At 37.9% G+C, this 60,404-nt stretch overlaps 5 protein-coding genes across 5 annotated transcripts; 3 read left to right on the top strand and 2 right to left on the bottom strand.

Moving 5' to 3' along the window:
* Window positions 1–26,256: 26,256 nt before the first annotated feature.
* LOC113291929 (probable LRR receptor-like serine/threonine-protein kinase At1g53430) lies at window positions 26,257–27,574 on the top strand. The gene is made up of 6 exons (XM_026541410.1): window positions 26,257–26,313; window positions 26,506–26,557; window positions 26,695–26,804; window positions 26,879–27,089; window positions 27,165–27,414; window positions 27,568–27,574. The coding sequence occupies exons 2-6, from the start codon at window positions 26,524–26,526 to the stop codon at window positions 27,572–27,574; spliced, it is 612 nt and encodes a 203-aa protein (XP_026397195.1). The 5' UTR covers window positions 26,257–26,313; window positions 26,506–26,523.
* Window positions 27,575–27,620: 46 nt separating this feature from the next.
* LOC113291928 (serine/threonine-protein kinase PBL27-like) lies at window positions 27,621–28,389 on the top strand. Its single transcript, XM_026541409.1, has 2 exons — window positions 27,621–28,136; window positions 28,228–28,389. The coding sequence occupies exons 1-2, from the start codon at window positions 27,705–27,707 to the stop codon at window positions 28,387–28,389; spliced, it is 594 nt and encodes a 197-aa protein (XP_026397194.1). The 5' UTR covers window positions 27,621–27,704.
* Window positions 28,390–28,400: 11 nt separating this feature from the next.
* LOC113291927 lies at window positions 28,401–29,363 on the top strand. The gene has a single exon (XM_026541408.1). The coding sequence runs from the start codon at window positions 28,401–28,403 to the stop codon at window positions 29,361–29,363; it is 963 nt and encodes a 320-aa protein (XP_026397193.1).
* Window positions 29,364–31,013: 1,650 nt separating this feature from the next.
* Window positions 31,014–31,940, bottom strand: LOC113286501 (protein DOG1-like 4). Its single transcript, XM_026535103.1, has one exon. The coding sequence runs from the start codon at window positions 31,904–31,906 to the stop codon at window positions 31,202–31,204; it is 705 nt and encodes a 234-aa protein (XP_026390888.1). The 5' UTR covers window positions 31,907–31,940; the 3' UTR covers window positions 31,014–31,201.
* A 1,307-nt stretch (window positions 31,941–33,247) lies between these two features.
* LOC113291926 (protein DOG1-like 4) lies at window positions 33,248–33,973 on the bottom strand. The gene has a single exon (XM_026541407.1). The coding sequence runs from the start codon at window positions 33,971–33,973 to the stop codon at window positions 33,248–33,250; it is 726 nt and encodes a 241-aa protein (XP_026397192.1).
* Between the last annotated feature and the right edge of the window lie 26,431 nt (window positions 33,974–60,404).

Genomic DNA, 60,404 nt, shown 5'->3' with positions numbered 1-60,404 from the left:
GTCACAAAGAGGAGGAGAAGGGCTGGTTTAGGGAGGGAAGCGAAGAGAGTGTTGAGACCAGAACAGTTCTGGAAGAGTATTACTTGACTTGTATCAGAAGGTGAAAGCTTTTGGGAAAGCTAGAAAAGTTTCCTTTCTGAGTATTGTATTTCTCCTGACCAAAAACTTGTTGTTCCCTGTTGAGGGTGGTGTGATTCGAACCCATCTTGTTGCGTGCGTTAGGTGAATGCTCCACCATTGAGACATGGATGATGTCTTGAGTGTTTTCATGAAAAACGTGTAGCATGTTGCTGGTGTTTGATAACTTGAGCTTGAGAGATGTGCCGGCTCAGTGGCGACCTTCGACGGTCGAGATTTTGCATCTTAAGAGAAATCGTGGCCTCTGATGTAGGCGCGGCATGCCAAAGTGCAAGGGTTGCACGGCATGTGCCAATGGCTTGTGCGGAATGCCTTGGCTATAGGTTGCACATCGGGTGCAAGTGGTAATGCCAAAATGCAAGTGTTGCATGACATGTGCCAATGGCGCGCGAAGCGGCTTTGTCCCTAGGTTTGCACGCCTTGGCATGCTAGGTTGCAAGGGTCGCTTGGCATGTGCCAGTGGCGCGTGTGGCGGATTGGCATTAGGTTTACACGGCTTGGCATGCTAGGTTGCAAGCGTCGCTTGGCATGTGCCACTGGCGCGTGTGGCGGCTTGGCAGCGAAGATGAAGATGACAGCGAAGATGAATCACGTACGTACTTGCACGTTTAACTTTTAGTCGATGCTAACACATGAACTCCACTCACATGGTTTTACTCTTGCAAATAGCTGAAAAGAGTTCCACAGAGGATGAAGAAGTAGAGGAAGATGGTGAGAAAAAACCAAAGACAAAGACAGTGAAGGAGACAACTTCTGAGTGGGAAGTCCTCAATGACGTTAAGGCCATATGGTTACGCAGCCCTAAGGAGGTGACTGATGAAGAGTACTCAAAATTCTACCACTCCCTCGCCAAGGTAAATTGTTATTCAAACCTCTTCAAGTTACTTGCTAGAGCTGAACTGGTCTTTCACTATAAATTGCTGACTCAAATTCAAATGTGAATTATGGTTTTCTTAACAGGATTTTAGTGAGGACAAGCCTATGTCTTGGAGTCATTTTACTGCTGAAGGTGATGTTGAATTCAAGGCTGTTCTTTTTGTTCCTCCAAAGGCTCCTCATGACATGTACGAGAGTTACTACAATGCTAACAAGTCCAACTTGAAGTTATACGTCAGACGTGTCTTCATCTCAGATGAATTCGATGATCTTCTGCCCAAGTACCTTAACTTCTGGCGGCTTGGCACCAGAAGCAGTGTCCGGAGTATTTTGGATATAGTAACTTAGACCCGATGAAATACTTATGTTATTTTTTTCTAGTTTTTCCACAATCTATTTATTTAAGAAAAATGAACATTGCAAATACATAACATCAACAAAAATTAGACAGATTGCATTTGATAATAATGGCTACCGATGGTCCGGAAACGGCAAAAGAAAGGAATTTTTGTAGAAGATTTGTTGGGATATACGATGGATTACTTGATACAAATGAAAGAGGTATAACTATTTCGATTCTGAAATCACATAAAGTTCACAGTAGAAGATGACATCAAGTTTAAAGTTAGTAACAAACATAATATGGCTAACTAAAATGTTAAAAACAAACAGAATATATAAACTTAGAAAGTCGTGGGACTTGAAGAGACCAATTTTGAAAACTACAATCTTAGAAAGCAACGATCCACAATACCATAATTTTTTTTATAAATATTCAATGTAGAATATGTCAACTTTTGGTAAAGGATCTATTGACAACCTATAAATTTGAAACAGGATCAGGGAGTACTATATGTGTTCAAGGTTCTTTATGAGGTAATGTGTCGCCAGATTGTATCCCAAGTGAAGGTAGGAACATATGGAAGTGACAAAAAGTCCAAGACTTTTGAAGTTACCAAAGCCTTCGTTAAGACGAAATGTTGGACACAATACTTTGTTGAAGATTTAATGGCAGAGGTTTGCATATATACAATCCCTTCGAAAAGGTAATTGGTACACATTTTAAACATTGTCATCTGATGGGTGTTGAAAAATTACAGGAAAATCATGTCACATTAGAGAGTTTATATCATCCGTTCGATGCAAAAAAATATTATTCTCTGCCTATTTGGAGGATCGACAACATGACCATGATAAATGAGTCAGCTGGAGCGAAATAGGAGCATGGGGAGACTTTTATGGACGATATTGATTAGTTGTTTCATTGAGATGAGCGATGCTGACGACATATTTCCAAAAAATATTTAAACTTCCATGTTCATGTAGAGCATTATTTCATTATATGCAATGAACCTAAATAAAAAATTGTTTGGAAGTTAAGATTATATTTCTTTCGTTTGAGCAAATCTCCGGCGGTAAAATTAAACAAGAAAAAAAGAGAGGAAAATCCCGACTATTTTTATGATAAACCCATATTAAATCATAAGGAGTTGATAAGTATTCGGGACACAAATTATACGATATATTAAAAATGAACCAACATCATGGACCGTGCCGTAAGGGCTAGTCAAATGATAAACTATATTCTTTAAAGGTATAATCGTCATACCAACTTAAACATGACATGTCTCACAAATCATAAGTAAGAATAAGACAAATTTTATATATTTGGAAAGCTTTTTGAAAGAGCTACACAACGAGCGTAAATACAACTATCAAATTTTCATTTCATGAAATTTTTTATTCTCTAAATAATTTTTAAAATTTTCTTCATATTTTGTAGTGTGCAAACAATATGCACACTAATTTTATGTGCAGGAAATGTACACACTAATTTCTGTACATATTTCTTTAAATTTTCTTCATATTTTATAGTGTGCAGGTAATATGCACACTGATTTTATGTGCAGGCAATATGCACACCAGTTATAATATTCCAGGGCCACCGGAATAATTTATAAATTTTATTAAATAACTCTGGGACCAAAAAAGTAACACCCATAATTTTCAGGGTCATAAGAATAAATTTCTCTTTCTTTTAAGTTTTAATAAGTAAACTAGTAAAAACTTCAAACTTACAATTAAATCGAGGTATATCCCCTATTTTTCTTTCTCAATATTGTACTCCAATCAAGGTGAACATGAAATCGGTGAGAGTAGTTCTCTACAAACGAAAATAATTGATTGACCGGAAGAACCCTTGTCTCACATAAAAAACGCTCCGTATAGATCTGGATGGTGTGTCCCAGGGGCTCCATAATTAATGTGAGAATGAGAGAATCCACGGAGAATTTTTCCCGTCGATGTAGCACTGTTGCTCTACAAATCGTAGAGAAATCCCTTCGAAACTTCCTTGGACAATCTATGGCACCGTGGTTGGAGTTTTAAAATATTAATTACCAGTTGACTTACACCGACGTGTAAATATTTTTCGAGATTATTAGTCCCGCATAGTATGAGAAGCCTAAGATCTTGTGGTTTATAAGCCTTGGAAAACCCTAACTTTGCACGCCAGTTTTCGAGATTAGTTAGGCCCATGGATTTCAATATGGTATCAGAGCAGACAATTTGTGTCGAGTCGGTTGATCGCACATTTACTCTGCGTTACCTGATCTATTGTCTGTCCACATATTAGACCCAACGAAGCTACATGTAAGGGGACGTGTTGAGATTATAAGCCTTGGACAATGCTAACCTTGCAAACCGGTTTTCGAGGTTAGTTAGGCCCGTGAATTTCAACAATGTTGAAGATCACAGTGCAAACCGGTTTTCGAGGTTAGTTAGCCCATGGATTTCAATAATATTGAAGATCACAGTGCAAACTGATTTTCGAGGTTAGTTAGGACCATGTATTTAACCTTGGACGAAGCTACACGTAAGGAGACGTGTTGAGATTATAAGCCTTAGACAGTCCTAATTTTGCAAACCGGTTTTCGAGGTTAGTTAGGGCCATGAATTTCAATAATATTGAAGATCACGGTGCAAACCAGTTTTCGAGGTTAGTTAGCCCATGGATTTCAATGATATTAAAGATCACAGTGCAAACTGATTTTCGAGGTTAGTTAGGCCCATGTATTTCAATAATATTGAAGATCACATATGCATGTGAACACCGAACCTGGTACGCGTACTGTATGTTGAAAAAAGTCTTCAACAATTAATATTTTCAAAGAGGTAGATGGTGGTGGTATACATCTCGGATTGTGCTCATTTTTGTAGGAATCTAGAGTATAAGGCTTAGTTTGGTATTGCTGCAGCTTTTGTAAAAGCACTTTTCTACTGTGCGTTGCTGTGATGTACTGTCAGAAAAAAATTGTTAGACATTTGGTAAATAGCTTCCACCCTTTTTTCCCCTTCTTTTAGGATTTTTATCAAACATTTGATGTGCAGTATGTGTGCTTGAGAAGGTGAGTTTGTTGCGTACATATAGCTCCGTTTTATATCTTTCTTGACTTAAAATTTTGAATGTATGCATTACACAACGATCCAACTCCTTCAACTTTAGAACACTGATAAAACAACCATCATTGGCATCGAACACCTGTGAATCATTGGGACAAACCTTAACTGGCTGCTATCTTCATCTTCCAAGCAAAGACACTTCCCATCCAAAGCCACTACAATCTAATTCCAAAAAAACAACAACATTGAATGAGTGACTTCCAAACCTTCCAAAAAGATAAATGAAATCAAAACTAACCAAAGTTAAAGTTGATTAAGAAAAAGTCAAAATGTGTTTGGTAAAATATCAGATTCAACCACTGTTGTTATAGCAAATGAAAAAAGCAAACATATTTTTGAAAATAGTTTTATTTAATGTTATTGGGTTTAAAAATAATTAACTTTTCTACTATTAGATATAAATATATATAATATTAAATTTACTAGTAATTGTTACTATTATTATGATTGTCAAATTCTTTTATTTTACTTTAGCGCTTTTTAATATATATAATATATACATATGTAATTTAAAAAAAAATCAAACTAAAATTAATTAAGTAATTATTTAATATTTGTTTTTATTTTTATTATTAATAAACGAAATGAAATGGTATATAAAATAGTTTGAAAATAATAAAAATAATAATTAAAAGATAAAATATTAATTAAAAAGAAGTTGGTTCCCAGCTTGTTACTCAGTTATTTTACTTAACCGCTATTCAAAAAGGAGTTGGTGCCCAGCTTGTTGCTCGGTTGCCAACCAAAACCTCGTTTGTGTAATTTTTTTTCTAAACTAATAAAAGATAATTTTTAAGAACGGGCCCCTAGCTCAGCTGGTCATCCCCGTTCCCCAAAGTTTAATGCGCTCCAGGAGGTCCCAGGTTCAAGTCTCCAATGGCGTAATATTGCAGGAATTAACATGGAAGGTAGTGTTAGTTTGCCCCCCTTGTGACACAATCTCAGCCCCCCTCCCGCCGTTTCGGCTCCCTTGGCTAGGTTACCCATGAGGCTCGCTGGTAGGTTAGCACAACAACCTGTTCAATTAATGTAATAGTATGTCGTTGGAGCTTAGCTTGTTAGGCTTCCAACTAGTTTCATGTAGTAATATCCATCCAATAATATAATAAATAAAAGAAGTATATATATATATATCTATAAGAAATAAAAAAAATTGATTGTTGTCATTTATATAAAATAAAATAGGGATAAAAAAGATAAATCAAACATTAAATTTAGGTGGGGATCAAAGCGTATGCTTTTGTAACTTTTAAAAGAAACGCGTAATTGGGGGATATCAAAACTAATTGGAGGATAGAGAAAAAAGACAAAAATTGGATCCAAATATCAAATCAGGGTCACCCCTTATCTGATTATTTATTTAATTCCTAATCTACCCCTCACTAATCAGGTTTAGTATTTAATAACAATTAGTAAAAATCTTACGTATTTGTGAATTGATTAGTGTGTATTTTTATTTGTGTTTGGGTGAGTGAGGTGAGAGTATAAAGAGGGAAAAAAAAAGTGATAGGGAACTTTTTTTTGGTGAAAATGGAGGATGATTGTGAAGAGCGAATTGTTGCTAAGAGGTTGAAAATTTCATATTTTTTCTTTGAATTCACCATTTTTGCAGCTGAAAAAGCTTGGTGCCGGCATGGACGTGGTATGAATACAATGCCGAAAGCATCCATACTGGCATGATATTCATACCACGTCCATGCCGGCACCGAGCTTATCCCCCATTTTGAAATTCAATCCGGCATAGTATTCAACCAAAAAACCATGCCGACATTTGTTTGTTGGAAATTTTTATAAATGCTTGACATTGCGCAGAGTTATCGGTGATAGACCTGGTTTTTTCTGATTTTGAAATTCAAAACCTATTCCATTATGATTTTTTTTTTCTGGTTTTCAGTCTACTGCTGGCACAGTCAGGAGCATGCCGATACTGCTACCGGCATGGTATATTACTTGAATATCTTTGCCGGTACATGATGTAAAGTATCCAGAAACTTATTTTTTTTCACTTGAGTACCGGCATTGATAGATTTCTATCGAGCATGCCGACACTTAGTTACAACATTGAATGTTAGTTACCAAGCATGCCGGCAGCATGTTCCGGCATGGTCTTCTTCAATTCCGGTATGGTCTTCATCATTTCCAGCAATGTAAAAAAAATATCTCTGACATGGTTTTCATCACTACTGCATGGTCTTCATCACTTCCGGCATGGTCTTTATCACTACTGGCATGATATTCATCTATACCGGCATGGTCTTCATCACTTCCGACCTGGCTTCATCACTTCCGACATGGTCTTCATCACTTCCGGCATGGTATTCATCACTTCCGAATGTAAAAAAAAAAAAATCGATTTCAAAGTGAAGAGCCGGCAGAGAAGGAGAAGAAAATTTGATAGGGAGTAGGAAAATTCAGAATTTGAAAGGGAGTGGAGAGTATTTAGGTTTCAAAGTCCTAAGCTTAAAAGAGATTAATAAGAGGTGAAGATGTAAATGGGGATATGATATTGTTTTTTGATTTTTATTTTGACGGAAGGGTATTTTAGTATTTTTGCCCTTCAAAAACACTCCTTAGCAAACACTATTGGTTAGGGGAAGTAATTCATATCCCCCAATTACGCATTCTTTAAAAGCTCCTTCACCCCAGCTTGTAAAAGTTGAGGAATTTGGAAAGTGCTTTGGATAAAAAACATTTTAATTTTTTTTTTTATCAAACACCCATTTCAGAAATTATTGACATATATAGGTTTTGAAAATACTTTTGAAATTATTGACATATATAGGGTCTTGCTTTCCTACATCACAAGGATGAATCAAAATCCATAATTGTTCACAGAGATATTAAGATTTCTAATATTTTTTACGATAGGTTTCTTGATCCCAAGATATCTTATTTCGGTTTAGTTAAGCAATTTGGAGCAGATGACACACATTGCACCACTGCAGTGAGGGGAACAGTGTAAGATTTATGTATGTATTTTTACAAAACTTCGTTTGACTTCATGATATAAGTGCTAGCATGCAGCTCATTAAAGATGCACATCAGGGGAATGCGAATTAAAGCACAAGGAAAAATGAGTTGATTGTATTCTAAGATATAGGGTAGTACAAGGTGCTGTGGTGTAAACTGCATGCTATCATTTCACCATTTCTAATAATGTCAGCCGAACAGCCCTCTTCAAAGATTTAATTGCTTCATAACCGTGTACGTCAACTCGAGTCCCCCAGAGAAGATACAGACTGTAACAAGTTGCATATTATGTTTTAAATCCTATATAGCTAATTTCATGCATCAAATTTCAACAAAAAAAAAATCACTGGCAGAGGATATATCGCCCCGGAGTATTTGTCTAGAGGTTCAATTACAGAAAAGGTTGACGTATTCAGCTTTGGAGTTTCCATACTTGTACTTTTAACAGAAAAGAGACCTGTTGATTCAGAAAGACTCGCCAAGGGTACATTCTTCCTTGTAGACCTGGTAAGTGACAATCAAATGGAATTCTCATGTAAGAAATGTTATGATGATTGAGGTGTCATGTCTGATTAACTGCCAGATATATGATTTATGTTTTTCTTCCTATCTTGCTTTTATCCTCCTTTCTCTCAATTTTAACTCAAAGGATTTGGGTTGGTAGTATAGGCCAAGGACTTACATCAGAAGGGAGATCTTCTGTCGCTGATTGATAAAGACCTGACGTCGAGCAATTCAGCGAAAGAAGTAACCAAGTTATTGGATTTGGCAATGTTATGTACTAATTCTGATCCGAAGTTAAGGCCTACTATGTCAGAAGTAGTGAGCATTCTTGAAGGAAAGACTACGATGAAGACCCCTCCTCCAGTTGATCCACAGGATGTGACAACAGCCTTTTGGGAGGAGGCCATGTCTGAGATTGAAAGTGCAAGCAGCAGTTCATCATATACAAAGCTGACACGTGACGGGTTTGTTTATAATCCTAACAATGACTGGGATAGTGATGGGGATGGTGTTGATGCATCTTTATCCTATCAAGTTGCACCAAAGGTAAAGGAAGACCCTACTCGTCCTGAATATACTAATGATTTAGTTTCTGACTCAAAGGCATTTTTAAGTGAAGGAGGTGAAGAGAATGATAAAATTGCTAAACTGTCTGTAGAAGCCACAACCTTTTAGTTTAAGATATATTGAGGTTGCAACCAAATATTTCAGCCCGGCATATAAGATTGGTCAAGGTTCTTGTGGTTCAGTTTACAAGGTCTGCATCATATTCTTTAAAAAAAAAATTGTTCGTTCTTTTCCTGTTCTGCACTTCTCAGAAAATATCTTCAAAAAAATTATCATCTGAACAGGGTATGGTTCCTAACTGAAAGATGATTGCAGTGCAGAGAACAGCCAACACCTATTAGTATACGAATACATGGAAAATGGATGTCTAAATCGTGCTTTATTTGGTAAATTATTACTGCACTCTTATGGTTAACTTCAATACTGATCGATTAACTCAAGTAAATTCAGTTTTTCTCGTCGATAAATAATAGTCGATGGTTTTTCAGGTTCAGTGAATTTGAAGAACAAACTTAGTTGGCCAGCAAGACTTAAAATTTGCATAGGAATAGCAGAGGGTCTTACGTATCTGCATTCTGACAACTCCATAATGAAGATTGTTCACAGAGATATTAAACTTTCAACTGTCTTGCTTGATAAAGATCTCAACCCTAAGATATCAGATTTTGGGTTAACCATGAATTACAACAGAGAAATCACACATATTAAGACTGGTCTAGCAGGAACAGTGTAAGAACTTGTTTGTTTGCAGCTGACTCGGCGTCTGAATCTGAGTCAACCCCTGACTCGGACCGAGTCAGCAGTCAGACCGTTTGTTTTCCATTTTGAGTCAGATCTGACTCGACCTCTGATTCAGACATAACCCCTGACTCGAACTCATTTGAGTCAGGTAACAAAATACCCCTGATTCATGGGACCAAACCACTGACTCACTTATTCCCGAGTCAGATGAGTCAGATCTAACTCAAAACAAACATATCGACTCAGACCCAGATGAGTCAGGTGATTTCACTCAGATCCAGATGATTCAGATCCAGACGACTCAGATGAGTCAGGAGTAAACAAACATGGTGTAAGTAATTTTTTGTTTTTTTGGAACATATCTAGGATTTTGATGGAGCCAATACTCATTGTTTCATCATCATTCTGCTAGTCTTTTCTAGTTAAACTCTAAGTGGTCATTCAATGTTTCTAACAGGTGCAAGAATACGCCTAGTCGTCTACTAATTCTATTTCCCTTTCTTGTTGATTAGTAGAGGATATATGGCCCCTGAATATGTGATACGCGGAACAGTAACTGAGAAAATAGATGTATACAGCTTCGGAGTAGTAACACTTGAACTCATGACTGGAAAAAATAAGAATGCAATGGAAGACAAAGCATGAAAGCATTTCGCTTCTAGATTTGGTAAGTTAATTTCTTTTTTCATCTCCCTTGGAGAAAAAGAGAAGATGGTCTTGAAATTTCAATTAAAAATAGGATTATATGCAGAAGTAGGCCTCGTCTGGACCCTCACTTTCATTTCTAGGCCACTTTTTTTATTTCTTCCAAAACTAGGCAAGTTAAACGGATTCCATCCACTTTAACCATCTCGGTCAATTTATCGCGTCGACTTGTCAATATCTCGCCAAAATATCATATAGGGAGATCTCATACATGTGGTAAGATTACTGAAATGTCCTTCACACGTGTGTGTCAGTCACGTGTTCGATCTCATTCATTCTTCTTCTTCTTATCTTCTTCTTCTTTGTTTTCTTCTCCTTCCGTTTTCTTTCTTCTGCTCATTAGTGAAGAAAAAGGGTTTGATAGAAATTGAGAAGCAAAGTAGATTAAGGTTCAGTTTGTGAAGAAAGTATTGATGGTGTTTGGCAGTGATGGTTTCGATAATCGAAGACTAGGGTTGAATTCGAACTGAAATTGGGTTCTTGGTGCTGGTTTTGAATGATTCTGCTGATATCATCCTTCATTTGTTTTCTGCTGACTCTCTGCGAGTCGTGTGTTATGTCTATCTAAGTACATCATATGTTGAGGTGGTATGATTGTTGAAGAAGATGGTGTGGTTGAGGTTTATGAAGAAAATCAATTAGAGATTTTACGGTTTCGGGATTAATCTGATAAAATCAGAGTTAGGGTTTGGCATGAAATTGAGAAATGAATTGAGATCTTAATGGATGAGGAAAAGAGGGGTTGTTGATGAATTGATGATATGAAGCAGTTCTAGGAGAATAGTTGGGAATTGAGTTACGGTTTCTGAGAAATGGAATCAGAGTTTAATTTGAGGATGAATAAGAAGAAGTTAGAAGATGGGTTTGTTCTAATTGATGTTTGATTGAAGCTGTCCTGAAGATGAATCAAAGAATTAGGGTTTGTTGGTGATTTAAGTTATATGAGAAGAGTATGTAGAAGCTGTTGATGCTGAATTGATGGAATCAATGAAGAGTAATTCAAGATTAAAGAAGATTGGTGGTGGTGCTGGAGTTGATTGAAGTCAGGAAACCGAGAGAAGGGTTCGATAGAATTTGTTATGAAGATTGAGAACTGTTGGTGATGATGGGAGTATTTTGGTGTTGGATGAAATAATTTGGTGGGATGTTGTAGCCTTGAGAAGAATTGCAGAATCCAGTTAAGAAAGAACAAGAATTGAATTATATTTGCTGGAATGGATTTATCTTGAGGTAATTGTTCTTCTCAGTGAAATGATTGTATGAGATGCATGAACCGTAGATTGGTGGTGTTGATAGCTAGAGAATGGTGGTGTTGTTTGTGTAGATGAAACTGTAGGTGTTATGGGATGGCTGATGAGTGCTAAATAGTGGATATTTATATATAATTTTGTTGGCATTTAACTCATCTTTTGTGCATTAATTCTACACTTTATCCCATATTCTGTATTTTCAGTGTTTTCAAGAATAAATATTTTTCTTACTTAATTTTATATTTTTAGGTAATAAATAAAGTTCGGATGAATTGCGGAGCAAAAAGAGCAGAAAAGTAGTAAAAAGCCGGAGGAATTACGCAAGGAAGCCGCGAAGAATGTTGTGCACAAGACCAAGAGGGTAGAAATGGGCTCAAGAAGGAAGAATTGTTCTTAAAGAAGTTATGGGCCTGGCATACCCAAAACCCAAAATCCTTTCTCTAACCCATTTCCATTACCCAAGCCCGTCTCGGATCTCAGCCGTCAGATTGAAGCCTCTCAGCATCCTACGGTCGCTCCATCGTAGCACATCAATCTCCGAAGCTCCTGCTTTACATCGCAGCGCCGATCTCCATCTTGGGCCGTCCATTTCGTTGTATTCCTCCATCCGACGGTCGCTACCCACAGCATCCCATCTCATCGTTGGATCCACCTATCATCGTCACATCCTACGGATCAGCTCGCCAAACATCGACTCAGATAATCCCCGCCTCACACCCTAGCAACAAATATCTTCTTCCCAACCAAACACTCCTTTCTTCCTCCCATCGAGAACTTCTTCTCTCTTTCTCTGCAGTTTTCTCCACCCGACCGCTTGCAGAACCACCATCGCCTGCTACTCTCTGCAACTCCACCAGACCTCGAGCTCCACCACCACCACAAACACCCGACAAAACCACCATCTCCATCAACAGAGCCCATCCCCCTATTTCACCCATTTCACTAACTCTACTCACTGTTAGGGTTCTGAAATGAGAGAAGTAGGGTGATGGTGACTGAGTTCATAGCAGAAGGAAGTATGGGTGATTCACAGCTCATAGCAGAAGACAGCATGGGTCGAGCTGATTTTGGGAATCTGTAAGTCCAAATTTTTGTATTTTGAGAAAACCTAATTTTCTGTTTTTGGGGATTCACCATTAGGTTGAGTATCTGATATAAAATGGTGCACTGTAACATTGTAAGGAGAAGAGGGAGGAGACCCAAGTTTCAATTCAGTAGAAATTTCTCTTTCAATTTGATTTGTTCTGTGTTCTGTGTTCTGTATCTGTAGCATTTTCTCCATGTATACTAACTCTCTTAGTATCATGTTAGGTTCTCTAACTATGAACTAAGCATCTTAAATGGGGTTAAGATGAAACCCTTAGCCTGAATGCTAATATGTGTGCTGATATGCTACTGATGTATGATCATTGTCACTGTGTAGGATACAATTTTTGTGTTGAATAACATGTTGCTTTCACCTAGAATGTCAAGCATCCTAGGTAGTTAGAACCCCTCTATGTTTGTTCACTGACTCTACATTGCTTGTTATTGTGTTTGATTAGTTGTGCTTTAAACAGACAACTAATGCTTGCCTTGATTGAGTGATTGGAGGTAGTTTATCCATCTAAAGAAGTTGAAGTAGTGCATTGGTCCACATGCTAGTATGGGCTGAGAGGTGAATTCTCAACCCTGGTTTCCCATTCATCTGATTCTCCACCTCTTTCTTACTGTTCAGAAATTTTTACCCTGCTCATTTGCTTGTTCATCTTCAGTTCTCTGTATAACCTTGCTTCAGTCTCAATGATTGAATTAGTGTAATGATTGCCTCAAATTCTGTTGCTCAGTTAATGTTAATGAGTAGTATTAATGATTGATGATTAATTCTCCAGAAATTAGTGTTTAGTTAATGAGAATGATTAGTAGTAGTAATTAAAGCTTCAGGAATAAATACTGTGTTGAATCTGATGTTAACCTGAATTCAATGCTTTGAATGATAATAATTGCTAGTGGAAATTTAATGCTTGGGTTGTTACTTCTGGTTGAAATAAATGTGAGTTATGATCAATGATGAGCAACTGTTAATGATTGAGAAGTTAAGACTAATCATGTTTGAAGTTAGTGGAGAAGTTAATGCTAGCTCAGTTAATAAATGCTTATGGTTGTGAAGTTTATGCCTGTTCTGTTAATAGTTGTTAGTGAAAAATAAATGCTGATTCTGTGTAATGATTGGGAAGTAATAACTGCTAATGATTAGTGCTGTTTAATGCTAATGATTGGTTCTGTTTAAATCTCACAATAAGAAAGATCAAATTTGCTCCCCCTTGTCCCTGTGGAACTGACCTGTGCTTGCCTTGTGTTGCTTGCCGACACTGTGCACTTGCAGTAGAATTTTTAGGACCATTCCTAGTCCCAACAATGGCCTGAATGAATGAGATGTTGCAGGAAGTATGGGTTTGGTGAGATGATTTTGAAATGGTTATGAAACTGAGAATGAACCAAGATGTGTATTTGAAGTTGTATATACTGATTTGTGTATGGCATACATATTCCAGGCTCCGATGCTACTGAAGTATCCGGCCAGTCTTTCAGTGACTGCATACTCATACTTTTTTGGTGCAATGTTTATGGTTATTGATGGAATATCTGCCACCGATGGAAATACTGTCTGGACATTGACACCACCTGAGTTAGTTGCAGTTTTCTATGCTGTAAGTACTTCTAATCAGGATTTACTATTTTAGTTATATCATGTACTGAAATTATGGCTAAGTTAAGTGTACCAGTTTACCCCTGGTTATGACCTTAAGAAGCATGATTAAGTGCCTTAAAATGCACATCGTGCTTTGTTTGCAATATTGAGTTTTGAAGCAAAAACAAGTCTGTCTTGTCTATTTGGTTATCGAATATTATGGCTGTAACTACCATTATTCCCAAGTTGATGTCTGTCTTGTCTATTTGGTTATCGATCAATGTAGATCTTTTCGATTCAATATTTTAGTTTCGATTTTACAGAGTTCCAACTCCATTGCACTGTACTCATCTCTAAAGTTCTCCTGAAACTGCAACATGATTTAATAACACTCATCAGAGAAGGCATAACTTTATATGCATAACAGGTTATGCATATACTCTAAACAATGCATAACTTGTCATGCAATCAAAGTTACGCAGTTATGCATAGTTGTTTTTACTGCATAAGCAGTTATGCATAATAAGTTATGCAGTTCTGCATAGTTGATTTTACTGCATAACCAGTTATGCATAATAAGCTACGCACTTATACATAGTTGATTTTACTGCATAAGCAGTTATGCATAATAAGTTATGCAGTTCGGCATGTTTGCTTTTACTGCATAACCAGTTATGTGTTAGTCCCCGGCAGCGGCGCCAAAAACTTGGCAGGCCTCGAAGAGGTGTATAGAAATGAAGCGCAGAGAAACGGGGGCCTACAGTAATACCGCAAGTGCACGGTCGTCAGTTGTAGCTCGTGCAAGTACGGGTCGATCCACAGAGATCGGGTGTGTTTTGGAAGTGTTTTAGCTAATTGGGTTCCTAAATTGCTATTGGGCTTTGAATACCCTTTGGAACTATTGGGCTTAATGGGTTTGTTTTTAACAATGAAATACTTTAGGTCTTGGGCCTTTGAATTGAACTGAGCCTTGGACTCAGTTGGTTTGGTCTTGGGATTTTGAGTTTAGGCTTATGGATTAAGCCCACAGGTTGGTTGAATTGGGATTTGATTTTTAATGAACTGGGCTTCAACTTTTGGTTCAAACCTGGGCTTGGTAACTGTGAACTGGGCCTTTGGTTTTGCACAATTGGGCTATGGGCTCAGTTGGGTTCGCCTTTGCTTGGCTGCAGGAAGCAGCAGCAGGCAGGAAAAGGAAGGCAGCAGCACAAGCAGCAGGGGAAAGAGCTGCACAGCAAGGCCAAGAAAAAGAAGTAGCAATGCAGCAGTGGTAGCAGGGTAGCTGCAAGGGAAGTGAAGTGGCAGCAACAGCTGCAGAAACAACAGCAGCAGTAGGGTTGCAGCAGCAGCTGCAGCAGTAGAAGGAAAAGGCAGCAATGCAGCAGCAGTACAAGTGCTGCACAGCAGCAGCAGTGCAAAGAAAGAAGACTGTAGCACAAAAGAAACAGCAACAGCAACTGCAGCAGAACAAGCCAAAGGAAAACAACACAGTGGCAAAGACCTAAGCCACAGAGCAGTGCAAGCAAAAACTAAACAGCAGAGCAGTGAACTAAAGAAGCAAAAGAGTTGCAGGGCAGTGGAAGCAAAGATAATGCAATAAAGAAGATGGCTAACAAAATAAACAAAAGGAAACACACACAGGGCAACACATGGCAGAAGCTAAGAACAAAACAAGATAACCAAGGCCTAAGGCCAAGGGCAGGGATGTGGTGAAGCTGAAATGAAGCAATGCTAGGCTAAGGCATTCAGGAGGTATACTAAAAGAATGGGAAGAGAACTAGCTTTCTATAAGCACTAGTTTCTCCCAATGCACAATCAACACTGCAACCTAAGCATACAACAAGAATGGCAAGATAATCAGCTTGCTATGAGCACTGATTTCTTCCATTGCACAATCAGCACATTGCTTCACAGAAATCTAGCCTAGCATTCCATCAATTGTGACAGCAAATTAAACACAACATTACACAAACATTACATGGCAGTGAGCGACAACACATGTTAACAGGACAAATATAACAGGAATGAATTGGAAATCAAACATGAAATTAAACAAGCACATAACAGGAAACAAACAATTTTGAACATAAACATAACATGAAATAAGCATAACAGGAACATAAATGAAATGAAACTGAAACATGAACATGAAACTGAAATTGAGCTGTAATTGAAAATTAACAGGACATGAAAGTCCTGGATGTTGGCTACTCCAAGCATGGTTTTTACATCATACCCACACCCATATATATACCCACAACACATTAGGGTTCTACAATAAAATTCCCAAACTGACAGAGCTAGGGTTGGTGATTACTCACCTAATTTGATGTAGCCACATCAAATTGAGCTCGACCCAATACTCTATTTGTTCTCCTGTATCACCTCCATGCATCAATTGCTTCTCTAGCACACGTTAATCCATCAACCCATAACCTAGGGTTTAGGTTAGGTAATGAGTTGATGGGATAAAGGGCTAGAATGATGGGGGAAGGTGTTCAATCACGTGTAGGATGATGACGGAGGTGGTATGGTGGTGTTTGGTGGCGACAGGGAGAGGTGGCGATGATGGTGGCGACAGTTGCAGGGTGATGGTTCTGCAGAGGAGGGGTGATGGAGGAGATGGCTCGACTGTTTGGGAGAAGGGGGGGTGTTTCTGGTTAGCTGGTATAGGTTCGGTCGCTAGGGTGTGAGGCGGCTTCATCCAATCTTGATGTTCTGTGACGCTGAGTCACTGGATGCGAAGCTGGTAGGTGAATCGGACGGTGATGCGGAGGCAAGCTTGTAGCGACCGTCAGATTTTTTGATACAACGAAGTTAACGGCTCTAGATGGGGTTAGGTGTTGTAGTGTAAGGCGGAGATATCAAACTTTGATGCACAGCAAGGGAGCGACCGTTGGATTCAACTACCATCTAATCTGAAGGCTTGGAATTTCAGCGCTGTGGTGCTTGGCAGAGACTTCAGATTTTGATGCTCTATGAAGGAGCGACCGTCGGATGCTTCTGAGAACTGATCTGATGGCTGAGAACGGAGGCGCTTTTGTGTGTAGAAAATGAGGTTGTGCGCACCATTCTTCGCGGCTTCCTTGCGTAATTTCTCCCGGCTTTTCACTACTTTTCTGCTCTTTTCGCTCCGCGACTCATCCGAACTTTATTTATTACCTAAAAATGCAAAATTAATTAATAAAAATATTTATTCTTGAAAACAATGAAAATACAGAATATGGGATAAAATGTAGAATTAATGCATAAAAGATGAGTTAAAATGCCAACAAAAGGGATAAATATATACAATATTTGGCACTCATCAAATACCCCCAAACCTGAATTTTACTTGTCCTCAAGTAAAACAAAACTAAGGAAATCCTAACTATACCACTGTCGCTGGTCTCTCGAATGCATTTAGCGTATGCACTAAGCCTTTTAAACCACTAAGTGTCCCTAGTGGACGAGTTGAAGTCTCGTGAAGGTTTACCAGAGGTGTGCCTACAAAACCTAAGGACAAAATATAAGCTCAGATTTCATCAAACGTGACATGTGCAAAACAGTTAAGCTCACAGCAAAATGGAGATGTCAATCTAGCTATCGAAGGCACAATCCTAGCACTGATAACAAATAAAGACATGTGATAAGAGTGTAAAGTGTATCTACACATGTGTAAAGAAAGATCTGAAGTCATGACTACTAATCACCAAGAGATAGTTTCTCAGGCTAAGAACTGAGGTCGAAATCTAGCTAGCTGTCCGGACTTTACGAGAATTGTGAATGAGTTGGAGGTATTTCACAATTACTCGCGTTGTACATCAATGGCATACACCCTCCTTGCTTATTACAATGAAACAACAAAAATAACTCTTTACATGACTCTTATTTACATTGACTATTCTCTTTTTATTTTTGGAACAAGAGATGATGGAATTGAACAAATACTTGATTTTTTTGTATTTTTCTGATATTTTTTTTTTTTATTCTTGAATATATACATCGTTTTTTTTTTTTTTTTTTTTTTTTTGAACAAAGAAACACTTTTGATACATGTACAAAAGGAAACAAAAATTACATGACACTTTGCAAGAGGTAGCCCTTTTTGATGCACCCAGTTAAATTCGATGGTTGTCTTTCTTAATGTAACCTCCACCTTCTATCCCAACCAACCAAAGAACAAGCTAGTCCAGTTTCGTTCAGTATTCTAAAGTGATTGGCAATCGTAACTTCCTATCCAACACCTTGAAGATCGAGGCCATACATGTATTGGTAGATCGTGCGCGTGCAAATTTCTTATCACTATGTGAATTGTGCTAGAATCAGGGTGCCTAAATATCTAGACTAAGACTCCTAATATTATACATATTTGCACAAGAGTCAACATTTCAAGGTAAATGAGCTCCATTTTTTATGATTTCTCATTTTTCATTTTTTTTTTTTTTTTTTTTTTTTTTTTTTTTTTGGAATTTTTCAATTTTTTCAAAAAGAAGAAGGAGTTTGTTTTCAATTATAGCATATTATCGTGGCATCTACTCTATACCCCCAAACCTAAACTAAACATTGTCCTCAATGTTTCAAAATATGGAAAGAATTAAAATGCAACATATGGAAAGGGACATGCTGAGTAGAGTAAAAGGAGAGAGAATACCCGATTTCGGCGAAGCAGAATTAAAACTCCGTTATTCAAGGCAAACAATCCAACTATTTCAGCCGAGATCATATTGGATTAGCAAAATATACAAAAGGAACAAAAGGGTTTTTAAGAAATTTTAACTACTTGGATTATATACAAAAATTCACCATACACTAACAATCTAAGAGTTGAGGATCAACCCAAAAGACGAAGTGTAGAGACAAAGGAAGTTTCAAACACTAAAATTGGACTTAAATGGGAGTGAGAGTGAAAAACCGAATGAATTACTCCTAAACCAAGATTTTTCAACAGGTTTACTTTTGAGCACAAAATCTTTTAATTTTAAGGGTTCAGGATTCAAAAGGTCTAACTCATAATGGACTGTTTTCGGGATGGGCAAACATGCAATTTCCAACTGTGGCTCTTTAAAAGTGTTATATTTTGAAGCAAAATAGTCCAAGAGGACTTGGGAAGCACACAGTTCCAAACCTAGGTTAGGCATTTTCAGAAAAATTGGTTTTACAATGTTGGTACAAACCAAATCTAGGTTGGGTGGAAGGCCATCAAATTGTGACTTAGGTAAAAGAATAGGCATATCATTATCAATCAAATCAAAATCTTCTAACTCATCTACACATGTCACATCATGCTCACAATCGTCAATCAATTTAGCAAGATCACAATCAGAATCCTCAACATCATCAACAGATTGATTCTCGTGTATCGGCACATCAGGGGAAACATCACATGGAATACTAGAAGAAATATCATGCATTTAGGTCGGGGCAGAGAAGCCTAATGTATTTGAACCCAAAGGTTCCATAACATTTTCAGTATAGACATGTTCTTCTAAAAACATCATAATCATCATCATCATCATGATAGGATTTTGCAATCTAGGATAATTTTCAATCCTAAGGTCGGAGCTATTACAAGAATAAAACTCTAATTCATGGGGTGATCATATCATGTGGTGTTGTTCCTGTTTCCCTAACGGATTCCCATTGATGGGTTTTCTCTGCAATCTCGGCTAAAAAATTCCATGCATCATCCACAGATTTATCAATAAACTCACCATTACACATAGACTCAACCATGGTTCGAGATTTAAAGTCTAGTCCCTCATAGAGGATGACGACAAGTCTCCACTTCTCAATTCCATGGTGCGGACATTCACTCAACAAATCATTAAAACGTTCAAAATAGTGAAAAACAGTTTCCTCATCCAATTGGACAAAACAATTGATACTTTGACGAATAGCGATGGTCCTATGGTGTGGAAAATTTTTTGGAAAAATTGATTAGTGAGTTGTTCCCAAGTGGTGATTGATTGTGGTCTCAAACCGTAAAACCATGTTTTGGCCCTTTCTTTTAAAGAAAATGTAAACAAACGCAATTTCAGAGAGTCTTCGGACAAATGATCAGGTTGCATAGTCCGACAAATTTGTTCAAACTCTCTTACATGAGTATAGGGGTTCTCAGAATCGAACCCTCGAAATATAGGAAGTATTTGTATCATGTTTGCATTTATTTTAAAAGGGTTATTGGTTTGAGGTAAGACAATACATGATAATGGAATTTGTGATGGATACATGTATTCATGGAGAGCACGAGGTTGGTCCATTTTGAAATGACACAAAGCCCACTATTTGGTTTTAAATGGGAAAATTTTAAAAATTTGGTTTATGGGAAAATTTTGGTTTTGATGGGCTATAAAAGAAAATTTGGTTTAAAATGGGAGCAAAAGAAAATTTTTTTTTTTTTTTTTTTTTTTTTTTTTTAAAATAAAGAAGAAAATAAAATTTGGTTTTTGAAATGGGAGCAAGCCCACTGTGCAAGCCTCTAATGAAGTGGAAGGAAGGCTGCGGCCTACGAAAATCCAAGTTTTAGTTTTGAAAGTTTAATTTGGCCCAGTTGGTTAAGGCCCGACGTTTGTTTTAAAACTTTGGTTTCGAGGTCCACTTACAAGTCCACAATCAGTTATAAGCTCAGCTGGGTTTAAACCCAGAGTCCAAAATACAAGTCCAATGGAAGAATTTAAACAAGCCCACACAAAAATAAATACAAGCCCACAAATTAAACAACAAGCCCACAAATAAATTATTACAACCCCAAAATAAAAAAATAAAAAGCCCAAAAAATTGGGTTAATTATTACAAGCCCACAATTAAATAAATTTGGAAGCCCACAGGTTGGGTTCTCTCAATGAATGGGTTTAGGCTTACCTTTTTAGCACAGCCCAGCTGCTCTGATATTGTTGCAAAAACCCAGTTGGGTTTTGGTTCTTTTCCTTGGTGGCGTCCCAGCAGAGGAAAAACAGGTTCAGAATTAGCAGGTCCAACAGCAAATGAAATGAAGCAGATGCAGATACAAATGCTATGAAATGAAATGCAAAAATAGCTAAGAAAAACACAGATAAAACACAGCACCAATCCCCGGCAGCGGCGCCAAAAACTTGTTAGTCCCCGGCAGCGGCGCCAAAAACTTGGCAGGCCTCGAAGAGGTGTATAGAAATGAAGCGCAGAGAAACGGGGGCCTACAGTAATACCGCAAGTGCACGGTCGTCAGTTGTAGCTCGTGCAAGTACGGGTCGATCCACAGAGATCGGGTGTGTTTTGGAAGTGTTTTAGCTAATTGGGTTCCTAAATTGCTATTGGGCTTTGAATACCCTTTGGAACTATTGGGCTTAATGGGTTTGTTTTTAACAATGAAATACTTTAGGTCTTGGGCCTTTGAATTGAACTGAGCCTTGGACTCAGTTGGTTTGGTCTTGGGCTTTTGAGTTTAGGCTTATGGATTAAGCCCACAGGTTGGTTGAATTGGGCTTTGATTTTTAATGAACTGGGCTTCAACTTTTGGTTCAAACCTGGGCTTGGTAACTGTGAACTGGGCCTTTGGTTTTGCACAACTGGGCTTTGGGCTCAGTTGGGTTGGCCTTTGCTTGGCTGCAGGAAGCAGCAGCAGGCAGGAAAAGGAAGGCAGCAGCACAAGCAGCAGGGGCAAGAGCTGCACAGCAAGGCCAAGAAAAAGAAGTAGCAATGCAGCAGTGGTAGCAGGGTAGTTGCAAGGGAAGTGAAGTGGCAGCAACAGCTGCAGAAACAACAGCAGCAGTAGGGTTGCAGCAGCAGCTGCAGCAGTAGAAGGAAAAGGCAGCAATGCAGCAGCAGTACAAGTGCTGCACAGCAGCAGCAGTGCAAAGAAAGAAGACTGCAGCACAAAAGAAACAGCAACAGCAACTGCAGCAGAACAAGCCAAAGGAAAACAACACAGTGGCAAAGACCTATGCCACAGAGCAGTGCAAGCAAAAACTAAACAGCAGAGCAGTGAACTAAAGAAGCAAAAGAGTTGCAGGGCAGTGGAAGCAAAGATAATGCAATAAAGAAGATGGCTAACAAAATAAACAAAAGGAAACACACACAGGGCAACACATGGCAGAAGCTAAGAACAAAACAAGATAACCAAGGCCTAAGGCCAAGGGCAGGGATGTGGTGAAGCTGAAATGAAGCAATGCTAGGCTAAGGCATTCAGGAGGTATACTAAAAGAATGGGAAGAGAACTAGCTTGCTATAAGCACTAGTTTCTCCCAATGCACAATCAACACTGCAACCTAAGCATACAACAAGAATGGCAAGATAATCAGCTTGCTATGAGCACTGATTTCTTCCATTGCACAATCAGCACATTGCTTCACAGAAATCTAGCCTAGCATTCCATCAATTGTGACAGCAAATTAAACACAACATTACACAAACATTACATGGCAGTGAGCGACAACACATGTTAACAGGACAAATATAACAGGAATGAATTGGAAATCAAACATGAAATTAAACAAGCACATAACAGGAAACAAACAATTTTGAACATAAACATAACATGAAATAAGCATAACAGGAACATAAATGAAATGAAACTGAAACATGAACATGAAACTGAAATTGAGCTGTAATTGAAAATTAACAGGACATGAAAGTCCTGGATGTTGGCTACTCCAAGCATGGTTTTTACATCATACCCACACCCATATATATACCCACAACATATTAGGGTTCTACAATAAAATTCCCAAACTGACAGAGCTAGGGTTTGTGATTACTCACCTAATTTGATGTAGCCACATCAAATTGAGCTCGACCCAATACTCTATTTGTTCTCCTGTATCACCTCCATGCATCAATTGCTTCTCTAGCACACGTTAATCCATCAACCCATAACCTAGGGTTTAGGTTAGGTAATGAGTTGATGGGATAAAGGGCTAGAATGATGGGGGAAGGTGTTCAATCACGTGTAGGATGATGACGGAGGTGGTATGGTGGTGTTTGGTGGCGACAGGGAGAGGTGGCGATGATGGTGGCGACAGTTGCAGGGTGATGGTTCTGCAGAGGAGGGGTGATGGAGGAGATGGCTCGACTGTTTGGGAGAAGGGGGGTGTTTCTGGTTAGCTGGTATAGGTTCGGTCGCTAGGGTGTGAGGCGGCTTCATCCAATCTTGATGTTCTGTGACGCCGAGTCACTGGATGCGAAGCTGGTAGGTGAATCGGACGGTGATGCGGAGGCAAGCTTGTAGCGACCGTCAGATTTTTTGATACAACGAAGTTAACGGCTCTAGATGGGGTTAGGTGTTGTAGTGTAAGGCGGAGATATCAAACTTTGATGCACAGCAAGGGAGCGACCGTTGGATTCAACTACCATCTAATCTGAAGGCTTGGAATTTCAGCGCTGTGGTGCTTGGCAGAGACTTCAGATTTTGATGCTCTATGAAGGAGCGACCGTCGGATGCTTCTGAGAACTGATCTGATGGCTGAGAACGGAGGCGCTTTTGTGTGTAGAAAATGAGGTTGTGCGCACCATTCTTCGCGGCTTCCTTGCGTAATTTCTCCCGGCTTTTCACTACTTTTCTGCTCTTTTCGCTCCGCGACTCATCCGAACTTTATTTATTACCTAAAAATGCAAAATTAATTAATAAAAATATTTATTCTTGAAAACAATGAAAATACAGAATATGGGATAAAATGTAGAATTAATGCCCAAAAGATGAGTTAAAATGCCAACAAAAAGGGATAAATATATACAATATTTGGCACTCATCATTATGCATGATAAGTTATGCAGTTCAGCATGTTTGCTTTTACTGCATAACCAGTTATGCATGATAAATTACGGAGTTCATCATGTTTGCTTTTACTGCATAACAAGTTATGCATGATAAGTTACGCAGTTATGCATAGTTGTTTTTACTGCATAATCAGTTATGCATGATAAGTTACGCAGTTATGTATAGTAGTTTTTACTGCATAATAAGTTATGCAGTTCTGCATAGTTGATTTTACTGCATAACCAGTTATGCATCGTAAGCTACACAGTTCAGCATGTTTGCTTTTATTGCATAACAAGTTATGCATGATAAGTTACGCAGTTATGCATAGTTGATTTTACTGCATAACCAGTTATGCATAATAAGCTACGCAGTTATGCATAGTTGATTTTACTGCATAACAAGTTATGCATGATAAGTTACACAGTTATGCATAGTTGTTTTTACTGCATAATCAGTTATGCATGATAAGCTACGCAGTTATGCATAGTTGATTTTACTGCATAACCAGTTATACATGATAAGCTACGCAGTTATGCATAGTTGATTTTACTGCATAACAAGTTATGCATGATAAGTTACGCAGTTATGCATAGTTGTTTTTACTGCATAATAAGTTATGCAGTTCTGCATAGTTGATTTTACTGCATAACCAGTTATGCATTGTAAGCTACACAGTTCAGCATGTTTGCTTTTATTGCATAACAAGTTATGCATGATAAGTTACGTAGTTATGCATAGTTGTTTTTACTGCATAAGCAGTTATGCAGTTCTGCATAGTTGATTTTACTGCATAACCAGTTATGCATAATAAGCTATGCAGTTATGCATAGTTGATTTTACTGCATAAGCAGTTATGCACATTTTTTTTTTGGGCCTGCGCCTAAGTTCGCCTAACGTAAAAGACGAGGAATAGCGTTGCTTCTTTACTGATGATGTATGCTCAGGCAATTCAATGAGTTCAGCAAGCACTGAATGTTCAATAGATTTGAAGGACTAAAACGTCTTTTTAGCTAAGAAGATATGGACAACTGGAAGATAACTGCAGCTAACTTTCCATCCATCACTTTTGGTCAAAACTTGCCTAGTCTAGCAATAAATAAAAAAAGTGGCCTAGAAATGAAAAGCACCAAAAAAACGGGCCTATTTTTGTAAAAAGCCCTTAAAAATATTACATGATGTCCGTTTAAATTTTAACGGTAACACCTTGGAATTGGATTACAGGCCTGTGATTTACAACAAAATGGAGATCTTCTTGGGCTAGTTGATGAAGATGTGAGGATTAACATACCAGTGGAAGAAGCGGAAATGGTGTTAAATTTGGCGATCTTATGTACTAATTATGATCCCAAGTTAAGGCCTACTATGTCAGAAGTGGTGGACATTTTGGCAATCTTAGGTGCTAACTTGAACTACACAACAAGAATCGACTCTCCAAGGAACATTGCTGACATATCAAGCCACAACTTAAGCAGTGTTACAATGCACTACGGCAATGTTGCTTCCTTGAATGATGTGCTCGACTATAATGATGGGGCTGCTACAAGTTCTTCCTCTAATGGTGTATCAGAAATAGATGAATGCAAGAAAGATAGTGGATTCTATCGTGATTTCACTTCCAATGTTGTTGAAGTCAAGAGGAGTGATATGAAATTAAGCCGAGTGACTACTACGTCAGCAGAGCCACTGGGATTGGATTCATTTTCTAAGGATACACAAAACTAAAAAGGAGTACAAAGTAAGCTTGAATTCGTTGATCCGTCCTTTGAACAAGGAAAACTCCATATTGAATTTTCTGAAGAAGATGTTCCCTTAGTAGGCTTTTTCATCGATGAAGATGTTCCCTTAAACATGGACCTAAAAATGGTCGAAAAACTCTGGGAAGTGAAAGGAGATTTTTCTGTGTTCACCATAGAAAATGGATACTCTATATTCCAATTCAGCTGTGTTGAAGAAAAGATGAGAGTTCTAGAATCAGCAGAGCTCTGGCAAATAAGAAAAACACAACTGATTCTGAAAGAATGGGATTGGAAGTTGATGGTTGAAATAATTGGTATGGAATCTCTTCCCATTTGGGTAAAGATTTACAACTTACCACCCTTCTTCTGGACTCCTGCTGTTCTCAGTAGAGTTGGGAGTGGACTAGGGACTCCTCTGTACGCTGATCAGAAGACACAGAACAAACAGGAATTAGCTTATTCCATGCTTTGTATAGAATTTAATGCTAGTAAACCATTGCCAGAGACTTTGCATATTCTAGTGAAAGGAATGGAGTGTCATCTGAAGTTGGAATACGATTGGAGACCCTTAAGGTGCCAAAATTGTTGCACTTTCGGTCACATAGATTTGAACTGAAGACGAAGGCTAAGAAACAAAACTAGGTTCAAATTTGTTGCTTGTAAACAAAACTAGGTTCAAAACTATGGGATCTTTAGATCTTCATAAACAATTGAGAGAATAACTTAACTCATTAACCAGAATAGAATTTAAGAGATACCGGTGTATTTCCGGTCAAAAGTGACCGTTGGAGTGGTCTAACGGTCTTATAAGTTATACTAACAGTCAAATTTTAGAGAATCTCAGTAATAACATTTAGGATCGGATCCCGGCAAAAAGTTAGCCGGAAAGAAGAAAGAAGAGAGAGGAGAGATGGGGGAAAAGATGAGAGCATGGCCTTCTGCTGAAAATCTTCTTTGTAGGACCAAGTCGTCTAGAAGGTCAGTCAACTGTAAAATTAAAGTCTCTTGAATACACTTATCAGTTCTCTTCTTATGAATCTACTTGTCAAGTTATGGAGTCAAGTCTATGCATTAAATTGCCAAGTTGGTTCTTTCTTCTCATTTTGTTCCGGTAACAGGGGTTTATCTCATTCCTGATCTCTGATTAATTCTTTCAATTTTTGGGTTCAGCTGAAAGAATAGTAAAAGATGGTCAATATTATTGGAGCTGATCGATTTACCGGTATGGATATCATTAATTCAAACTTGCTATTATCACAGTTTTATAAACTTTTATTGTGATCTTTACAGCATTTATCTATTCGAATTCATAAACGCATTTACTTACTGTTTTCAGTATGTTTTTGATAATATTTATAGAACATGCTGAGCCATATGAAAGTGGATATTTCACTTTGAAACTCATAAAAGCTGCTACTCAAAATTTCAATCCTGCAAATAGGATTTCTAAATTCGAAGGACTTTACAAGGTCTAGTGCCCTCTCTTTCTCTCTAATTTTGTTGCTTAGACTGGCACTTGTCTTGACTAGTTATGAATTAACAGGGAGTTCTTCCAGATGGGATGAAAATTACTGTGAAACGAATACATGAGCTTGACTATTATTGTACTTATGAGTTCAATAACGAAGTAAAGATTCTATCAACCATCAGACACCAAAATCTTGTTAGATTGCTTGGACACTGTTCCGAGGACAACCAATGCTTACTGGTATATGAGTGCATTGAAAACGGCTCCTTGGGTAGCGCGCTATCCGGTAAGGCAAAAACCAGTTTTACTGAGCTTCTGCGCAAAGTAAGTGGCAGTTACAAATGATAGTATATTTTTGCAGGTAATAATGAAAATTTGAGAAAGAGGCTCAATTGGGGCACCAAAATGAGGATATCCCTTGGAATAGCAAATGGTCTTGCTTTCCTACATCAAAAGGATGAATCAAAATCCGTAATTGTTCACCGAGATATTAAGCTCTATAATATTTTTCTCGATAGGTTTCTTGATCCCAAGATATATTATTTCGGTTTAGCTAAGCGTCTTGGAGCCGATGACACTCACTACACCACACATAGAGCGTGTGGAACATTGTAAGATACATATTCATCATTGCTTTTGCATGCGATAAGCATCTAACGGAGCATCGATTACTTCATAATCCAAATTCTTAAATGCTTCGGTTTGCTTCAAGGTATGAGAAGGTTTCATTGACACTGTTAAAATGATACTGTCTTACTTTTTAGATGCTAATTTTCTCACAGGGCCTAGTCCAAATTAATTAGATTGGTAATTTTTTTGTTTTGATTGTACAATTTTTTATGGTGTCCTAATTAACCAATTTCATGCATCTAATCAAGAAGAATATCATCTAAGGCCTACTATGTCAGAAGTAGTGAGCATTCTTGAAGGAAAAACTACAATGAAGACCCCTCCTCCAGTTGATCCACTGTATGTGACAACAATTAAGACCCCTCCTCCAGTCTGGGAGGAGTACATGTCTGAGATTCGAAGTGCGAGCAGCAGTTCATCATATACAAAGCTGACACCTCACGGGTTTGTTTATAATCCTAACGATGACTGGGAAGACAATACTTGTCCTGAATTTCATAATGATTCTTTGTCTGATTTAAAGGCATTTTTAAGTGAAGGAGGAGAAGAGATTGATAAAGTTGGGTATGCAAAATCGTCTGTAGAAGAAACACATGAGCAGTATGAAACTCCATCTTTTAGTTTAAGATATATTGAAGTTGCAACCAGAAATTTCAGCCCGGCAAATAAGATTGGTCAAGGTTTTTCTGGTTCAGTTTACAAGGTCTGCGTCCTTCTTCCTTTTTCTGTTTTCCACTTCTTAGAATATCTTATTAGCTTTACGCCGAATTAATTTTTTTTTTTTAACGGAACAGGGTATGGTTCCTAATGGAAAGATGATTGCAGTGAAGCAACTGTCTCTGAAATCTGACCAAGGAAAAGTGGAGTTTCTAAATGAAGTAAATACTATATCTACCTTGCGACATCCAAATATTATTAGATTGTTGGGACACTGTGCAGAGAATGCCACATCTTAAGCAGTACTACAATGCACTACGGCGATGTTGCTTCCTCGAATGATGTGTTCAACTATAATGATGGGGCTGCTACAGGTTCTTCCTCCAATGGTGTATCAGAAATGGATGAATCCAATAAAGATATTGGACTCCATCATGATTTCACTTCCAACGCAAGCGCTTCCGTTGGTGAAGTTAATAAGAGTGATATGCAATTAAGCCGTGTGTCTACTACGTCAGCTGAGCCACTGGGATTGAATATTAAGCCGCAAACTTCTTCATTTTCCAAGGATACATATAACCAAAAGGGAGTACACAGCAAGCTTAAAATTTTTGAACCCTCCTTTGAAGAAGGGAAACTCTGTATTGAATTTTCCGATGAAGAGTTCAGAGCTGTATGCGATGAATGTGAGAATTCCTTAGTAGGCTTTTTCGTCGATGAAGATGTCCCCTTCAGCATGGACCTAAAAATGCTAGAAGAACTCTGGGAAGTGAAAGGAGATTTTTCTGTGTTCACCATAGAAAATGGTTGCTCTATATTCCAATTCAGCTGTGTTGAAGAAAAGATGAGAGTTCTTGAATCAGCAGATCTCTGGAGAATAAGAAAAAACCAACTGATTCTGAAAGAATGGGATTGGAAGTTGATGGTTGAAAGAATTGATGTGGAATCTCTTCCAGTTTGGGTAAAGATTTACAACTTACCACCCTTCTTTTGGACTCCTGCTATTCTCAGTAAAGTTGGGAGTGGTCTAGGGACTCCTTTATATGCTGATTCGAAGACGCAAAACAAACATGAATTAGCTTATGCCATCTTTTGTATAGAATTTAATGCTAGCAAGCCATTGCCAGAGACTTTGCGTATTATAGTGAAAGGAATGGAGTGCCATCTGAAGTTGGAAAATGACTGGAGACCCTTAAGGTGTGGAATCTGTTGCACTTTCGGTCACATAGCCTTGAACTGTAGACAGGAGATGAAAGCTAAGAAACACAACTAGGCTGAAATATGTTGCTTGTATTATTGTTCGCACGGCAGAAGACTGATGAACACAGCAAGGTTTTGAGCAACTTTTCTAGGTACAAGCGGAAAAGTTGCATCATATCAAGACTCGCAATAGACAAGTTTTTAGACTTTGATGGCTGGCCAGGGAAGCCAAATTTCCTTAAATGTATACCTATAAGTTATAGTGCTCTTTTATAAAAAAGAAAAACTTAAAAATTGCTTGCATCTTTTATAGCCAAGGCACCTGCTGCATCTTTTGGTTTACAACGTAGCCTGCTCACCATAGTGTCCTAAACTGGGTTGCACGGACGCAGTATTTTTTGAGCCGTGTCTGTGTTCGACGCGCGTCGGACACGGGACGCGCGTTGGATGCTGACACAACGCGTGTCCGATGCATCAATGTGCGCGTCCGGCTTGGACGCACTGATGATTTGGGTTTGAAGCGTTTTTTTTTTTTTTCATTTTCATTTAAACTTCTTCCACAATTTTTACTATTATTAACTAAACGAATAAGTGCAAACATTTAGATCAATTACTAGGTCTTTATTAAGGTTTTGTAATTGGAAATGACATCACGTGTACCCTTGGTTGGACAGGTGTTGTTGTAAGACTGCATTTTGATTGTGGTATGCGTTTAATAGTGATTGATTGCTTGAGCTTCGGTGTATATAAACAAACAGTCTCTTTTTTTTTTTGAAATTTAGACACATGCAGCATCATTTTCTAATTTTTAGGATCGAAACACTTAACTTTGTTGTATAAATACATGATTGTATATATATATAATATATAAATAAAATATGTATATATGTGTCCGCGAAAAAAATTTACACAAAATTGGTTAAAAAGACCAAAATCAACAATTCCTGGGTGAAATGGACAGTTAGATTTTGATACTGTTTAAATGGACAAAAATGTAAAAATAGGCGGGATGTAACCAGTTTCATCGTGCCCATTTTCAAATATTTTTTCTTATTTTTAATTTACACATGATGTATCCAGTTTCATCCTTGCTATTTTCTAAATTTAAGCTAGGACGAAACCAGTTTCATCCTTGCTATTTTCTAAATTTAAGCTAGGACGAAACCAGTTTCATCCTTACTATTTTTTTTTGGCCATTTCACCTAAACTATTTTTTACTCGTCCATTTGAACCGTGATTTAAAGATATTTGGACAAATGATCCATTTTCCGAAAAATTTAGTGTCCGTGTCCGCGTCTGTACAACCCAGATCCTGAACCAAAATTTGGAAGTTGGAACCAAAATTTTGAACCATGAACTTCACAGATTTTGATAGAACAGTATTTAATTTAGTTTGCAGTCTGTCAATTATGTTTGTTTGCGACCTTCCTAGGCGCGGACCATTAGAGATAGATCAATTTGGTCTACCTCTCCTCCACCATAGGATCTGATAGGGATGGATTTTAATGAGTTAGTGAGATCTGCACAATTTTGTTGGATGATTGGATTTCATTGGTCCACAATTGGACTATGAAATTTGTTGGGTACTTTTGCAGAAGTAGCTTTCTCGGTTTGTTGGGTACTTTTGCAGAAGTAGCAGCATCAGCACTTGTGGGGACACTGCCCCCAATCCAACTCATTTTAAAAGATTTACGTGACAGATTTGTACACGTGCCGGTATGCATGTTAAACATCATACACATCACTGATTTCCAAGTATCCACGTAAGCAAGATTTAACGGAAAATACAAGTAAATAAGATACAACATACATCTCTACCTATACTTATCTAAACATCCTACGGATACACAACCGTAGATCAAACAGAAAACAGAAAAAACCCCTACAAAACCGGAAAATTCAGCCGTTGGATTATTTTCTTTGACGTCTGTGATCAGTATCTAAACCCCACCCACGAATCCCAAACTGCAGCTCCGCAGCAGCGATCAAAAAGTCAACTGCTTGTTGTGGAGTCAAGATTTCAACGACAGTCTTGATAGTTCTCAACCGTAGATTCTCAGCTTTTTCCAAAACCATTACTAGCCGTTCGATATTCGGCTCATCATCACCATCAGAAAACAAGGAAACAAGATCACCGGCACTTTCTTGCCAATGTGACAGTTCGGTGCTCACCTCATTCTCTTCTCGAACTGTCTGGCACTGCAGATCACTAATCTGACTGAGTTGACTCGGAGAGAGATCACCTAAATCGCCTGTCCTTTCTCCACGGAGTAGATCGATCAGCTGAGCTTCGAACCGGACGCTTGACTCGGTATACACTAGGTGGAAAAGCGTCGTGGGTCTCCAGCCGGAAACCCATTGGAGAGAACGTTCTAAAGAAGTTGTCCAGGAAGCTGACAAGACGGAGAAGGGATCGTGTTTAGCAGCATGTGTTTTGACTCTGCAGTAGTCGTCGTAGTGAGTTATGACTCGGTTGATGAGTTGGGTGGTTTGATTGTTGAGCTTTTCATTTTCTGTGGGTGTGGGGGCGGAGGGTTTTGGTGCCGAGACGAGTTGGTGAAGATGAACTTTTAGTTGGTGAAGCCACAACTCGTAAAAACGATCAAAACACGACATCTTATTGGAGGAGGGATGAATTTTGAAGGAGAGTGAGTTAGGAATTTTGGATGAGACACCAAGGAGACTGTCGATTCTTCTGCATGTATGAAACGGAGGAGGAATCGTGCATTTATATAGCCTGCTGAGTTTCATTAATTGGGCCGTATGCTCGGTTTTGTTGGGTTTATTGGTGCTGTTGGTTTTGGTCACTGTGGACGTTCGGAAATGGGAACAATGGACATGCTATGAGACTGAGATACCGCAATGCTGCGGACTGTTTCCAGTTCCACCCTTGATCAGCGAGGATTTGAGAAAGTAATTCAGGTGTGTTAAACAGTCGTTTCTGTACCGGCGAAAGGTGTCACTGCAAAAATAAACAACCAAGTGAACACCAAAATAACTCCTGCAGTGAACCACAGGCTATACCAAAAAATCAATATGTCGTGCCAAAACATCTGCCAAAATCACATGAGAACGTTTTAGGTCGCAGATGCACGCAACAGTACTCACGTTTAAAAATACCGGTATCTAAAATGTACTCTTCAATCAACTTTGACAGCGCCACGAAACAACAAGTTCCACATATTATACCGACCTTCACGAGAAAGGACTTGAATTTGGGCGTTTCAAGGCCTTGATTCTTCGGGTCCAAAAAGAAGCTTTGGAAGAAAACGGCATAATTTTTTATAGGGAGTGTGTCTCATGTACTTATATTTTCTTCAAGTCCTTGGTGGACATTTTGCTCGATACATATTTACTACTCCCACTCTCGTTTTTATATAGTTTGAGCCCTATATATTAATCATGCATTAGATATTGGCTGAAAAAAACTAATTATTTTTATTTTTTTTTGATACATAAAAATTTGGTGCTGGCCAAGTTTCTCAAGTGACGACTGATATCTTTAGCATGTGACAACATTGTAACGCAGTGACATGTCACATTATACTGCATTGACATCAGGATGGTTAAATTATTGAATGCTGATACGTTAATTCCGGAACTTGATAATACCCCTATCATTTATGCCCGACCGCAAAATGAGAGAACTATGTTCGTAAACTAACCAAGGACTCATGTAATACAGTGGCTCTTAAGTAACATGCATGAGCTCTCACATTGGTACAAATCGGGGAATTGGGCTTTTCTTTTACCCATCATAAGAAAATAGTTTTTGATAAGAAAAGTACTTCTCAGGTTTTTATTTATTCATTTTGCCTTCATTTCATTTTCTGTATTCTCTCTACATTTATTGTAATAGCATACCAAACTGATCTAAAGTTAAAACTCAAAATTAACTACCTATACCAAAACCCTGGCTAATTATTAACTAAGCACATTTTACATAACTAAAGCTAGCTAATTGATGATTTGATCATGATCTTTTCTTTTTCCCAACCTCCTCATTTGAATTTGAAGCATTAAGAAAGCAGCCATGAAATCAACACATTGTAAAGGAGAAAGTATTTCCAAAACCCCCTTCAACGCCTTGAGTCTAACACAATCTGCAGTCTTGACAATTTTTTCTAACCCACTTAACAAAACCTTCAATGCACCTTGTACTAACCCATCAACTCCACTTACAGTCTCACCATTTCTAACTCTACTCTCTAACCTTGCTAACTCCACCATTTTGCTGTCAGCCATTGAGACTTGTTGCCTCTCCATTTCTCGTTCTACTTTCTCTTCTTCCAAGCTAGTTTTTAATCTCAACTTCTCTATCTTTTTTAACTGATCTTCGGTTAGATTCATGAGACTTGTGCCAGGGACTTTTGCATGATTCAATGTGGTGAGTAAACGATACAGCAGTGATGGTTTCCAATCAGTCATCCATAGGTAAGCATTTTCAAGAGGGGTTAACCATGGTGGAGAGAAAAAACCTAGTACATCTTCATGAACACAAGCCCATTTTGTTGAATAATATCCTTTGTAATGGTTCATGATTGTAGATATCAGTGATCGTTGTTCGGTTTCATGAGATGGATCTCTTTTAACGGAGATTAGTTGTTTTAGATTTGCTTCATTTTGGTGTAACCATTTCTCAAAAAACTCAGTGAACCTCACTTGGACTTGAGTTTTCTTCATTTGTTTTCTTTACTCTCGTATTTTTTTTACGTTTGTGTTTATATGTGATTTTCTGTGTTTGTGTTGGTAAACCAATCATGGTATTTATTTTACTTTGGAGAGAAAAAGATCTGAACAAAGTTTTTATAGAGACCAGGTGGAAGACGGAGCCTAGGTCACGTTGCATGTTTAGAGAAATGCGTGGCCTTTGTGCATGCAAACATCGAAATTGCATTATTTTTATATACTACTACTAGTAGTACGTAGTAGAAGACTAGGTAGCAGTAGTAGTGCTAGAAGGACTTGGCTTAAGACTAGCCAAGAGCAGTACTGGAAGGACTATTGTTTCAACGTTTTCTCCATGCGTATTTTGTTCGTTTGTTTCGCTCCAACTTCTAACCCTCCTGAAGAGCCATCGCGCGTTTATACAATGCATGAGGAACAAATTACGAACTCTTCTTTTCATGCATTAAGCTGGAGGCTTCTACAAAGGTGGCCTTTGGTTATACCGAAATAACTATCACGGATTCATCTGTAAATCCAGGAGCCGTCTGAAATTTGCTGCCAAAAACAGCAGTTAGCACAGCATTAAAATGAGCTGTAGCTAGCTGATCAATGTAGTGAAGTGTTTAGGTGATAATTTTAATGACCTGAGTTTTGAAACTCGTCGGTATCCGAATTAATGACCAGGGTCCGAATCTCGTATAAAAAAAATGTACATTTTGTAAACTCACCGATCAGTGTAAAAAGAAACGAAAATTTGAAAAAAGGAATTAATTTCTTTTTAACGGTTTAGTGCAAATATGCTGAAGAAAAGCAGGAGGATATTTTGAGCGAACAATTTCAGACCTGTGATGTTTAGTTCAACAACACTTGTCAATGAATGAGGGCCAAGCAGTTGGAATGAGTTCTGCAGGAGATGTTTGTAATCATGACACGCGGTAGTGAGGTGCCACGAAAATAGCAGTGGGTCACCCTGGCTTGTGTAGACGTGGTACGATATGAGACGATTTTTAGATCTTACGCACCGAAAGTTAGACTGACAACATGCTTAGTGCATGACAACTTGGAATCGGACGATTATTAATATAGTGCCCATCATGGGACACATCAGAAAATAACTCAAAAACTGTTTTCACCCAAATGAGAATGTCTTCCATAAGCTCCAGAGGTGTAAAGCCTGCCCACCCAAAACACCATGGCAGAACACATGAAGTTGTGCACCTGAAATCCTTGTGGCACGCTTAAGTGAGAGATTTTTTTCCCCATTGGTATACATGCTTAACTTCTCTTTGGTATACATGCTTAAATAAGTGTGGACATAGAAGTAACGATGGTAGAATCGTGTTCACGATCAATGTCCGTAATATCGACAAAACTATAATTAAAACACGTACAAAACAAAGTATAATAATTATAATGGAAACTCTGAGCCTTCGGGCTCGTCCTTGTTTCGCATCATAGAGACGTTTATAATGATTCAAACGATGTATAATATAGGCATAAGAAAACTATAAGTGCAGAATGTAAATGAAGCAATGATTTACGTGGTTCAGCACTAAGGCCTAAATTCACAGGGGTTTCGGTTTTTCACTATGTATCATACGAGGTTACAACGGATAGTCGAATAACTCTCGGTAGGGAACGAAGATAGAAGAAACATAGAATAAAACCCATACTTACTCTACAATTTCTCTCTCCTTACCTATATTTCTCTCTCTCTAAATTTGGTCCACCCTCTCTTCTTTGGTTGAGCAGGGTATTTATAGATCTATGTGGACCTCATTTTACTGACATTGTCAATGCTTATCATCTTGGTTAATGTGTCGAACCGATGATCATCTTCGTGATTCCACGATGCTTCAAACGGTGAAGTATTGCGAAGATGGTGTACCTTCTCCTCCTCCATAGGATGTCTGACACGTACCCTATGTCTATAGCATTTAAGGTGGGTAGTTGGCGCAGTCCGCACGTGTCAGACAGCTGTCACTGTGGTTGTCTCATCCTTGTCAGCGAGACTCATCTCCTCCATTCATTTCGTACCTATCTTGGGATAAGGTAAAGTAGATTTTTGGGTCTTCTACGGTGCTTCGCGGTGATCTATTCATCCGGTACTCCTTGGTCCTCCTGTCGTCGGATCAACCTGGTGATGAGTACGTGGCAGATAAAGATGATGCATGCCTCTTGGATGTTGGATCGTGGCATCAGAGTTTGATGCTTCTCTGTCGCATGTCGTCTATGTGTGATACTTGTGACACGTGGCTAACTGAGGATTATGTGTACAATGAGAGATAATCGGAGGTGCAGTGCATTCAAATAGAGTAGTCAAGAGTTGCATTTAGATGTTGGTGTTTGATATGAATCTACCTACACAACATACAGCTATATATGTAGTACTATGTATAATTCCTACTACTTCCTACATTGACTGCTTATTTTATTTACATAATGAGATTTAGTTTATTCTTTTCATATGTTATTTTTTGACTAGTGACTATCAAATGTTCATTTCTATTTTTGGTTTTTTAAATATTAATTACTATTTATTCAACTTTATTTTGGTTTTCTTGTGTTTATGATTTGTGTTTTTAATTTTTATGACTAATTTATAATTTAAAAATAAAATAAATATATTCTTCTCATTTACATAATCAAGTACATTTTTTCCTGTTTTTAAACGTCATTTTATTTTACTATTGAATGTTCAATTTTAGTATATTTCTTGTTTTTGTTTTCTTAATATTAATTATTATTATTATAAAAAAAAGTACCACTGAGGGCATATTATACAAACTGTAAAAGCTTACAGAGACCAGTTAATGGGCAGTCTGGCAACAAGTTGGAAGCATAACAAGCTAAGTTCCAACAACGTACTACTACATTAGTTGAACAGGTTGCCGTGTAAGCGTACCAGCGATCCTCATGAGGAACCAGCCAAGGGAACCGAAGTGGATAGTTGGACTGATGCAAGCTAACTCTACTTTGGTTTTTGTATGAAGTTCAGATTGGGCCTGATTAGAAGTTCACGAGATAGTAAAGGAATGGTTAGTGGTTATGTTTACTGTGAATTGATCTTGATCGAGATGCAATTGGCATTTGTTGATATCGTCTGAGTTTTGGATATTTCTATCAGTGGATTGAAACTAGGGTTTACATCAACAAAAGATGAATTTGGGTTTTCTGTGAATTGATTCTGATTTTACAACAAGGAAGTGGAGATGGTCTTGCGGTTTTAGGATTTTCGATGTATGAACGAATGACAGTGAAGAGTTGATGTTTAGTCTGAAAATGGGTGAGATGAATCTGAATTTGGTGAAGTTACTCAACAAATCAATTGGGAGAAGGGTGGTAACCTGGATTATATTTCCAGAGATTTAATGTTAATGGTGGTTGGATCTATAACAGTTTTCATCGGGTTTCTGTTAACTGATACGTGGGGTTTGATTAAAAGTGGGTATTGACGGAATTATATATGGAGATCTCGTTTCGGGAAATGTTAGTTGAATAAAGATGAGAAAATTTGGATGCTTGAAAAGGTGGTGAGGGAAGTTAGGTTCTACAATCGGAAATAAAGAAAATATGGTGAAGGAAAGTTATATCATTATGTAAATACTAGTGAAGTTAAGGGAACAATAATAAAGTTAATTTCTTTTATATTACTAAACAGAAGCCAATATTTAACATAGTCAACTTGGGTCAAGATTTTTTCCGCGTACCAAGCACCAAGATGGACAAATATTAGACCAAACACTAAAGTTGGACTAAACCTAAGTATTGCAAAAAAAAAAAAACCCTAACTTATGAACTATTTTTTAGGCACCACCCTTTTTTGGTGGGGAACCATTATGTGATAATAATGTCTATCCTATAGTTATAAGGGGTGTCTTAGAAAGTGGAAATGACTAATCCACCCTTAATCTAATTTAATATACAACTAACCTCATAACCAAATATATATATAACAAAATCAAAATTATAACAAACTCATTAAATTTAATTTTCACAAACTCATTATTTTTCGAGGGCTCATCTTCTTCTCTTCTTCCCCCTTTCTATGTCAAAAGATTAATTTACCGCTTATTAGTTTCCATAATTTGTGTGATCTTGCACAAACTTGGGTAATAACCAAACTCTATATATGGAGGAGACACGCGTATACCATTAGTTGTGTGTGTATATATACCATAGTCATACACATGTTTGAGCACTTGATCTAAACTGAAGTTGAAGCCATATACTCTTTCGCTAGAAATGAATTCTCCATTCGAACGTGATCCATGGTTTATAGAAGCTGAGAAGCACTTAGTCTTGAAGAACATCCTTTTTTTGTACAGGCTAGAAAAAATGCTCAAGAGTTTTTTGAAAGGTGTGATCGGGAGGATGGTCGTGTTCCATTTTTACCGAAGGGTCGTCGCGAGGAGTCCCAAAACCTATTGAAGGTGATGCTAGTACACCTAGCGGAGTCCCGAAGCCTGTTGAACGTGATGCTGGTATGCCTACCGGATTCCCAAAACCTGGTGATCCATTTTTTGGACGTCGAGGAGTCCCAAAACCTATTGAAGGTGATGCTAGTAAACCAACTAAAGTCCCAAAATCTGGTGATCCACTTTTTGGACGTCGAGGAGTCCCAAAACCTATTGAAGGTGATGCTAGTAAACCAACTGAAGTCCCTATTCACGGCAATGATGAAGAGGAGGAAGTGGTGGAAGGAAACACGGAAGATGATGCTCCGCAGAAGAGTTCGTCTAAGAAGAGTTTCATGAAATTTCCGTCAATGTCATCATTCGGTCGGCGAAGACGTCCATAGATTTTCATGAACCAGTATTGAAGAGACCAACACTACATATGTTTTGCGAAGTAACTAATTATCTACTAGTATTTAGTAGTTTTACGAAGTAACTTATTATCTAGCTAGTATTTAGTAGTTTCAATTTTCTTAGTTAGCAATGGTATTTATTTATTTTATTTATTTTTTTTAAGTAAGGCATTTCATTAAAAAAAACTAGCATTCCAATGGAGGCTCAATTACATCCGAAATAGAGCCACCTAATATAGAGAGTTGTGTGGTTTTTCTTATATTAGATTTATCTACTGCAAGTTTTTTTAAGATACAAGGCAGAGGAAGATTACCCCATTCCATAACAAAAGATAATATTTTAGCATGCTTAGCAAGAGAGTCTGCTACTTTATTTCCTAGTCTAGGCGCGAAATAAAAACCTAAAAAACTATGACATTCTCTAGTGATTTTAGAGGCTTCATTTAAGAGAGCTCTGCTTCTCCAAAAGACCTCAGAAATCTTTCCTTGTAAGTAATTGAAACAACTTTCACAATCCCCTTCGATGCTGAAGTTTGTGATATTCTTTTCTTTAGCCCATAGTGGTGCCTGGTACACTCCTACTGCTTCTGCCTCTTGAGGGTCTGTTGAGATTGATAGTCCTTTTCTTCCTCCTTCAAAGATTCTTGTATCATTTCCCAAAATCAAATCAAAGCTTGAGGGGGTTATAGCTGAGTCCCAAGCTGCATCAATGTTAATTTTTTGATGTCTTTGATGTGATAGGTTACGCTTGAAGCTAATTTGACAAAATTATGTTTGCATTTAAATTTTTAGCTTATCTCCCCTCTTAAAACTCCAAGTGATATGAGTCCCTCGTCGCCAATGAGAGTGCTACCACCCGAATTGAATTAGATAAAAGCTTTGAACATTAGTATATCTGGTGAAACATTAAATTTTCAGTTAATCTCCGTTTACACCAGGATTTTAACCGACAATTTGTAACACCCTTGAACAAAAGGAGGGTATACAACACTTGCATAAAGGTCTATAGATGATAAATTTGTTACACTTGGTTTACACCAAAACTTAGCTGGACGCACATGTCTACAACTAATAAATTTGATACACTTGGTTTCTACCGAAATCTTAACTGGACATTACGTTACTAACGTCAGTTCGGTAGACAATATATCTATGAAAATAGTGGATGGCCCGTATTCAAGCAGCGGGTGCAAATAGTCGTCCCATGCTTAAGACCTAATTAGGTCAAGAGAAAGGGAAACAATTCCCAGTTTATTTTCTTTTTTATTCTTGCTCAATTTCATCCCACTCCATCCGAGAAAAATGATTCGGGTTCAACATGTTAAACTGCAGTAGAGGAATTGAATATTCCCTAGCAGTTTAACATGTTTCATTTTTTATATCTTCCCTAACATCTTAAGTATGTTTTTTTTTAATGGAGAAGAAAAAACTTAAATCGATTGAGGAGATTATGAAAGTTCCACAAATGGTGAAGCGGAAGACTGATACACCTTCAAGAAGGTATAAAAATAATGAAACCCAAACTAAACTCTGTTTTGTTATTATAGATGTTAAATATTTGTTCCCAATGCAAATTAGGATTTCAAATTTGTGGATTTTGAAATTCGAATTTTCAGTTTGGGGATTTTTAATTAAATTATGAAATTAGGTTTATGGTATTGTAGTTTTCATACATGTTTAAATGGGAATAATATTTACAAATTTTCTTTAAAAATGTTCTATACACACTTGTGGCTCTTTGACTAATATATATAGCCGACAAATCAACAACTCATAATTATTCAAAGGTATCGGGAATCTAAATCAATTCTTAGCATGTTGAGAATATTAATAGGCCAAATCTAAAGTAGTAATTTATTGATGTAAAGAGTTTAGATTTATTCTAGATATCATTGGATGATGATACAATTTTAGAAGCTGTCACGGACTACCAATTGAAGGCTTATTGAAGTTCTAGGGTAATAACCGATAACCTGCAACTTAACCGATAGTTTAATAAATTATTTGCATATTATTCGCGTGCGGGGTCATAATATGAGAGGGGAAACCGCTCAATGCTCATATTTGGATCTTCCCACAATATGAATTAATTAGATTATACTACAAAAATATATCACTAAAAGTAAATTATTTAGGAATTGACATGGGAAATCAGAATGTGAGCGAGAATCCACTCTATACTCACAATTTTGATTTACCCACGAGAATTAATTTGACCAATATACCTTAGATGGGGTATTTTCTTCAGAGAGGTTCTTATAGTCTCCTCTCTTTTTTTGGTAAGTATGCTAAAAATAATTAAAGTACCAGCAATTTAATGCCAATCTTTTAAAAACTTAAAGACAATACGTTCCAATGATCTAAGTCCCAAATTGAGAAATGATACCCTAAAAACCATAATATTGGGCATACCAAAATCTTTCAAGGCATACTGAATGAAGACAAAAAAGGTTGTTGAATAGCAAAATTATTTAACCACTTAACCCAAAAAAAATTTAATGGCAAATCTGCCCTTTACGTATTAGTGTTAATAATCTTGATTAGTGATTAAATATTTTGTTTAGTGATTAAGATAATTTTCAGAATTATAAGAGTTGTTTAGATGAAAAATTTGAGGAAAAAAAATCAAAGTTTTGGTTTGGTTAAGAAGGAGAGAAAGAGAAGGAGAAAGTAAGAAAATTTTAATTCTTGATTCAATGGAGGATGAGGAGGGTCATCATTCATCTAAAAAACATAGGAAAATACACATCAACTACAACAATGATCCAGAAATGGCTGATTTCTTAGATTATGAGAATGATTTTACACCCACTCAAACTCAAGCTCAAACTCAAACACAAACTCAAGATGATGATTTTTATGAGCCAAATCCTGATGATGAATACATTGATGAGGAACCCAATTCTTCTAATACACAGGTACACTTATATCCTATACTTAATCTCACTTCTATAGCTCTCAATTATCAAAAGTTAGGTTTTTTGAATCATGGTTCAGCGAAACAGGTTGAGGTTCGGCTCACATCTATGAGCCGAATCTACCATTGATGAACGGTTCGGCTTACTGAATCTGTTTACTGCATGCGCCGAACCTATAATTTCCAATTCCAACCCTTTTGCTAGACACTAGTTCGGCTTATATGAAAGTTTCATAGTAAGCCGAACAACATCCTGAATAGCCCGGAATAGAATCATTACTAATTAGGCTTACATATCCAAAATCGTATGTGCCGAACATAATTTTTTAATTTATGGGTTGAAATATTGTTACTGGTTCGGCACATATTGAGAATATCGTATAAGCCGAAACCTCTTATGTCCAAGGTTCGACACATAATATGATTATCTTCTGAGCCGAACATTAATTTGTAAATTTTTGGGTTAAAATATTGTTCGAGGTTCGGCACATATTGAGGATATCGTATAAGCCGAAACCTCTTATGTCCAAGGTTCGGAACATAATATGATTATCTTCTGAGCCGAACATTAATTTGTAAATTTTTGGGTTAAAATACTGTTCGAGGTTCGGCATATATTGAGGATATCGTACAAGCTGAAACCTCTTATGTCCAAGGTTCGGCACATAATATGATTATCTTCTGAGCTGAACATGCATTTGTTAATTTTTGGGTTAAAATATTGTTTGTGGTTCGGCACATATTGAGGATATCGTACAAGCCGAAACCTCTAAATGTTTATAGTTCGACACATAATGTGATTATAGAATGCGCCGAACCTTGTTATTATATTCCCTTTCTAGTGTTTAACCTTGTGATATTCTTTGTAGATCATGCTTGGACCCATGGAAAATCAACCTGATCCAGTAGACATAATTCACGAGGATACCAAGGATCACTTCCAAAATGATTTGGTATGTAAGAAACTTTTGCTTACCTTAATGTTGTCGGAATATTCCAAAGTTTTGCTTACTAATTACTTGTTTTGGAATGAACGTAGATATGGAAAACTAAACCAGAAGTTCTGGATTGTCTTGAGGAACACGCGATGAAGATAAATTGTGTACTAGTTAAAGGACAACAAAGCCGATGGGATCGGTTTGAAATGATTTGTGATCGTAGTGGAACCGGCGCTAGCAAGGTTAAAAAGGGTACTGTATACGTTGGGAAGACCGGGAGAAAGAATAGGACGAAGACGAAGAAAAGAAATTGCCCTTTCAAGATCGTTTTCAACCTCAAGAATAAGTCCATGAAAAAGAAGATCAATATTGGATAATGAATAAAGATATGGATTGTCGTCATAACCACCCACGTCCCAAAGACCTTCATGGACATGCGAAAGTAGCGCGACTCAAACCCGAAGAGATGCTAGAAGTGGATAAAATGACACGAGCACGTTTGCCACCTTCTAGGATTCTTAGCAAATTGAAGGCGGACAACAACAATAACAAGTCGACTATGCAAACTATCTACAATGCAAGACAAAAGATTAGAATACTCAATTTGCAAGGTAGGATGGTGATGCAACAAGTAATGTGGTTAGGGGTGAAGAATAACTACGCTTGCCAAAAGAAGTTGGATGACTTCGGTCAAGTCACACACCTTTTCCTTGCCCACCCGGAATGCGCCCAATTGGCTCTATGCTTCCCACAAGTTATTATATTGGATTGCACGTACAAGACTAATAAATATGAGATGCCGTTGATGAACATTGTGGGGCATACTTCGACAAAGGCACCGTTCACCGTGGCTTTTTGTTTCATGAAAAACGAGAAGAAAGAGAGTTATGTTTGGGGGTTAGAACAATTGAAGTTAATCTTCCGGGAGGGTGCTCTTCCTAAAGTGTTCGTTTCCGATCAAGATTCATCGTTGATGTATGCTATTAAGAAGGTATTTCCGGATGCATTCAATTTTCTTTGTACGTTTCACATATGGTGCAATGTGAGGAAAAAATGTCAACCGATAATTCAACCACTTAAGTTGAAAGAATTAGAGAATATTGCTAAGCTACCGTTGGAGACACGAGTAAAGAAAAAGAAGGAATTCTTGAAAGCATATGAACATAATGAGATGTTGTGGGCTTCTTTCCAAGGCGAATGGGAAGCTTTGATATGGTCAATCACCGAGGATGTCTATGAAGAAAATTTTAAAATGCTTATTAAGCATTGGAAGACCGCCTACCCCGATGTCATTACTTACTTGGTCAAAGATGTGTTGGAACCTAATAAAGAAAGGTTCGTGAGTTGTTTCACAAATCGGCACAAACACTTCGACAACCAAGCCACAAGTATGGTAGAGTCGGCTCATTATCGGTTGAAGAAGAACCTTTTTGGTTGTGTTGACACTTTTGTCACGGTTTTTGATGCAATTGATGAATATTTCAAAAGTGATGTTGTGAGAATTAAAACCGCGTTCGAGCATGACCTTATGTTTAGACACAAGAATTATGGTACTAATTGGCTACGGGAATTAACTTATAAAGTCTCCCATCTATGCATCGACTTGTTGATGAAAGAAGTGGATTTGATTGAGACATTAGGCGCCACCTTGGAGGAAGAGTGTGTTTGTACAATGAAGAATCTATGGGACTTCCATGCCGCCATGACCTACTTCGGTACAAGGATGGTATCATACCATTTGAGGATATTGATCATTTTTGGAAACAATTAAGCTTCGATCCTCTCCCAACCGAAGACGATGAGGATGATCTAGAGATATGGGACACGACAAATGGGAAAAAATTGGCGGAGATGTATAGGAATATGTCCCGACCTCAAAAGAAATTCCTATGGGACAACATGATGCCGGTCATGTATCCTTTCACCCAAGAAAATATTTTGGAACCGGAGAAGAGTGACCCGAAAGGTAGGAAGAGTAAGAAAATGAATAATTTTCAAACTAGACAAGCCAACAAGGAACTATTGGCTACTAAAAGGAATCCATCCGGCGTTGAGTACCATGATGCAAGGTTTGAAAAGGCAAAGAAAGAAATTGAGAAGTTGATGAAGGAGGAAGAAGTCAAAGTTCCAAAAAAACGAGGTCGCCCGAGTATTCAAAAATCGGAAACAAGTAACAAAGAGGTGAATGATAATGATTGTCCGTCACAAGCTAAGGATAGTAAAGAGGATGTCAAGGGGAAGGCTAAGATGTATCCTTCACAAACTAAGATAAAGGAGAAAAGAACCGTACATGAAATTGGTAGGATGAGAGGACCCAAAAGAGATAAGTCCGGTAGGTATATGAGGCCTATCAATTTTATATACGATAACTACTTGGAAGATCTATCGCCAATAATTCATGAGCATATTATAGCAATGGACGACGTGCAAGGCGATGGAAATTGTGGTTATTACGTCACGGCGGAACAACTTGGTCCTTTTATGGAAGGGAATAATCCGGTGCCCCCTGAAAATGAAGTGAACTATATTCGGCAACGATTGTTACAAACCCTACGTAAAAACAAAAATTCTATAAGACAATGATGAGAACAGGTCCAAGAAAAGATGCAGGGGTGGCAGCGGAGTACGTTGCATTCGAACGTCGTTTGCATGGGGATTTTATCATTACCGAAGAACATTGGATGTCAATGCCCATTTGTGGGTTTTTAATAGCGGAGACATTCAATTGCGTCGTACATTGTTTCGCATGGACGGGTAGTAGCTTTACTTACGCGCCTCCAACAAAACCTTACAATGATGGTGTAAAGGATAGAAGACTTGTTCTTGGATTTGTTCAAAATTGTCATTTTATCGGCCTCAAACTTAGACCCGGTTGCCCATTACCACCCTTGATGAGTGCAGCCTTTTGGCCTAGATTTGAAAATAATTTTGCGATGGATTGGTGTGCAAATTATGCGACGGAAATGGATCTTTGGAAATCTTTGCATGTGCAGCCTCCAAGTGGACAAGTAATTACGTTTTCAAGTGATGAGGATGAAGATGTTAAGAATGAGGTCAGTGAAGATGATGAGAAAGAGGTCAGTGAAGAGGATGAGATTCGTTTAGGATCTCCATAAAAAATGTTTCATTGATTTATCTTCTTATTTTGTGTCAGATTCGGCTTATAAGAAGAATTCACTGAAAGCCGAACCTGACAACAAAAATATACCAGAGTTTTTTTGTCAGATTCGGCTCATATTATTATTTCACTGCAAGCCGAACCTGACAACAAAAATATACCAGAGTTTTTTTGTCAGATTCGGCTCATATTATTATTTCACTGCAAGCCGAATCTTGAAACTTTAAAAAACCAGAATTACTTTGCTAGGTTCGGCTTGTAGTATATTTCTGAAGAAAGCCGAACCTTTCATGATTCATGAAAACAAGAATTATCATATCATTCCAAATAGACTTTTCAAATTCATAGAAATTATGGATTACATCCCTGCTACATAGTAGGCTTGCAATTAATTTCTAATATCCTAAACGGGTAATGAGAAACCTTCTAAGAATGTGGTAGTGATCTTTGTATTTGAAATTCTTTCCCTTCCATCGTCGCCATTCCTCTAGAGCTCGAACTTCAATCTCAGAGTTTGTTTCACCTTTGAGTCGATATCGACTCACAATCCGAACTAAAGCTATGAAGTCTGAGACTTTTTTATTAATACTTATAATTCGGCAAAACAAGGACGCACTATCCCGGTTGTGAGGATTACCTGTTTCCGTGCTGAAGGCTTCATGAATTCTAACCAAGTAGTACATACTCATCAGACCATTTACTCGTCGTTCTTCACCCTTCTTTGGATAGTATGCTACATAATTAGTGCAAAGAGATAAATCTTCTTCTAGAGTAAACTTAGGAGTTTGGGGTGCCATTTGTTGAGCATATGTGGTTAAGAATATGAAAAAACATGTAGGTATATATAGAATATAGTTTTACAACGGCTATATCTTTCAAAAAAGAGTCGTTCCTAGATTTTCGTGAAAAAAGTAAAGGTTCGGCTTATAGAAATTTTAGAACATAAGCCGAACCTATATAAGTAACGGCTATTTTTTAAAAATTTTGAAAATTTTTACAGATTCGGCTCACCATATTGGTGAGATTTAAGCCGAACTATGTACTGGATTACACCAATAATGATTTTTAAGGCTCGTCTTATAACTCAAATTATAGAAAAAGCCGAACCTGAAGGACAAATGATTCGGCGCGTAACTAACATTAGAGGATAAGCCGAACTCTATAAATTCGGCGCATAACCGTTAAGCTATTCATTAAAACATGAAATTGAAGGTGTCCATAACCAAACCCAGCACAATTAAAAACAAAGTTGAGCACCTAAAAGCAAAGGTGTTTGCAACACCATAAAAGTGTACTTAAAACTTAAGAAAAACATTAAAAGGAAGTTGGAAACATAAAAGGACATTTAACCACGACCCCTCTTCTTAGTGGTAGGCTTTTGTCCGGGTTCCTCGGGTCCTTCTCCTTTGTTGATGATTGCATCCCACTTTTTGTAGAGGTAGTTTTGTTCTTCCACGGTCATTGGTGTTTTGGAATCAATTTTGTCCTTCATTTTTTTCAACATCTCCCTACCCGCGGCATTGGTCCTGACACAAGTATGAAAGTTATAAGACTAATTCGGCGCAAGTATGAATCATGTCTTGAAATTTTTATTAGCTTACACAGAGAGTGGATCGGCTCATACCACAAAATAATTATACGCCGATCCTAAATATTCGGCTCAAAACCTATATTGTCGAGTAAGCCGAACCCTGTATTCGGCTCACAACCGATATTGTCGAATAAGCCGAACCTATGATTATGAACTCAAACATGTATTCGGCGCAACATGATATCATATAAATAAGCCGATCCTACACACTTGTAAAATTTATGAAATTTTAACAATGATATTCGGCGCAGCCCTAATACTATCGAATAAGCCGAATCTAGACTTATGAATTGAAACATTTATTCGGCGCAAAACTAATACTACCATACAAGCCGATCCTAAGCACATGCAAAAATTCTGAAATTCAAACAACATTTATTCGGCACAAAACTAATACTACCATACAAGCCGATCCTAAGCACATGCAAAATTTCTGAATTTCAAACAACATTTATTCGGCACAAAACTAATACTACCATACAAGCCGATCCTAAACACATGCAAAATTTCTGAATTTCAAACAACATTTATTCGGCACAAAACTAATACTACCATACAAGCCGATCCTACGCACATGCAAAATTTCTGAAATTCACAAAACATATTCGGCATAAAACTAACACCATCGAATAAGCCGATCCTAAATATAAGTCTCTGTTTTACTAAGTTCGGCTCAAAACAGATTTCAGATATACGCCGAGCCGTTCATATGCACTTTCAGAGTTCAGTTTCAAGAACAGCTCGGCGCACATCTAACATTTGTTTTACGCCGAACCATACCCTGTAACCGCCGCAGAACACATGATTTTGACGAATTCAATCGACCAAAACAATCAAAAACATCAAATATGAGATGGGTTTGTAGAACTAACCTTCTTATTTTCATTTCCGGCGTTGGTTCTTTTTCAATTTCTTCTTCCGATTGATTTTGTGGTTGATTTTGAGTTTGTTCTTCACTCTCTAAATCTTCTTCTTCATGAATAGGTTGTTCAATCGCTCGATTTGAACGAGATACTGACTTACGACGATCCATTATATAGTTTCACAAATCGACAATTAAATTTCTGCGATGAAAAAAAAAGAAAGGGAAGGGTGGAGTTCGGATGTGGAGAGGAAGAAGAAGAAGGTGAATTAAACTGATTTTAGGTGTAGTTGATTATAGGTTTTGTATTAGGGTTAGGGATAGATTAGTAGTAATTTAATGGATTTAAGGGCATATAGGTAATTGAACCACCCCATAGGGTACCCCTTATAAAGTCACCCAAGTTAGGACTAGTCCTTTGTATGCCTTGAAAGTTTTAGGCATGCCCAAAATTGGTGTTCAAATGGAATGGTTCCCTAGAAAAATCATTCTTACAGAAAATCCTTCTCATTTTCTAGGCCCAGTAATTAGCAAGCCCAGTTAGCCAATTATATCTCTTTGAATGAGCTTTCATTTTGCTAATACCGTATGTTAATTTGGCTATAATACTTCTGTACTTTGGATGCTCTGATGTCCTCTGTATTATTTATAGATTAATCCACCTAAAAGGAGTATAATTTTGTATTTACAATCTTTATTTGATGGTTGAAAAAGATTTTCTATTAAGAATCCAGTATCAACTACCATGATAGATGTAAAGCAACACATATAATCATGCTTATCCTAGAGACATAACAAAGCTGAATCATTCTTCTATGGAAGTAGCTGGTTCATAAATATGTTGTTCAAATCATGGTTTTGCTTCTGTAGCTAAATCAAGTATACTAGCATGGTTTTGCTTAAATCAAGTATTCAATGGAAGTAGCTGGTTCATAAAGTTTAGAGATATAAATGTTATACCCGGGGCAAGCCCCAAGTTACATATATATATATAGCAACACAAGGATGAGCTTACTTTATGTTTTTTCGATCTAGTGTCGGCAAAGGCTCGCTAGCGCATGAGGACTGGCTACTAGGTCCACCAAATTCATCAGCTAACTGCATTATTTCACGTTCTCTATTCAAGGATTGGGTTCCTTGGATAGCGTTAGATCACTATTAAATCTTCACTTGTCGAGAATTGTGGAAAGCGCACTCAGCAATCCAATGAAAGAGCAAGCACGCGTGAAACAATGAAAAAAAGTAAGCATTAGGATAATGTACATAAATCTTAGTGTTAATTAGATATATATAAAGCGTCACATGTCGATTACAGATCAATTTCCATGAATACCAAAAAGCAATTCTGTCCTTTTTGCTTTAAATAACCCTCGTTGAATTGGGGCCTATGCCACTTAAGTGGGCTATAGATCACTTCATCTACCTTATACACAAAGATAAGGGGTGTCTAAATTTATTGAAACTACCAAAATTATCCTCTAAAAATATTAATATTACTAAATTACCCTCATCAACTCTTAATAATAAACCTAAAACTAAAATCAGTTTTCATTTCTAACCTAAAAACCGATTCTTCATGTTTTCTTCTCCCTCTTTTTCTTTTATTTTTTGAACCAAAACTCGTCGATTATCGACGATCCAAAAACGATTAATCGTTTTCTTTCTTCTATAAAATACCGAAACAACCAAGAATGAAGCATCCTACTAACATGAGTTTTTCTAGTGATGAGAATCCCGGACTTGTTGAAGTGATTCGAAAGAAAACGAAGCAAGTGCTTGAGGAAGCCGAAGCGTCTCGTATCGCAGAAGAGGAGGAAATGGGTCGAATCAGGTACTTTTCTATCAACCCAGTCTTCTAATGGGTTGAAATCAAAATTTTCCGGGTTTTACAGAATCGGATTATGTTAGTGTACAACTAAACCGATTCTGTTTAGAAACGGTTTATGTTCTTGCATACATAAACCGATTGTTCTGCATATGAATAGGAATCAGAAAATGTTAGTGTATAAATAACCGATTCAGTTATGGTAGGGTTAACCGTTGTATCTGTAACTATTTTTCGTTAAAATCGGATTACATATGTGTTCACAAAAACGATTGTGTAGCCTTTGAATTCTTATATGCTTAGTCAATAACCACACTTTATATGTATATCGAGAAAACTTATTACTAGAATTAGTTTACATTAGCACTTATAAAATCCGATTGTTGGTTTTATTATGTTAGGAATTGGAGTTATATGTGTTCCGAGTAAACCGATTGTGTACCTTGACTTAAAAAAAAAAGGCATTCGATTCCATTGTTGTTTGTCGCTTAACTCCATATTCTACAGGCCAAACAAGGGCAACCAACAAAATAAAGCCGAAAAGAAATATAAGAAGAAACATGACCTTCCTTCTCCTAAGCCTTTGGGACCTCGTCGAAGAGACAGTCAAAATTTGAATGCTTCCCACCGAAGGGCCACGGGGAGTAAAGCCAAAGGGATCAACATCAAAGACCCAACACCTCAACCGGAGCAACCAACACATGAAGAATATGATTCCGATACACCTACTGAACAAAGTGATGAGGAAGAAAGTGGTGGAAAGGAGATCGATGAAGAAGAAATTGGTGGCAAGGAAGGTGGTGAAGAAGAAGGTGAGGATGAAAGTGATGAAGAAGAAGGTGAGGATAAAAGTGATGAAGAAGAAAGTGAGAAGCAAGTTGATGAAGAGAAAAAGTGCAAGAACAAGTCCGAGGAGGAGACGCTCAAGAACAAGGTAAGACAGATGGTAAGAAGATAGATGTTCCAAAGAAGAAGAAAGGTGACCACATGCCCGACCCGCTGAAGATGTTTCCTCGCGGCTCTAAGAATCGCATTTACGGGTTACCAGGTGATGGATGACAAATGTTATGGGGGTACAAAGACAGTTGGGCCGCCATCGTTTTCCATACCATAGTAATTACCTAAACCTTATGCAATGTAACATAAAAATTATTATTCGTGTAGTGTTTTGATTGTCATCCACCGGGTTTGTTTTGTTTTATAAGATCACAGGGATGTCGTTCGTCGTATGAAGCCAGGAACGTCAGTGAGTATGATGAGGCAATGGCCACCAGAAGGAATGGAATCAACCGTTGGAGAAGTTAAGGAAGTATGATCTAGTCAATTCTACGGGGTTGGTACCTGTAGTCGAGAATTTGGACCTTGGTTACGACAAACCTCTTTTTTCCGCCTTTGCCGAGAGATATTACGGAGAAACGGATACTTTACATCTTCCGTTTGGCGAAATGACGATAACTCCAAATGATGCGAAGTTCATTATCGTGCTAAGCATAGAAGGTAAAGTCGTGAAGCACGAAGACTACGTGCAAGAGATTGACTGGACAAGATTTACGCGTTTACCAAGAATGTGTTCCAATGGGATGAGGAGAGGACCAAGTCAGAGATGCTAATAGGCAAGGTAAAGCAGAGGATATTCCATTTCTCGAAGATGAGGGTCAACTTCATAAGAACAAAGAATCTTCGTGCTGAGGGAAAAGAGGTGACGCCGGAACGTATCATCGTCACGGCCAATGCGTATGTCCTCTACGTCCTGGGAGCTCTTATCTTCCCCGACGTTTACGGGGCCCGTGTGAGCGCCAACTTTATCCAGCTATTGCAACCATTTGACAAGATTCACGAATACTCTCGGGGCACTGCCATCCTTGCACACTCGTTGAATGAGTTGAGAAAGGCTTCTAGGGATCGAAGGAACCAAATCGGAGGGAGTATGGCTTTTCAGCAGGCGTGGATATATATGCACTTCCTAATATTTGGTCAAAGGGATTTTGAGAACAAGGAATGGGACCACGAGTTTTATGGAGACAAGTACACCTACAGAAGTAAGCCGAAGAACCAAAAAAAGGGTTATCTGAAGTTGAGACGCCAGTTGGACAACTTGACAACAAAGGTTGGGTGCAGAGAGCAAAATGATTATTTTGGGCCTTTGTTTCACCCAAGGGGATATGTAATGTACAACCTGACGAGAGTCGCAAGACAATGCGGTTACGTATAAAAAATCCCAAAGGAGCACAAGATGTTCAAAATCAATGAGAAAAAAACCAAATCATATGATAATCATATTGACATTGTTCACAAGCCTCCATCATGTAATTATTTGGAAGACACAACGATTCACAGATATCCTTTGGATGGTCCATCTCGAACAGATGATGATGCAATTTCGGGTTACATGCCGTGGTACCTCAATGTTTCGCATACTCGAGTGGTACTAGTAGATGAGAGGACCAAGATAGAGGACAAAGATACATCTCCCGAATTCCTGGTGCGTATTGTTACTCAATTACGATTTTGTTAATGTTATTAGCGTTTTTTGGTGAATGTTTATTCTTTAAAATGGAAACAGAGAAGCCGAATCGGGTACTTGATAACCCAAGCAAAGCTACAAATCAGGGAAGGGAAAAATGTTAAGGCCAATGAAAAGTTGATTGATGAATTGAACAGTCTCGAAGATGTAGAAGTTGGTGCAAAGTTTGGGGAGCTGGAGGAGGAGGATGATCCAAAGAAGAAGAGGAAGAGAACCCCCCCCCCCCCCCCCCCCCACCCCACCCAAAAAAAATGTCCGAAGGTGCATCGAGCAGCGCCCAACCTGGTAAACGAGGACGTGGTGGACATAGTCGTTGTCGTGGTTGGGATGTTCATGAATGAATGGTTATATTCATGTTTATGTCTTTAAATATGGATAATTATGGAGTCAAAACTTATGTCTTTTAACGTATTGTCGAATTATGTTTGGTTATATTCCTAATTTATGAATGACTTAATCTGGTTTCTTTTGAAAATTGTTGGTGTTTGTCCTAGACGCGATAAAATAACCAACTACAATGTGTGTGCAAAAAATACAGGATTCTGGCATTTTTTCAGTCAAAAATGTAAACCGATTCTGACAGTTTCCCAGAGGTTCTGTTTCAGAATCGATTTACATGTACCTTTATGAAATCTGATTGTTATGAAGAAAAGTTATTAAACTATTTTTGCTTAGAATCGGTTTACATGTACATATTTGTAATCCGATTTCTACGAAGAAAGTCCTGTAACTTTTGATGCTAAGAATCGGTTTTCATGTACATATATGTAATCCGATTGTTATGAAGAAAAGTTCTGTAACTTTTTTTTTGCCAAGAATCGGATTACGTGTGCATTACAAAAGCCCGATTGATGAGAGGCACAATTTTTATGTTTTTGCAAGGACATAAACGAACTATGTGGACATACCTAAACTCCGATTGTTTGATATGAATTTGAAAAAAAATATCCGTTGAGTCCTTATATATATAAGGACAATCTCTTCCATCCACTCCCATATCACACACTTAGCCTATAAAATGGAATGGGAACCGTATGAAGATTTGTGTCTCGTTAAATCGTTTGCTAATATGTTCCGTGAACGTCTGAATGAAATCTATTCAATGTTTTGGAAGAGAGTTAAAGAGTTCTTTTACCGGTGTACCGGGAATCACAATAACCGCAAATGGAGAGACTTGGCATTTCGATTCCAATACATTAAAGGTGCAACGCGAGAGTACGTAAAAGTTAGAAATATGGTGTACGACTATCATCCACGAGCTTCTCTTAGGGAAAAAGTGAGTAATGCAATCATTTTTATACCTATGTCAAAAGTTCACATACTAACATTTAAGAATTCATTGAATTTCAGTTGGAACGTTTCAACGGGCTATGGAGAATCCGTAATGGAGAAACTAAGTTCATTCACCACAAAGAATATACGACGTTGTACCGACGTGCTCGGAGGTTCATTGACGAGCATTTGATGTGTCAAATTCTAGAATTCCCATACTGAATCCTATATATGTAGTGTGCTAATTTCCTAAACTATGTAATGAATATTTTGTTTCTGAAAGTAAGGCATAATCGGATTATATGTACGTATATAAACACCAATTGTTGGAATTGGTTTATGTGGGTATTGATTAAACTCCGATTCTGGGTTTACATCGTCATTCGGAAAATCCAATCCAGAATCGGTTTAAAATTCACTAACATAAACCGATTTTGGATCGAGTATTTAAAAAAAAAAATTTACAAGTTTTGATTATGCATTAATGAAAGTTAATTTCAGGATTAACCTGATTAAATATTAAGTAAACATCGATTTTAGGAATCGGTTTATGTGTGTATTAAGTAAACTCCTATTCTGGGTTTACATCGTCATTCGGCGTAACTCAATCCAGAATCGGTTTACAAAAGCACAAACATCAACCGATTCTGGATCGAGTCTTTTGAAAATAAAATAACTTTTTACAAGTGTTGATTATGTATTAATGAAAATTAATTTCAGGATTAACTTGATTAAACATTATTTAATTATCCGAATTAGTACTAAATTAATAAGGGCATATTAGGCATTAACATAAATAGTGGATAAGGGGTTTCTATGAATTATTTCTTAATGACCCTATTTTGTCATGTAGCTATAGGCCCCAATTTAGCCAGGTAAATAACCTAATTACGATGCACACTTAGACGATACAAGGAAAAACAATACCTCAGTCCAATTTTACTTTTGGAAATCTTCGAGAAATGCAGTATACTAATCAAGCCCATTTCTTTTAATTTTTAACTGCAAATGTTTTATTCAAAATCGGTTTTTCAAAGAAAGCTGTTTGGTTGGCTTATGGGTTAGACCGTTGGTCCTTAACAATAACCGTTTGTTTTATGGTTGAATCTTATTAAAATTAAGGTCAAAATTTCAAGCTTAATGTAATTAGAAATCGGGGTGAGTATGGTCCGAAAATTTCATCATTGAACTGGTAACTGGCGCTTAAACGTCATATTTTTGTGAAGTGAGTGGTTGTGGAAACTAAAGGAAAATTATTTTGATAATATCTTTCCTGATATGAAAGCTTGATAGTTCGGATCCTAACTTTTCATATCAAAAGTGAGGTAATGATTTATTTTTGTTAGTTAATCATTTTCCTGTTAAGAAAGGAAGATTTAAATACCTATTCTTGTTTTCTTCTCCACGAAATACGGATAATTGTTGTGTTACAATCGTTCATGCTTAAGAAAGAGAGGTTCAATTGCTTTAATCCAATTGATCCCTGATAAGAAATACTAAGTTAATTCTGATCTTAATTTAGGCTTATCGAAACAATGTACGATTATTCAAGTCTAATTGGTCCTTGATAAGAAAACTAGTTATCTAACCTAGTTTTGTCTTGTTGTTGATGGTGAGTTTTTGACAAGGTCATGAATTGTAAAATTACTCTTTCCTGGTTGCAGAAGTGTAATATAAGAAGCACTGACCGAGCATCAGGTTCAGAAATTTATAATTACGAATTGTATTCCGCAAGAGAATCAGTAATCTATATCTGGTCAATGGCTACAATATAAGTGTGTGTACACCCGCCAAATTTCAGAACTTCACCTGGCTGAAACCTTGTAATTTCATGTGCGCCCATACATACACCTTTTTATATTATGCCGAATGCGTATTCATATTGAGTATATGTTCAGAATAGGATTCAACGCCGTTCTCAAATAATTGTGCTACTTAAGGTATCATTTTTGATACAGAGTCGCGTCGTACATCGTCTTAAGTCACAAACTCCCACGGCCTATTTTCTTAAACATGTCATACTAGCGGTTTCGTATTCAAATTCCCACCTAAATGTATTATACTCCAAACCCGGGTGCGGCATACTACCACAACTCAACACCCTAATACATAACCACATAGGAATTGATCCATAGATAGTGGCGTAAATACCATGACACCTTGGCCAGCCGCGGCCAAGTCCATGACGCATATTTCATGTGATGGCCGACCAATGGCCTAGCAAATCCTAATATGTTACCAATGGTCACAACCAACCAATGGCTAAGCAAACCCTAATGTGTTACCAAGGGTCATGGCTACTGCCTAGGAATTCTCAAATCCAACCATTGTGGTTGATTTTAACTAAGTCATGGTAAACGCCTTTTGATATATTTATAATGATTGGAAATGGCCGGCCTAGAGCTGGCAAACGGGCGAGACGGGACTGGCTTGTTACGGGCTACATGGGTTCGGGTTAACACGGGACAAAACCTGCGGGTTGATATTCTTCACGGGTGGTCATTTTTTCAACCCGCGCCCGTAACGGGTAAAGCTTGCGGGTTCACGGGTTAGATGGTTTCTGGTCAGTTAACTCACCAGAAATCGATTTTGACAGAGTTTCCTCTGTTTTCTGGGTTATTTCCGGCCACATTCAGGCCATATAAAGCTCCTTCCCTGCAAGGCTGCAACCTAACATTCATCTAATTTATTCAATTCAATTCAATCAACAGATTCAACACCAGTGAAACCTTAATATCTCAGCATAAATTCTTCTTATCCCTGTTGAAATGTAAATTGCCATTGAAGAGGCCTTTTCTTATGACAGAAACATACCAAAGGTAAAAATTCCATAAATCAGTAAGCCTAACTACAAAAAGTATGTAAATGAAACCCTAGGATCAAAATTTTGAAATACCAATTAGCTAAAAAAAAGGTTTCGAAAATCAAATCACAATTATAAAATCATTCAGACTTGTCACATACCGATAAATACTAACAAACTTTGCAGAAACTCTATCAAAATTAAGGACCACTGCTGAATCAAATTCATTGTTTCATGGCAAACACAGTAAATCTTCCCCCGCTGATTGTACACCCAAAAGCACCAGTTACAACACGATTAACAATCACTTGATTGATTTCAGTATGATGACAAAAAATACACCAGCAAAATTCAGAATACAAGGAAAAAAGATGAAGTGGTTTAAGAAATTGAAACTAGTATGAACACCACTAATAAATTGGCTAAACCCATCCTCTAATTCCTCGATTCATAATCAATTTTATAGTAATTAGTTATGAATTCAAAGAACCATAAACTACACCCGAATTAGCTTTTTCTTTGCGTCTGAATCACCTCCTTGAATCACACCACCACTGTTAACCACTCCTTAATCTTTTCATGTTTCTCTCGATCTCAAATATACGATTTCACTTCATAGCATGGTTCACAGAATCGCAACAGATGAAGATCATGGAAGGAGGAGAAGAAGAAAAAGAAAGAGGAATAAGAAGAGAGTGAGGGCTAGGTTTTTTTTTTTCTTTTTCAATTTTATTTGTTGGAGTTGGACACTTGGACTAAATGTGAGGGCCTGAGAGGACACACGACGAATGGAGAGGTGGAACTGCGGGTATACAGGTTTAACCCGCGGATTTATGGTCCGGTCCGGGTTTACCCGTTTTTCTACGGGCCAACATTTCTACAACCCTAACCTGGCTTGTTTGGACAACCAGCCAAGCCGGGTGCGGGTTTTCACGGGCCGGGCGGGGTTTATCCGCGGGTTTTGGCTGGTTTGCCAGCTCTAGGCCGTCCAAGTCCATTAAACCTTAAAAACTTGTGGCCAATCAAAATATAACCACTGTGGTTGGAAGTCACGTGAAACCCTAGATAATCGTGGCCAAGTCACGACCAAACTCTCTTCATAACCACTACGGTTGTCCAAGTTCGCCACTACCACCTCCCAAATAACTTGACCAAGCCTTGGCCACCATGGTTTAAACGGCATGACCATATTATAACGTAAAATACATCTTGGCATAACTATTATGGTTGGCCATGGCCAAGTTGATACCCCGTCAAAAACCCTAGGCGTTGAGGTTGGCCTACGGCTACATCAATATTTGCCCAAGCACTACTGTAACACCCCATGTTTTTAGCATGGCGCATGCTCAAAGATGCGCCATGGCCTGAGATGAAGCTTCATCTAAAGTTTTGTTGCGTAGTAAGAGGCATATTGGCCTAAGGACAATATTGCGCAAAAGTGGCACGTTATGTATGGCATATTGTCCAAGGGCCAATGTCATGTTGCTAAATATATTGGAGAAAGGAAAATATCGCATCAAATGAAGCATTAGGCCAATTGGGTAGATGGCCTTGAACGTTGTAGCGCTACCTTAGCGCATTATGCAGGTTATTGGCCTAGACCAATATCGCACAACAGTTGTGCAATATGTCAGAGCAGGCTGGCCGAGTAAATATTGAGTAATCATTGTGCAATATTGGAACTAGCATATAGGCCAGAACCGAACCATAACAATCATTGCTGGTTATTCAGAATTACATGGTAACGACCATGAATAGTTAACCAAGCACCTCAAAAATTGGACTTGGTGAATGTCAATTTGGTCCCTTAGTTCAAGTTGTAGAGATGTCAGTAAGACATATATAGGGAGGGTAGTTGGTTGAATGTGCATATGCGGACTATGGACCGAGTAAGCATCAGTCGAAACAACGTAAAGGATTCCTAATCCTCATTCATAGTTGCGTAGCCTTTCCAATGGGGCATATGATGTGAAGGCATCATTATGCCATGTTGTAGACTCAGTAATGCATAACCTTTGTGTATTTTAACGGAATGTCCTATATGGACTAGGCCATTATTATTATTATTGCTTGGACACAGCCTTGCAAACGAGTAGATTTAAGTTGTTTGTCCCTTCGAGGATGAACTATGGTCAGTGCCTGATCCCTTTAAAGTAGGGAAGGGTACATAGGCAGCCGCAACGAGTTGCAACATTGCAGGTCCAACACTTTTTTCGCTCATATCATTTAATTTCGATATGATTGTGGCATATTGGCCTCTCATATCATCTGGATTGGATGATCATAATTCCTACCAAGGCGTTCGACGTAGGCATGTACCGATGGCACATTGGGCATGGTCAGGAAAGTAAGTTACAACAAGATGCAAGTTAGCGGGCTTGCATAAGCCTAAGGAAAGTATGACATGAGCCTGATTGATGCACCCTTGGCACAAAAAATAAAAATGCATGCTTTCGGCAATTCCTAAGCTAAGTAAAGAGTTGGAAATTGGCCTGCAATGGTCTATCCGTAAGTTCAAGGAATGTTCTATGCCTGTAATAGATTCGAAAACCTTTGATGCATCATCTAATCCATCGGCACTAGCCTAAGTTTCGTTAAATCATTCGCATAACAAGGGTAAGTTGGAACGACGTATAATCTAAGTTACTTGTCGAGCATGCTTGTAATGGAAGATGAACGTGCATTTTCCCAGTTTTAAGGCCCGGTTTGTAGCCTTAAAGTGGCGTATCAGGGAGTTATGTCTTGTGCGTCCTGGCGCACTAGGCGTAAATTTACGATCTGTCATAGTTGGTATCAGAGCAAGTTCCGAGATAACTCTAGGGACTGTGCAGAGTGGACTCATTATCGAGTATCTTCCTGAAATGGAAACCTTAATGTTCGAGAATATACCAACTTTTGCGCGGAAAAAACTTCTATGCTAGTTACTTTGCGAATCGAGTTGAAAATTTTCAAGTACAATGACTTTTCCTAGCACAAGTGCCACCCCACTTACAAGTGGATATCCTGAAGACCGTTCGGTATGGTAGACAAACAATGGCACTGATCATCCCCACACATTGGAAACTAGCCAACGGTGTGCGTTGTTATGCAGGCTAGTGTTCCACTTACGAGAGGCTACCTAGATGACTGACAAGGATAGTAGGCAACTGGATCATGTTCCACACAGTACTACAAATTATTGGCACCAACCTTGTGAATATTAGGGATTCCTGGGTGGTGGTATGGGACACCGTCTAGGATATTTGGTTGAGATATCTTTTTGGAAACTGGCTAAACCGATATTCTCGATGTGACTACTAATTTTCCCATAGTCTACGTAATATGGACAACTCAGAGAATCCAATACTAAGTAGTATGGATACCTCAGTTGAACTGATACTGTTGAGTAATAAAAGGTGCGTTCGTAATGAGATCTTCTCAGAAGATCATCTACTAAGTAAGTAAAGATACTTCGATAGAGCAGATGCTAAGAAAACAATGGTGTCTCTGTGAAACAGAGACGAGTAAGCAAATAAGCTAAATAAAAGAGATATCTCAGATGAATAGAGAGAACCCAGAGAACAGAGATAACTCAGAGAACAGAGATAACTCAGAAAACAGAGATAACTCTTTGTAAGTAAATAGTTAAATGAGAATATAATGTAAGTGCAACTAAGTTAATAAATCACAAAAGAGATTACGTGGTTCGGTTGATCTTAACCTACGTCCACGGGTAAAGATGATAAGTTTATTATTGATTTTGTTACATTTGGGTGGAAGAACTCCATTAAAGAAAGTATGAAGCTC

The sequence above is a fragment of the Papaver somniferum genome, chromosome 6 (assembly GCF_003573695.1).
Source record: "Papaver somniferum cultivar HN1 chromosome 6, ASM357369v1, whole genome shotgun sequence".
Taxonomy (NCBI): Eukaryota; Viridiplantae; Streptophyta; class Magnoliopsida; order Ranunculales; family Papaveraceae; genus Papaver; species Papaver somniferum.
This window is presented reverse-complemented; position numbering and strand designations above follow the sequence as displayed.

Bases quoted from the DNA above. Each gene is read 5' to 3' on its own strand.
- LOC113291926 (XM_026541407.1), bottom strand. From the start codon at position 33,973: ATGAAGAAAACTCAAGTCCAAGTGAGGTTCACTGAGTTTTTTGAGAAA.
- LOC113291928 (XM_026541409.1), top strand. From the start codon at position 27,705: ATGTCAGAAGTAGTGAGCATTCTTGAAGGAAAAACTACAATGAAGACC. The intron at 28,137-28,227 runs GTCTGCGTCCTT...TTAACGGAACAG, and splicing joins TTTCTGGTTCAGTTTACAAG to GGTATGGTTCCTAATGGAAA.
- LOC113286501 (XM_026535103.1), bottom strand. From the start codon at position 31,906: ATGTCGTGTTTTGATCGTTTTTACGAGTTGTGGCTTCACCAACTAAAA.
- LOC113291927 (XM_026541408.1), top strand. From the start codon at position 28,401: ATGCACTACGGCGATGTTGCTTCCTCGAATGATGTGTTCAACTATAAT.
- LOC113291929 (XM_026541410.1), top strand. From the start codon at position 26,524: ATGGTCAATATTATTGGAGCTGATCGATTTACCG. The intron at 26,805-26,878 runs GTCTAGTGCCCT...ATGAATTAACAG, and splicing joins AATTCGAAGGACTTTACAAG to GGAGTTCTTCCAGATGGGAT. The intron at 27,090-27,164 runs GTAAGGCAAAAA...ATATTTTTGCAG, and splicing joins CTTGGGTAGCGCGCTATCCG to GTAATAATGAAAATTTGAGA.